A 72,089-nucleotide genomic window follows, 5' to 3' on the forward strand; every position below is an offset into this window, starting at 1 on the left:
ATCACTCACTGCAACAAGTTATACTGTAGTAAAAATGAAATCCGTTTGCTGCTACTGCTTCTTTGTTTTTATAGTATGGACTTTAACAAGAGTGATACGGCATCAGTAAGAAATGAGACGCAGGTTCTTATTGATATTATGCACTTTTCTTTTTTTGTAAGAAATTAGAATCTCACTCTTAATTATACAATACAGCAATATACCAATCTTACGGTATATGTCTTTCTTTAAGTGTTTTTAGGACTGTTAATGGCTTGCTAAAGTAAGAAGATCATGATGATATCGTAAAGCAATGGTAAATGAGATGTTTAGGTATGGCTAATGCCTCCACTCATAGGGTAGGTTTAAGTAACTCGTCCTAAAATGGATGGGATAAGTTCAAAGTGGAGGGATGTCACAAGTATTTGGTTCCAATATACATCCCAGTGTTCCAGCCAGTCGAAATGTAGAATGTTCTGGGCCTCTCTATGTGAGCCGTTAGCAGAATGAGAGCTTTTGATGTGACTGGTATGTGTCTGCAGCGATGAGACAGGACTAGAGGCCCTCATGGCCTAGTGTCAATGATCATGAGCAAAGTTGCATGCTTTCCAGAATTGTTTTTCAGACTATCATCTCACGACAGATACCCTCTTCTAACTAAGGAGTCTAACTTTAAGAGCTATGTATGTCTATGGCAAGGCAACACAGCTGTAATAATAACAGTGTGCGGCCCAGCTTTAGAGTCAGACTGAGAAGTAACAATGTCCAGGTTTACTTGGCTCTAGTTTGCGGCTGTTGCTATTTGCTATTTCCACAACCCGTTGATACTGTGTAGGATATGTCGGGGTATATTGATCCTAGTTCTCTTTTTTTCCCCCTGAGATTGGATACGTTAACATCTGTGAAGGAGTGATTTTCTGTATCCATCTGTGTTTTGTCAGTGTCTAGGTCTCTGTCGTGTTGGACAATGCTGTTGAATTGAATGTGTGTCTTTGTGCGCAAGTACTCGTCTGTATTTTACTGTAAGAGTGTGAGTGCCGATTAGACTTAACTTTGCACCTCCCCCAAGGTGATGTCAGTCTTGATGGAAGGGACTCAGAAAATCACCACTTGCATGTCAGTTACAATCTCAGTTTGTGATAGCTAGTCAGACTTCAACTTGCTCAAAGCTCGTCAAAATGTAGCGTGTCAATAATTAAAATATTGAAACCGTAACCTTATGATATAGCCTTTAACATCAGTCGTACCTGTGAACATGTAATTTCAAGCTAAGGTATAGAAATGTATTGGTTCATCCACGCAAGAGGTTTTTATCACCAACCCACTGATAAATATGTTGTTGATGCAACAGCATTGTTTGATTCATGCACACTTTTGTAAGCTGTTTCACCCTAGAGGGTGGGTGGCACTTAATTGTGTTACGGGATAAACCGATTTGCAAGTGTTGATGGGTGGGTGTCTTCCATCAGGTTGTGAGTAGGACAGGTGTGCACAGATATGTACTTTGGCCACAGTCTTCTGCACAACGCTCCAAATGATACTGGTCCTATGCCAGAAAGTGGGTGAAATGTTGAGGTGAACCACCTCCTAAATCTTAGTGAAACATTGATCTCAAAGAACCGACTCTTATTCTCAAATGTTTTCCACAAGTTACTTTAATTTTTTAATTATTTTTTTTACCTTATTTTTTTTTTACGGTTTATAAGATGTTTATTTTTGTTTATTTAATTAGACTTTTTTTATTTATGTTCATTTGCTTTTGTTTTTTTAACAAAAAATATTTTGTTTGTGCTGAAGTGCACAAATGTTTTAGACTTTAAAAGTTTTTTTTCCTCTTATGTTCTTTTTATTTAAAGAATTTTTTGTTTTCGTTGTTTTATAGCGGACCATTTGATTTTGTCAAATTGATGTATAGTGGTAGGACTGAGAGGGAGACACAAGCTTGGTGCATACCTGGGGGAAGAAGGGAAGAATGTGAACTCATGTATAATTTTGTTTCAATCTGAAATCAGTCTGGCGAATGAATTTGATGTAGTACCGGTATATTTTTTTTCCTCAACTGTGGTGCAGGTGGGATGTTATCATGTATCACTTTCTATTTTACTTTTGTGAATGGGGAAATAAAAGGTTTTCTATCAAGCTGGGAATTAACAAAGTGTCAAGTGGTTAATTTGTGTAAAGGCACATTTTCATCATCTTTATTTATGAGCTTGGCTAGATTTATCCGTTTCCTGTTTTTCTTTGTCACATGATCTAGCTTACATGCCAAACATTTAATCAAGCTATATATGAACGTTGCATGTGAACATGATTTGTTCTCACGCACTCTACCCCTCATCCAGAAGTGAGGACTTGTTGATGTCCCTGGTGCATTTAGAGGATTTGAAGCATTTCATTGAATTGGTGCAAGCATGGCTGGAGCATGGACTTAGAGCCACTTAACATTAGCAGAAGCTTCTGAAAATCCTTCCATGCTTGGTTACTTTCTTGGTGACATGATGTCATTGAACTACAATTCGGACAAGGAATACAATAGATTTAAATGGGCAAGCACATTTACTGAATCATTTAGGTCTTCCTGGTGGTCTTAAAGGGGTTACACAGGCCCTGACAGCTGACACCACCCTCCTGAAGAGGGCCTCTAAAGACACAAGGAAGAGAAAGAGATTATCTTAAAGGCATTCTGTCTAATACTGGATTGATGCTTGTAGTAACATTATTGATTAGCTGATTCATGTAGTTGATCTCATATCAAGAAGGATCTTCCTATGAGGACTTGCCTATGAGGGATGCAGCCTTCAGCCTCCTGCTCCTGTGCTCCTCTGGGGCCTGGCTCTCCTTGCTGCTGCTCTTCTTGGGGAGCTGTGAAAGTAACAAGTATTAAAATAACATGGCAGTGATAGGCCTGTAATGAGTTGAATTGGTAAAATACCATAACTCCTAAAATACTGTCGAGATTGTGTAGAGTCTCCACTAGACAGATAACATTTCAGTCATAATCTTTACAAATAAAAGTCAAACTTGGACTGGAATGTATGGGAATAGTATAGACAAATCTGGTTTTAATAATCTCACCCAGGGGGGTCGCCCTTTCTGGCTTCTCTCAGGGGGACTGACTAGAGAGACCTTGTCCATAACAAGAAAGGACTAAACAACATTTAGGCACAGCCCTTCACACAACATTTAGGGGTTTCACACAGCCCTTCACATTTAGGGTTAGCCTTTCACACAGCCCTTCACACAATATTTAGGCATCACCCCTCGCGAAATATACTTCCTACGTGATTGCAAAACGTGAATCATTACAATCACAAAGGTTTATTAGCTGGTTTATTAAGGGCATTAGGCAGCATTCCCTCGCGAAATATACTTCCTACGTCCCTGGTGTGTGTGTGTGTGTGTGTGTGTGTGTGTGTGTGTGTGCGCGCGCGTGCGCGTGCGTGCGTGTGGTTTTAAAATGAAAAAAGCATTTAAAGCATGGATGCAATTCACATTTTTCATATTTTCATCTGCAGGAAAAGAGATGAATATATTCAATGAAATGTGATCTGTCTCTGTTTCTGCACATAAGCATCTTTACTCAGATAATATTTATTTTAACACCACACCCCTGTTATTATGTCCCACAACTGTTAGCCCAAATAAATGAATCACCCATTTCACAAGACAGATGTGTCTTAATTGTATATTTAAATGTATCTTAACTGTACATTGAAAGGCATTTTTATCAGTTTGAACGTCATGTAGCCTACTGTACATGTCGTGTCAAACTGATGCACCATGTAAACTCAGTTTCTCATAGATTAAATGACCATGCCTAAAGCTTTTCAGCCCGCTTTTTTCTTGCAGTGTCATTGAGAGGATCGAGATAACTTTTTTACAGTTATTCCTCATTCAGTAGGATAACGTCTGACACGACAGTGACAGCCAACACACATTTTCAACATTGCAGGTGAGTGGTGTAATTTCGTGGATAAAGTTGTACTTCTGACCTTATTGTAAAAATAGCCTATGAATATGAACATGTTTTTGTCAATACGAAGAATATCCTACTTTTTTATTTTAAAAAGCGTAAACGTATTGTTACATGCTTCGAGTGTGAAATATTATTAGGATATTCAATTATAATAAAGTAATTAATTTGAAAAATACATCATTATCGTGAATATCTTTGATCGCGAAATAATGAGAGTTGCGGGAACTCTGTTATTACACTGTTTTTCTACCCGGATTGTAGTTCTTAACGGACTATCAACAATAAAGATGGCTGCCTAGTCAAAATAACTCGCTAACAAGGGTAAATCGTCTTGTAGTGGGCACATGATTCGTTTCTGCGTAGCTATCAGATGTTTGAATTGTATTAGTAAAATATTCAAAACGTACTATTCATGCGCTGTGAAATTAACACTTTCTTGTCAAATTCTACATGTAGGGACTTGGGAGGCAGCTAACAGACGGTGAGTTGATTTTGCGCTAACTCTTAACTAGTATCTCGTTATCTAAAATTAGCTGTGAAAATGATGTATTTACGCAGATAAGACCAGATGAAAGTTGGTGAGCAAACTATGACCATTTGAACGATGGTCCACTGTCAGGCCATGTAGCTAGCAGGTAGGTAGCTAATGGAAACGGAGTGTGTTAGTACTGCTGATATAGTTAGAGTTGTTTCAGCACGTCTATGGCAGAACAAGTCAATGAGAAGTGAACATACTTTATACATGTAGAATAAGTCAGATTCAAATTAAAATGTGGTGGTAGACTGCCAAAAAGCCGCACAACCATTTGAAGATGCCCCAGGCTTGGTTGCCATAGAAACGAGTACAAGGCTCAATATTTTGAAGGACAAAAAGAGGGCAGTAGAGGACGAAACAAACGGAACTCTTAATTATCAGGGTTGCCCTCCTCATATTTAAAAATGATTGACAACATTATTTTCTCTAATAGTTTTATACCAGACACTCATAATTCCACTAGCTAGATGACATATCGTATAGTAGGCCTATGTGATATTTATTTTTCTCTGTCTAACCCTAACTGTCTAACCCTAACCCTTTCACTAAAAACAACACATTACTCTTCTGCTTATTCGGTGCTATCCATTTGCTATTCCACAGATAAGTGACCCCAGCCATCTCCAAACCCAGGGCACTTGAGTTTGCCTGGATACGAGCAGCCGTCATGGTGCTGAAGATCTATTTCCCTCAGTGCTGTAACCGGGCAGACAGCGGCCTGCTAGTGGGTCAATGGATCCCTGGGCAAGACTCAGCCGTGGTGCTGGCCGTCATCCACTACCCCTTCATCCCTGGGCAGGTTAAAGAGTACATCACCCAGGTCAGTGGCACTGATAAACGGATTATAGCCTGACTCACAACATTTGACTGTACAGTTCTAAAACGTCGTGTGTCATTATGTTTTCTGGTGTTTATTTATTATCCATTTTGGATTTTATTTTTGTAAATACTCTATATGTATATGTATAATAATTATATGTATGTATTTGACTGCCACGTTGAATCAAAAAAGTTAAGTAAAATACATTTGATTGATTGAAATTTGATTGCTTCAACGTGGTTCCTTTCCCTGAGTCAGATGCAGGAGCAGAGCAAGGTGAAGCTGACCGTGCTGGGCTCCTGGAGCATGCCCAAGGAGGGCCAGGAGGGCATGGAGAGCTTCCTCAGGGACCTGAGCACCATTTTCCCCCAGGGACGCTGGCTCCAGCTCAGCCGCGTCATGGGCCAGATAGGCTTCAGGTGCCAGGTGCTCTGCAGAGACGGGAGTGAGTTTAACTGAAACATTTCACTTGACGTTTTATGTCATAAACGTCCATGTTGGCTAGATATTTCCGTTGATATTTCCATTGGTATCATCCGTGAATGAATCGGTGATAAGATTGTCCTGCTGTCACCACCATAGATGGGAAGCCCGTGCAGCAGGAGCTGAGGGAGGATGGTGATGGTGAAGGTGAAGGAGACTGTGAAGGAGACGGTGAAGGAGACGGGGACGAAGACAAAGTGATCTTCGTTCACTACGAGCAGAGGAAGGTCATGCTGTCCCAGCTCCACCCGGTAGAGAACGGGCTGAACGACCCCCAGGCCGAGTCCTCGTCAGAGCTGCGCCAGGTGGGGTACCGGCTGTACACATCTGTTACATGTAGAACACGGCTGACCTACGTTCAAATAACACGCTGCATCATTTCTAAGCTGTGCTTGCTGTTTTTGCATGGCACAGTGATACCAAGGAAATAGTCCCAGCAGTGCAAACCCTACCCATCTAGCCCCCCTAGACAGGCTAAAACTACATTTCAAATACTTTTCGACTCAGGTGTGGTACACGGTTGATATGATTGTGCTACCTTATTAATAGAACCTGAAAGGAAATGCTAAAGCTGTGTGAATCTGTTTCATGTTGTATTGGATTGGATTTGATCACCGTATTAGGATATTGTGGCGTCCAGTACTGTCAGACTCAGCTGTGTGGTGGTGTTGTAGATGTTCCAGACGGTGGCCCAGAGCGAGCCGCTGTTCTTCCTGGACAAGTACGACGACGGGCCCCTGAAGCTGACCCACTGGCAGGCGGAGGGCCGCGAGGCCAGCATCATAGTGGAGCTGATGAAACAGGCCTCGGTGCCCCTGTGTCTGCTCATCACCTGGCTGCTCTCTCTCTGGACCTGGCTCTGCAGCTGCAGGTGAGAGGCTACACATACACACACACACGTACACACGGTGCACATGCATACACACACACACACACACACACACGTACACACAGTGCACGTGCACACGGTACACACACACACACACGTACACATGTACACACAGTGCTCGTGCACACGGTACACACAGTGCACGTGCACACGGTACACACACACACACACACACGGTGCACGTGCCCACGGTACACACACACACACACACACACACACACACACAGGATCATCTCAATGAACAGGGACATCAGGTGGATGTAGCCTGGGGAAGGAGGGCAAATACACACACACAATAATTGGCAACTCTCAATGATAGACGCTACTTTTCTTCACTCCTTCTTTTTTCCAGGATTCTGAACCTGCGTTCGGTGAAGTTTGTTTCCAGTAAGCTGTCTACCTGTGTCCAGCTGAGCTACAGGACCGAGCACCTGCAGACTGTCTACTCTCAGAAGAGAGCAACGAAACATACAGACTTCATGAGGTGTGTGTGTGTGTGTGTGTGTGTGTGTGTGTGTGTGTGTGTGTGTTTGTGAGAAGTAGATAAGAGAGAGAGAGAGAGACTGACTCACAAGACCAGTTTCACTTCTGCCACATCCACCACATTTTTAAATCTTGCTAACGTTGTCCTTTGTGTCAGTGTGGTCCAGGTAAACTTAAACGTTGTCCTTACAGTGCACCAGTGGATACAGCTCTCTCTCTCCCTCTCCATAGGAAAGCCAACATGTTTGTGTCTCTCCTGGTGGACATGGCTCTGGGACTACTGCTCATATCCTGGCTCTATAGAGAGAACCGCATCGGCAAGCTGGCCAACACACTGGTGCCAGTGGCTGATGTAAGGGCTCCCCGCCTGCAACACATACTGTATATGGACAGGTGTTTCTATGTCTCTGATCTGATTCTCTCGACCATTTGTAAGGGTTGTTGGCAGGTATTAGGTTGTGTTTTTTTAGTTTAGGAGGATGTTTAGTTTCAAAGTGGTATGGTAATTTAATGCTTTACCCCTAAGAGACTTACAGTTGTAACACTTACTGTCCATAGACATCCAAAGACGTTTTTAACTAACAAAAACAAAAAACACACACACACACTTGCCAGGTTGTGAGCCATCTATTGATGTTTTGTGATGTGTTAGCATCATTGAATTCATTGGTAAGTCTCATATCATGTTTTGTAGCATGTTGCTAAAGAGCTGGAGGAGCTGCTGCAGTGGCTGATGGGAGCTCCGGCGGGGCTGAAGATGAACAGAGCTCTGGACCAGGTGCTAGGCCGCTTCTTCCTCTACCACATCCACCTATGGATCAGTGAGTAATACACACACACACACACACACACACACACACGTACTGCGTCAGTGTCCCATATTTGCCCTCCTTCCCCAGGCTACATCCACCTGATGTCCCCGTTCATTGAGATGATTCTGTGGTACGTGGGCCTGTCTGCCTGCCTGGGCCTGACCTTTGCCCTCTCAGTGCTCTCTGACATCGTAGCTCTGCTCACCTTCCACATCTACTGCTTCTACGTGTATGGAGCCAGGTATGTTTCAGCTGCTTCAATAGAGAGAAAAAAAAATCTCAAATCTGAAAATGTGTGTGTGGATGTGAGTGGGTGGGTGGGTGTGTGTGTGTGTGTGTGTGTGTGTGTGGATGTGAGTGGGTGGGTGGGTATGTGTGTGTGTGTGTGTGTGTGTGTGGGGGGGGGGGGGGGTGGGTGTGTGTGTGTGTGTGTGTGGGGGTGGGTGGGTGGGTGGGTGGGTATGTGTGAGTGTGAGTGTGTGTGTGTGTGTGTGTGTGTGTGTGTGTGTGAGTGTGAGTGTGTGTGTGTGTGTGTGTCCTATGTGCGTATGTGTAGATGTGCTACAGTTATAATTGATTTACATTATGATGATATATTCATCATGTCTCAAAATCATATTGTATCTTATCTTACTACTACCTCTACTATACTACTTTTTCAAAAATATCAATAATAATTCAACACATAAGTTCAGTCCATTCAAAGTGGAGGAGGGGTCAAGCTGTCAATCAGAGGGTGAGGGACCCAAGTCTCAGACACAGGAAGTCCATCTCCTCAGCCAAATCTGGAACCCTGGAAACGACTTCCTGTTTCTGCCTTTTCCTTGGAGGCTCCACCTCCACCTCCTCCTCTTCCTCCTCCATAAGTCTGGCGTTCCTCTTCTTCAGCAATGCTACTGAACGAATGATGGCCTCTCTATCTCTCTGGTGGTCATTCAAAGCCCTGGACATCATTCCCTTGTAGATGTGGACCAGACGACCCTTATCCTGCTCAGACAGGTTGTGGTCGTGCATGATCTGGTAGCAGTGGTGCTGGAGCACGGTCATGTTGTGTCTGAACCGCTGCTCCCAGTTCAGCCAGGTGTCCCAGGGTGGGTGACCAGGGGCGGCTGCCTGCACAGGTGTGTGAGGCTGAGGAGAGGGAGGCTGTAGAAGAAGTCATGATACATTCCTGAATAATTCTTGTTACAATGTAATTTCTTCACAAATTATGCAGTTTTACAAATACTTAGAGAGTTGTAGAGAGTTTTGGGCGAGAGAGAGGTACTCACTGGAGATGTGAGCCGAGGCTTGGTTGCACACCTGCCTCCCTCCCCTGCACCAGAGAGCACCTGGAGTGTGGCAGGACGGTCAACTTGTTGAGTATGGGCGCATTTTTTTTTTTAAAATGTGGAATTTTAGCTTGTAGAAATAAGTCACAGGTCTAGTCTTGGGGTTGTATTCACCAAAACTGAATTCCATTCAACATTGCTACCTATCAACCAAACATTCTAATCTCAAACATTCTGCTGAAGTTGCTAGGATTGATTGTGACATCAACATATTCAAAAGTAATTGCATCTTTATAATTCTTAGTTTCTATGGCAATGAGTCAAATGTGTATATTTTCAAATCATATTTTGCTCTCAGCAACCAAACATTCTAAATTCAGAGATTCTAAATGATTGTGATGGCATCAAATCTACTGTGTGTATGTGTGTATGTGTGTATGTCAGGGTATCCGCGGTGTCTTGAAAAGTATTAAAAGTTGATAAATCAATTTTGGGAAAATCAAGACCCTTAATAAGTATTAAAACGTCTTATCGAGATTTTATGAGGTCTTGAATTTTGTTGGTATTTTTCTGAATTAGACTCTGCCCAAAGAGTTTGAGTCCTAAACCTTTTTTGTAAAAGTTTGTGAATTTATTAGTTTGATTAAAAAACAAAGATGAACCGGAAATTCTGTTGTATGATAGTAGTTTAGTCTATTGCAAACTAAAACTGTTAAGTTAAAGGTGTCACTGATGTAAACGGTTACAGCTTGAAGTGGCGGTGAGGTCTGGAAAAATATTGACAAGGTCTTTAAAAAGTCTATAGGCCTATGACACACAAGGTAAAACATGGTTTGATTGTTTGTTTGTTTGTTTTTTTAAATGCTTGCTAGAATTTACAAAGAGCTTTTGCTTTGCTGGGCTGAGTGAGGACTGAGGATTGCATTAGCACTCCTGATTTAGGCACTGTCATGTCTTACCTGTAGAGGGCGATCTCCTCACGTGTCTGACTTCTTTCTTCATCGCTGTAGAAATGCAGGAGGGTTGAACCGGGTAGAGCACCCTCAGGTGTGACCTCATTATCACACCCTTATCAAAGACTTAGTGCACATGCACACACATGCAGGCACGCACGCATACACACACACACACACACACACACACACACACACACACACACACACACACACACACACACACACACACCACATACACACACCACATCCACCTAGTCAGCCTATTTATACCCAGGTAGTTTTCCAGTGATGGAAAGAAGTTTGTGATGACAGTTGAAGATGGGGAAGTCCACCCTTTACAGTTCCACAAAAACATTGTTGTCATTTTGCCCTTGGGGTTAGACTTTTTTAGATCATGCATGCTATCCATACTAATTGAGACTCTGTCGTTGATAGTCATATAACTGGTTTGGCCAGCTATAATGCCCCAGAAAGGTAGTTATGAAATATATGCCATTTAGCTGACGCTTTTCTCCAAAGCAAATTACATTGCAGTGGGTGCATATTTTTCAGTATATATGGTCCCAGCTGAAAATATGATCTGTCTGTTACAGATTTATACCAAAATGTTCATAAAATGTTTGGAAATGTCTAGTCTGTCTGAGAGACTATTTGGTGAAGTACACTAGTAGTAGGTATGTATGTATATCGTTTAAAGATAGTTTACCTCCTGCACCCACTAAACATAATGCAATATTACCCCTGTCCTTGTTATTCATTTATGTTGGAAGAGCTCTTGGAATGCTTCTAAGAGTGTTTTAGACAGTGACTTAAATGAAATCTGAATGTAGTCTAAAAATATCGTCCCTCACTTCTGTGTGTAGTACTGTCTGCAATGCATCCACAGTATTTTAGTGTATTTTATCATCAAGTGAAAAAATGACCTCTTATCTACTTCTGTGTTGTATTGTAAATATATCTTGGAGAGTGGTTGTTTCATACAGTATGATATCTACCACCTCAACATGGGAGAAGGCACATTGTCTACAAATGGGAATTTTCTAATTTCTTAACTAAATAATATGGAAAACCAAATGATTTTGGTGAGTTCTACCACTTACAAAATGGTATTAAAGCTCTCTCTCTCCCTCCCTCTCTCTCTCTCTCTCTCTCTCTATCTCTCCCTCTCTCCCTCCCTCTCTCTCTCTCTCTCTCTCTCTCTCTCTCCCTCCCTCTCTCCATCTCTCCCTCACTCCCTCTCTCCCTCCCTCTCTCTCTCTCTCTCTCCCGCCCTCCCTCTTTCTCTCTCTCTCCCTCCCTCCCTCTCTCTCTTTCTCTCTCTCTCTCTCTCCCTCTCTCTCCCTCCCTCTCTCTCTCTCTCTCTCCCGCCCTCCCTCTTTCTCTCTCTCTCCCTCCCTCCCTCTCTCTCTTTCTCTCTCTCTCTCTCTCCCTCCCTCTCCCTCCCTCCCTCTCTCCCAGGCTGTACTGTCTGAAGGTCTATGCTCTGTCGTCGTTGTGGAGGCTCTTCAGAGGGAAGAAGTGGAACGTTCTGAGACAGCGAGTGGACTCGTGCTCCTACGACCTGGACCAGGTACACACACTGTCCACCTCACACAGATGGAGACACACATAATATAATATAATAAAATATGCCATTTAGCTGACGCTTAAGCGACTTACATTGCAGTGAGTGCATACATTTTCAGTATATATGGTCCCAGCGGGAATCGAACCCACAACCTAAGCATTGTTAGCGCCATGCTTTACCAACTGAGCCACAGAGGACCACACGTCCCTCACACTCAGACCTGGGTTCTCACCCCCTCACTTGGCTCAGGAAGAATACACACGCACACACGCACACACACACACACACACACACACACACACACACACACACACACACACACACACACACACACACATAAAGTATTAAGTGTGTAACTCATTTTCTTGTTTGTTTTCCCAGTTATTCATCGGGACATTGCTTTTCACCATCCTGCTGTTCCTGCTGCCCACTACAGCTCTGTACTACCTGGTCTTTACTCTGGTAAGTCTAGTATCATCTTCAGTTGAGTAAACCTGACTTTCATAAAAAATAAAAAAAAGTATTCTGCACGTTTGCTAGATGTAGCTTGTCCAGTGAATTATAACCAAGTGCAAACCATTGTCACTCCGCGCAAACTAAAGAGCACCTCAAGTAATTGAAAGTAAACCAATACTCTTTTGACACAGGTCTGCTAATAACACAGCAGTTGAATCACTAGCTCAAATAAGTAGGAAGGTTTGGAACCGCAAAAGGTTTGCGGACAGTACCTTTCTCTTCACTGCTCTGTTGTATTGCCCAGTTCCTGTGCCACATTTGGATGTGTTAAACCCCCTTTGCTCTCTGTCTCTCTAGCTCCGCCTGATGGTGGTGTTGTTCCAGGGCGTGCTCCACCTGAGTGTGGATTTGATCAACTCCTTCCCTCTGTTTGCCATGGGGCTACGACTCTTCAGGCCCTACAGACTGGCAGGTAAGGGATGGGTGGATGGACAGGTTCATGGATGGATGGGTGGATGGTTGGATGGGTGGATGGGTGGGTTGGTGGGTTGGTGGGTTGAGTAGGTGAGTAGCAGGACTGGACAGAACCATGAATTGTGGGCTGGTGATTACCTCCCTTCCACTATGACATTCACACAAGTTTTCAGGCCTTTCAGACGGACAGGCAAGAGATGGATGGATGGATGGGTGGATGGGATGGGTATTTTAATGAGTGGGTGGATGTAACTAAGATGGATGGATGGATGGATGGGTAATCTTTTATCTGGATGGGTGAGGGGGTGGGTGGACTGCACAGATGGAGAGGGAAGCATGCATGGATGTTTGGGTTGATGGATGGAGAGATTGATGGAATGGTAGTGGATGGTGGGTGGAGGACAGATGGATGGGTGGATAAGTGGGTAAGTGTTTTAAAGGAGAGCTTGTGTCTCTTTGCTCTGCAGAGGGGGTGAAGTTCAGGGTGCTGTGTGAAGAGCCTGGCACACCGCTTCACCTGATGATGGAGGTAGGTCATCCCTCTTTCTCTTCCATATTCTCTTGCTCTCTCTCCCTCCCTCTCTCTTTGTCATCCATCAACAATCCATCAACTTTTATCTACACACTCATTCTCTCTTTCTCTCCGTCGCATTCCCTGTCCGTCACTGACACTTTGGCCCAATCCCGATTCCCTTTTCTACCCCTATGGCTCGTTTTCGAGTGTGACTCGATTTCAAGCCAATTCCTTCGAACAGAGCCACAAGCCATAGGGGTTGAAATCTACCCCTATGAATTGGGACAGCCCTTCACGACGTCATCAGCAGTGGTTTAAATAGACGCGGTACGGGTGACGCGTTATGTTGCCGGCGAATTCTCACATCTCGCAATGCCTTCTTCAGCTGTGTTTATTTCTGTTGCGTGTGCTATAAGCATCTTTTTTCGTTTATTATCAACACACCTGAGAAATCATGGAAGAGGGACAACCCTTCAAGACTGATACGTCATCAGGAGTATCGTAGAAAAGCATTGACTTTCGCGACTCATTCACAACTTCACTTTTACGCTATCAATCGATCAAACAAGTCATCAAATAAAAAAGAACAATGCTTCATTATCAGACCATGACAGAATAACGGCGCTCTAACCTGTATGAAACCTGTGCTCCTACCCTGCCAGTCTGCACTGATTTAGGACAACAGTGCAACAACTTCGCGGCTGAACTTTAGTTAAATTTACGGCGTCATATACCATCAATGGGAAACATGGAAAAATGCATGACTTACATATTTAATTTTATGACGTTCTGAAATCCGAAGTGACAGGAACGCTGGAGAAACAGCCGCTGTCCACTGCATTAATTAACTACATGTCCTTGATGAGTCTCCCGCTCACTGCCCTCCATCAAAAATGTCACATCCATCAATAATATTACATAATAACAACTGCTCGGATTAGATTGCGAGTTGTTTTGGTATGCCGCAATACAATTTATACCACCAAGGGGGGGGGGCGGGGAATTCGCGCCTATCATGTACATATCAGCCTGTGGATAGAAAACTTTAGATAGATAACTTTACATTAAATATGTCTACCATCATCCGCTGTCAAACACCACAATTTATTTAATGATTGTACATCTCTGAAATGTTTATCGCGCACATTTCTATGGGTCAGTTGCCGGGGCAGAGGAACGAGTGAATGAGTGCTCCGGTAGTCTAATGGAAGTGATCAGGCATAACAGCGATTTTTTTGTTATGCTTGTTATAAAGAAAAGGTCTATAATGCATTGTAATGACATTAAACTAACGTTTGATAGATAACTTTACATATGTGTACCATCATCCGCTGTCAAACGCCACAGGTAATAATTGATTTATGATTGTACATCTCTGAAATGCTCGACTGTCATGCAGCGTTGCGTTACTGTAACGTTAGACACAGCACTGACATAAAAGCGATTCTTTGGTTATGCTTGTTATAAATAAAAGGTCTATAATGCATTGTAATGACATTAAACTAAGATAATAAGATGGTTATCATAATTTTTCAAATCTTTATTAATAAGTAATTACAGAGAAAGTAAAATGACATTTCCGCATTGAATAGAGCGACATAAGATTTCTGTAGATGATTCGCAATGCATCCCTGAATCAAGGGGTAGCGTACCCCTATGGCTTCGAAGCTAGTCTGGTCCTGGAATCGCTCGAAACGGAGTCATAGTTAGCCCTCAAAATTAAGCCATGGCTTGATGAAATATTAATTGGGACAGCCCTCCCCCTAAACGTGAACGCGCAAATCAAGCCATAGGGGTGAAAACGAAGTCATAGGGGTGAATTGGGATTGGCCCTTTCTCTTTGGCTCATGTCTCCTTCCTTTCTCATTTTCTCTCTCTCTCTTTTTTCCCCCTTCATCTCTCACGTCCTCTCTCCCCTATCCAGATGAACCCTCTGGATTGTAGTACGGTAGTGCAGACCTACCGGACCCCCACTTACAGCTGCTACCCCAAAGACACGTGGGGCGCCTTGGTCAAGAAGCTGTTTGTGGGAGAGCTCATCTACCCCTGGAGACGCAAGGACACCAAGATCGACTGAGCCCACTGCACAATGGTGGGGGAGAGACACCAGCGGGGAGAGAAAAGGAGGGAGACGTGGGTTGGGGTGGAGACAGGTGGGAGAGATAATTGCAGACAGAGAGTGAGACAAGGGGAGACAAGCGGAGAGAGCCGGTACGAGGGGCCAGGACAGAAGGGACACAGAAGTGAACAAACTATGAGTAGGACACCAAGGGAGTGACGGGGAGGAGGGAGGGAGGGAGGTGTGTGTGAGTGTGCACGTGCGTACATTTGAGCGTGCGTGAGTGAGTGAGTGAGTGAAATGGAGTTGACAGGGTGCTCATTTAGACTGAACAAGCATTACCGTGAGAAGATGTTACAGAGTGAGACTCTCCTTGCTCATGAATGCTTATGAAGTCATCTTTGAAATCAGGTATTTAAAAGCATTAACTGCACTGATTATGGATAGTCTTATTTAACTATAGATTGATTTTATATTTGGATTAAGGTTTGACATCAACGATGTTTGACAAACTGATTGTTTTTGCTCTCCTAATGTGTAGAGATATTCTTATCCATAGATAATTTATGTCAGTGAAAGACTTTATTGAATACATTTAGTATTTATTGTTATTTTGGTTTCTAGATACTTTTCTATGCTAATGATGTGCCCCCCCCCCAAAAAAAATATAATAATTTGTGTTTTTAACCATATTAGCTAGTTTGTCTTGTTGACTGTCAATGTTCAATAGTATGCAACCTTCAGAACATAGAAACAAAATGCCTAAAACAGAGTCATTTCTGTGTCACTATGAAGAGGGCATTTCTACAATTTCTATCTGCACCATTCTGAACATTGTGGCGTCCTGAACATTCCCCCTGTTGTTTTCTAGCTCAAAGGAATTTCTCACCAACACTCCAATCAGCATTAGGGTTTGTCCTGGGAGAGCCAATCACAGGGGCACATTGTGATGGTTGTGTTGTACCTACATGTTGTGAAACAGACGCAGTCTTTGCTGTTCCTGGTCAGGGCCCATTGGTCTGTTGTCTATGAATCATGTGCCATGTGAGTTAACTGTGTGTCAAATAATAGTGACTGCCTTCATAATGATACAGCAGCTACAGTACATTTATGACCAATTAATGACTAGTAGTACTGAAATGTAAATTCTTTTTTTTGTGCCATGCAATGAAATATACATTTTTGATCAGAACCATGGATTATAATGTTGATGTTATAGTTTGATTCCACTTTATTATGTTTACTACTCCTTTTCTGTTTATTGTCAATTGTTCCTGTCAGTGTTCCACTGCCCTTCAATAAATTCCAAGGTTATTTGAAAAACTGTCTCTCTCTTTTTCCGTCATAATGTGAACCCTGCCATTTCTGATTTCTGAACATTATCATTTACATTCATAACCTAATTATTTTAATAGTGACAAAATAAATAATCAGTACATCAGATTTTAGTGTCAAGTCATTCTGCAGATGTAAGTTTTACTGTATGTTAGATCAGATTTCATGTCTCGATGATTCAAGAGCTAGTCAGCATTTTCCACCCATCAGGGAAACAAGCTATGTTCCCTAGTGCATTATAAAAAGAGGAAGGCTCAACAACTCAAAGTGACGGGTAGACAATGTAGAAACGAAGATGTTAGGCTGTTTGGTTCTTTTATCCCACTCTAAAACATAGAGGTATGGCCAAACTATTTCTGACTCTGGATTCCTAATCAACCCTCAAGGCACTACTGACTATCAGAGGTGATTAGACAGGTACACTATCAGCAAAAAGGCAAGAATTCCACAGGCTGGAATTAGGGTTAGATTAGATTATAATTAGAGTTAATAATTAACATATTGCTAAAACCAGTCCCCTTGATTAAAAACCATTCGAGTGCCTAGGAGGTTGGGGCAATTTGGAATTATTTGAATATCTAAATTTTATTTGGGAATGAAATACAAGAATCACAGAGAGCCTCTGATATTCTCTCACTCGCCTCTTTCATCCTACAGAGCATTATTAATTACCTACTGTAGTTAGGATGTATGAGTGGACCTGATTCATATTCCATTTCACTGGCATAAATAGACTGTAACATCTGATTCAAGATCAGCTCTTAAGTAACCCAACTGTTCCTATACCAGAATGACATCACTCTTACTGTATGAGGTTTGCTGAGGGTTAGTCTCGCTTTACCAGGTTTATGGCTCACACCGCTGACGAGAAACTCTGGGTGATTGATGATATGGAACGCACATGCACACGCACACGCACACACACACACACACACACTCACACACACACACACACACACATACTTGTTTATGCTACATTGTGGGACAATATGACTAGGACCTCCCGTGTGGGGACACCCCTTTCTAGACACCGTAGAGCACTGAGAAAAATCAGGCATGATCAGAAAAAATTCAGGAACCAGAATCTCACTTCAAATTAGCAATATTCAATACTTTTTTCAAGACATGACTTCTTCCACCCATGTGGGGAGTCTCAGGTTGCTATCTTTCTGGGGACACCATAACACACTTTCAGATATTACTATCTTTCTGGGGACACCATAACACACTTTCAGATATTACTATCTTTCCGGGGACACCATAACACACTTTCAGATGTTACCATCTTTCTGGGGACACCATAACACACTTTCAGATGTTACTATCTTTCTGGGGACACCATAACACACTTTCAGATGTTACCATCTTTCTGGGGAACACCTTAACACACTTTCAGATGTTACCATCTTTCTGGGGAACACCTTAACACACTTTGGTTGAATCCCAAATGGAGCCCTTATCCAAGCCCTGAACCCTTGAAGACTTTGGGTGCGTTTGTTTAATCTCCCGGGAGCGCACTCGGGTTGACATAGTGAGTTATTGTCACTATGTTATTGTTGTTATTGTTGTTATTGTCACTATAATTGTATAGTTATTGTTAACTCGGGTTACAGCTTAGCATGTAACTCAGTACTCTAGTTAGCACTGATACAGCTTAGCATATAACTCAGTACAGTAGTTAGCACTGATACAGCTTAGCATGTAACTCAGTACTCTAGTTAGCACTGATACAGCTTAGCATGTAACTCAATACTCTAGTTAGCACTGATACAGCTTAGCATGTAACTCAGTACTCTAGTTAGCACTGATACAGCTTAGCATGTAACTCAGTACTCTAGTTAGCACTGATACAGCTTAGCATGTAACTCAGTACTCTAGTTAGCACTGATACAGCTTAGCATGTAACTCAATACACACTAGTTAGCACTGATACAGCTTAGCATGTAACTCAGTACTCTAGTTAGCACTGATACAGCTTAGCATGTAACTCAGTACTCTAGTTAGCACTGATACAGCTTAGCATGTAACTCAGTACTCTAGTTAGCACTGATACAGCTTAGCATGTAACTCAATACTCTCTAGCCCAATGTATCACCAAACAGCGCTCAATTTAGTCACTCACTATTCGCCTACCCCTCCCCCACACAGCACATTCCACAGCTAGCAGCACACTCAGGCCTCAGCCGTTCATTTAACATTGCCGACCTCCTGAACTTTAAGGTTACAATAAATACATACAATATCCTTTGTAAAAGTCAAACCCTGAAAAGTCATCAAACTGTGATGGAGCATATTAAGCCAGTAGCTTTTGGAAAATGGATGCATTTTGTGCATTCCTGGGCCTGCTTGTTAACTGAGAACCAATCACTATTCGCCTCCCCCTCCCCCACACAGCACCTTCCACAGACAGCAACACACAGGCCTCTGCTGTTCATTTAACATTGCCGACCTCCTGAACTTTAGGCTCACTTTTGGGACACTTCCTATGTAGCCAGGGGAACAGAAAAAGACACACACCATCAGTGGGATGCCAGCTTTCAGACAAAATTGTTTTCAAGTCTCTAGTCCATTGTATGGCCAAACAGGGTTTAACTTATTGGGGATAGGCCTCCATTGACATTACATTGCCGACCTCCTGAACTTTAGGCTCACTTTTGGGACACTTCCTATGTAGCCAGGTGAACAGAAAAAGACACACGCCATCAGTGGGATGCCAGCTTTCAGCCAAAAGTGATTTCAAGTCTCCAGCCCAATGTATCACCAAACAGCGCTCAATTTAGTTGTGCACTATGCAGACAGAGCACTGATTTGCACCCCTCCCCCACACAATTAAGTTTCTGTTCTGCTGAAATCTGCCTCGCTCTGTTCAATTAACCTTCCTTCATGACCGGCTCACGGTGGGACCCGTGCCGTGCTGGCGCACTCATGTCCATAATCGAGAATTTCTCTTAGCTTCTCTCCCACCATGTCAGCCATGCAGAGAGCGATTTTTTTACTAAAATAAGATAACCAGAATGTTTATGATATGCTTTTTGTTAACTTTAGCACTGTGAGACTTGCAGTTGGAGTTCATATAATTGTAATCTCACCATATATGACAATACTCTTAAAAGGGTTAAAATAAATACATACAATATCCTTTGTAAAAGTCAAACCCTGAAAAGTCATCAAACTGTGATGGAGCATATTAAGCCAGTAGCTTTTGGAAAATGGATGCATTTTGTGCATTCCTGGGCCTGCTTGTTAACTGAGAACCAATCACTATTCGCCTACCCCTCCCCCACACAGCACCTTCCACAGACAGCAACACACAGGCCTCTGCTGTTCATTTAACATTGCCGACCTCCTGAACTTTAGGCTCACTTTTGGGACACTTCCTATGTAGCCAGGGGAACAGAAAAAGACACACACCATCAGTGGGATGCCAGCTTTCAGACAAAATTGTTTTCAAGTCTCTAGTCCATTGTATGGCCAAACAGGGTTTAACTTATTGGAGATAGGCCTCCATTGACATTACATTGCCGACCTCCTGAACTTTAGGCTCACTTTTGGGACACTTCCTATGTAGCCAGGTGAACAGAAAAAGACACACGCCATCAGTGGGATGTCAGCTTTCAGCCAAAAGTGATTTCAAGTCTCTAGCCCAATGTATCACCAAACAGCGCTCAATTTAGTTGTGCACTATGCAGACAGAGCACTGATTTGCACCCCTCCCCCACACAGTTAAGTTTCTGTTCTGCTGAAATCTGCCTCGCTCTGTTCAATTAACCTTCCTTCATGACCGGCTCACGGTGGGACCCGTGCCGTGCTGGCGCACTCATGTCCATAATCGAGAATTTCTCTTAGCTTCTCTCCCACCATGTCAGCCATGCAGAGAGCGATTTTTTTACTAAAATAAAATAACCAGAATGTTTATGATATGCTTTTTGTTAACTTTAGCACTGTGAGACTTGCAGTTGGAGTTCATATAATTGTAATCTCACCATATATGACAATACTCTTAAAAGGGTTAAAATAAATACATACAATATCCTTTGTAAAAGTCAAACCCTGAAAAGTCATCAAACTGTGATGGAGCATATTAAGCCAGTAGCTTTTGGAAAATGGATGCATTTTGTGCATTCCTGGGCCTGCTTGTTAACTGAGAACCAATCACTATTCGCCTCCCCCTCCCCCACACAGCACCTTCCACAGACAGCAACACACAGGCCTCTGCTGTTCATTTAACATTGCCGACCTCCTGAACTTTAGGCTCACTTTTGGGACACTTCCTATGTAGCCAGGGGAACAGAAAAAGACACACACCATCAGTGGGATGCCAGCTTTCAGACAAAATTGTTTTCAAGTCTCTAGTCCATTGTATGGCCAAACAGGGTTTAACTTATTGGAGATAGGCCTCCATTGACATTACATTGCCGACCTCCTGAACTTTAGGCTCACTTTTGGGACACTTCCTATGTAGCCAGGTGAACAGAAAAAGACACACGCCATCAGTGGGATGTCAGCTTTCAGCCAAAAGTGATTTCAAGTCTCTAGCCCAATGTATCACCAAACAGCGCTCAATTTAGTTGTGCACTATGCAGACAGAGCACTGATTTGCACCCCTCCCCCACACAGTTAAGTTTCTGTTCTGCTGAAATCTGCCTCGCTCTGTTCAATTAACCTTCCTTCATGACCGGCTCACGGTGGGACCCGTGCCGTGCTGGCGCACTCATGTCCATAATCGAGAATTTCTCTTAGCTTCTCTCCCACCATGTCAGCCATGCAGAGAGCGATTTTTTTACTAAAATAAAATAACCAGAATGTTTATGATATGCTTTTTGTTAACTTTAGCACTGTGAGACTTGCAGTTGGAGTTCATATAATTGTAATCTCACCATATATGACAATACTCTTAAAAGGGTTAAAATAAATACATACAATATCCTTTGTAAAAGTCAAACCCTGAAAAGTCATCAAACTGTGATGGAGCATATTAAGCCAGTAGCTTTTGGAAAATGGATGCATTTTGTGCATTCCTGGGCCTGCTTGTTAACTGAGAACCAATCACTATTCGCCTACCCCTCCCCCACACAGCACCTTCCACAGATAGCAACACACAGGCCTCTGCTGTTCATTTAACATTGCCGACCTCCTGAACTTTAGGCTCACGTTTGGGACACTTCCTATGTAGCCAGGGGAACAGAAAAAGACACACACCATCAGTGGGATGCCAGCTTTCAGCCAAAAGTGATTTCAGGTCTCTAGCCCAATGTATCACCAAACAGCACTCAATTTAGTCACTCACTACCCCTCCCCACTCAGCCGTTTAACATTGGCGACCTCCTGAACTTTAGGCTCACTTTTGGGACACTTCCTATGTAGCCAGGGGAACAGATTTCAAGTCTCTAGCCCAATGTATCACCAAACAGCACTCAATTATATGCTCAATATATTTTAACAGTGAAAAAACAGGAAATACAGATTTAAAAAAATAAATAAATAATCACAATAGTATGTTATTAGAATGATACAAACTTAAAATAAAATCAGTCTACTGTTAATAAAACTACTGCTGCAGATTTCTGTTGGTCTGTTTCTCAGACTGAATTGGTTCCATACTGCTTGGCCCTCTGAAAGGTCACAGCCAGGTCAGCTGCAGGTTGGGGCGGGGGAGGGGAGACATCAATTAACCACCTGCACCTCCAAACTTTCCCCAAAGCTACTGCTGCATTCAATGCACACGGGAATAACTGGTTTTCTGGAACAAGATGAATAATTATTATTCATAAATGTAGAACTGCTTAATCCCTTTATGTTTTGTAATTATTTAAAGATAAAACAACAGTTTTAAATGTTTTTATAATTTAAACCATTATATGGCTTGCATGATTGAGAATGTTGTCATTTTTAATACACAGTTTTGGTACACTACATTAACGCATTTACAGAACTCTCCTTAAAATTACAAATATAGTACTTATTACTAATACACTCAGGCCTCAGCCGTTCATTTAACATTGCCGACCTCCTGAACTTTAGGGACACTTCCTATGTAGCCAGGGGAACAGAAAAAGACACACGCCATCAGTGGGATGCCAGCTTTCAGCCAAACGTGATTTCAAGTCTCTAGCCCAATGTATCACCAAACAGCGCTCAATTTAGTCACTCACTATTCGCCTCCCCCTCCCCCACACAGCACCTTCCACAGCTAGCAGCACACTCAGGCCTCAGCCGTTCATTTAACATTGCCGACCTCCTGAACTTTAGTCTCTAGCCCAATGTATCACCAAACAGCGCTCAATTATATGCTCAATATATTTTAACAGTGAAAAAACAGGAAATACAGATTTAAAAAAAAAGAAAATCACAATAGTATGTTATTAGAATGATATAAACTTAAAATAAAATCAGTCTACTGTTAATAAAACTACTGCTGCAGATTTTCTGTTGGTCTGTTTCTCAGACTGAATTGGTGCCATACTGCTTGGCCCTCTGAAAGGTCACAGCCAGGTCAGCTGCAGGTTGGGGCGGGGGAGGGGAGACATCACCAGAATACCTCTGTGTCATTGGCTGCTATAGGCATAAAAGGAGAGAAACTCATGGTGTGGCCCCCATCTTCCCCTGACCTCAACCCTATTGAGAACCTTTGGAGCATCCTCAAGCAAAAATATATATGAGGGTGGGAGGCAGTTCACATCAAAACAGCAGCTCTGGGAGGCTATTCTGGCATCCTGCAAAGAAATTCAAGCAGAAACTGTCCAAAAACTCACAAGTTCAATGGATGCAAGAATTGTGAAGGTGATATCAAAGAAGGGGTCCTATGTTAACATGTAACTTGACCTGTTACAGTTTTTCTCAGTCGCTTTGGTGCATTTCTCACATCACTATTAACATTTGCACAACAGTTAGTGCATTTCTCAGAACAATTAGTACAAACTGCAAAACCTAGGTGTTAACCTGCAAAAGCGTGTCACTTGCTCAAAATGGATAGTTCATTCCTCAAAAGCAAGTATTCATGTCAATGAAAGTGTCAGTGTCATCAAAATGAAAAGTCCTGACACCATTGTTTATGAACAAGATAGTCAAATGGCTTTGTCATGTTTTCATTATGACAGTTCACTCTAAGTGTTTTCCAATGCAAAAAAGTCAGATCTTGGTGACACTACCTGAAAATGCTCAAGACAGTACTATACACTATTTGCACAGCCATTTGAAATCTACAGTGGGTTACACATTACTGTATTTAGTGAGGTAAATGAGTACAAGACGCTGAATAGTTATGTTTCACATTTTTACTGCATATGCTCTTTGCAATTCTAATTTGTTCACAGCATTGTGCAAAAGAAAAATACAAACTTGTTTACCACAAACATAAGAAACACCCTTTGGGTAGAGCTGTGCACAACTGTAAACAATATTGCAGTACATATTGGAACTGAATTGGAACATCCAACATACTGTAAATCATTCATTGACATCCAGACGTTCCTGTCTGTCTGGCCACATATTTTCATCGACATCACAGCGAATATCATCCCTGGTAATGCAGCGAGGAAAGTATCTCCCTGAGTGGCGAATCCACCCTCTGCTAGCAAGGCCATTTGGGTATGTGGATGCCGGTCATATACCTTCCACCTCCAGGCAGAGAAAAACTCCTCTATTGGATTCAGGAATGGCGAGTAGGGAGGGAGATATTCCACCAGCATCCTTTCATGTGCTGCAAACCACTGTCTGACCAGATCTGAGTGGTGAAAACGCACATTATCCCATACAACAACATACTTGTTCAGATGGTCTCCATTTAGACCCCTCTCATTCTCAGGGATTATGTCCCTGTAAAGAGTGTCTAAAAAAGTCAGCAGATGTTGTGTTGTGTGGACCAAGACAGGGTATATGGGTGAGGACGCCGTTTTCTGAGACGGCTGCACACATTGTAATATTCCCTCCTCGTTGGCCTGGGACATCAATGGTTGCTCTCTGTCCAATGTGATTTCTGCCACGCCTTCTACCTTTTGCCAGATTAACGCCTCATCAACGTATATGAATGTGTGCAGCGGTTCCCTGGCCTCCAGCTCCAGTACACACTTTATCCCAGAATAGAGAGAGAGAGAAAAAAACTCATTTTGGACAACATATTGTACAGTATGAATTGTCATGTAAGTGTACTGCATGGCACTACACAAAGTAACCAGTTTACAGCACTGGACATTAGAGTATGCATAGAACACATAAATGTTTTACCTGTACATACTGGTGACGGATCTCCTTCACTCTGTCGCTGTTCCGTTCAAATGGCACATTGTACAATTGTTTCATGCGCATTTCATTTCTCCTGAGCAGTCAATTGTAGCGATTGAAACGGATTCAATATTCCCAAAGATATTGTCATCCTCTATAACAGCGCTTTGTATCTCTCTCAACCTTATGGCATTGTTTGCAATCACCATTGCACACATGGCTTCCTCTTGTTGTGGAGTAAAAAGGGGCCCATTTTGAGTTTTTTATTAAAAAAAAAAATACTGTTATCATTGGGAGGTTTGTTCAATAACATTTGAATTATACTCTAACGGTTGATGACTTGAAAATTATACTGATTGTCATTTGCATCGACTATTTAGGAAAATCTGATAAAAATATAATTTGCATAATAATTTGGAACGAGGTGTATATTTAACCTTTTCGAGAGGGAACTGTGCTCAGTATAGTTTTAACAATAAAGGTCCCATATTATCTTATATCTTAATTCACTTCCTGGTAATTGCTATGTTGCAAATACCCTGCGTTATTAAAATATGGAGAAATATGAATTAGGAAATTATGGAAATACTGTAATAGGTACAGATTTGAAAAGCATGCCCCCATCAGAATCAGAATCAGAAAAGTGTATTGCCAAGTACGTTCACACATACAAGGAATTTGCTTTGTAAAACATGGAAAGGTAATAAAAACAAGTGCCATAACCTGTGCCCCACCCAAAAACCAGCCGCCACTGCTATTTACACCATGGAATTATAGTCACACACTTTCTAGTCACAATAATAAGACCAATGTTAACCAGCGTTCTCTGTCAGAACACTCAGCCAGTATATTTGCTAGCGTTTCACCCTGCAAAAACTCGCGTCGCGCGCACACACTCGTCTCGCGCGCACACTCGCGCACAATCTTGTATTATTCTCCAACGGCACAACGCGAAACGAAGTGTGCTCCGTCCCCACTAATTAGATCTTCAGCCAAACCTGCACACCTGTCTCCACCCCCAATCATGTGCTTGATGCAAAGTGCACGTGACAGACAGGCAGCTCATATGATTGGCTGCAGGAGTGTTAAATGTGTGTTAAAATTTCTGCCATTTCTGTGAAAAAAATAGTAAAAAATGCCGATTTCGCCACCAGGGGCGCACTCTAAACACTGATTAAGCACTCTTTTCAGACTTATGTAGCAGTGTGGGTCAAAATTTAAAACATAGAAATATTTGCACTAGACATATCAGCAACACTTTTTCTACCAAATTCAATGAAAATCGGTGTGGGGACCCGTTTTGGGTCCCCACACCGATTTCGAGTCCCCACACCGTGGTTGTGCTGTCAGACCTCAGTCCCCACATAGTAGTATACACAGGCACACACACACACACACACACACACACACACACACACACACACACACACACACACACACACACACACACACACACACACACACACACTCTCTCTCTCTCTCTGTAGGGATTCTGTTTTATTACAGCTCAGAAGAGGCTTATACAGAATCTGCATTTATCTGATGGAAGTATGATTGGTTTAACCGTCTAATCAAGCATTAGGTTTTTATCAAGGGAAATCTGCTTATTTTAAAAAGAATCGTTGCCATATTTTCAGTGTGTGTGTGCGTGATTATGTGTGTTTTGTAGCTTGACAGTCGTGCGCATGTGTGTCTGTATTTTGTAGATGAATGTGTGTGCGTGTGTGTGTGTGTGTGTGTGTCTGTGTGTGTGTGTGTGTGTGTGTGTGCATGTGTGTGTGACTGGTTGTACACATGTCACACGGTGTGTGTTTTATAGCCGTGTAGGGTCCAGATGTCCCTCTGTGCCCCTAGAGAGCCTCTCCATGCTCAGATCTAAATGGGCTGGCACAAAGACTCCCAGTCATTTGCATGGTAATCTATTCAGGGGGAGGGGGATTACTTCAGCAACATTTCCCTTTAACCGGCGAAACCTCTTACCCTTTAACCACACTATTAACTCTCTGACAGCTGTCACAGGCAGTCTCTTCACTAAGTCCTTTTGAGGTAGGAAGATCTCTTCCCCCCCCCCCCCAAAGGGACTTATAATAATACTTTAAAAGCACACAGATCACACAACTCATAATGATACCGTGTATTGCTGCTTTAGAGTGGCTGTGAGCATAATGAGGTTCTGTAGCTGTCGCATACACTACAGGACTTCAATGAGTGGTGCCATAGATTTCACATATAGGACAATATTCCCATAGGGATGGACCACGTTTCTTTGTTCTGCCAGTTTGTTATGTGAGTCCTGAAGTCCTGGCGTGTGTGTGTGTATGTGTGTGTGTGTGGGGGGGGGGGGGCAATCAGCAGGAACAACAGTCAATTATGATCTGCTGAAGTTTATTTTTGATGTGGTGAGTGATGTGAGTGCTGTGAGATTGAGTGTGTTCTGTAAGGTAGTCCAATCATTTGCGGCCGCAAAACTGAAGGAGTTGCGGCCGAAAACAGTGTGGCTTTTGGGATGGTGAGCTTTATGAGATCCCTAGACCTTGAGTGGTAACCGTTGTGAGAGAAGTGCAGGAGAGATGAGAGGTAGAGAGGTGATTTTCCCAGTTTTTTTTTTTTTTTGTAATCAGTATTTTATTGAATTTTTCAATAAACACATTTCTTGACTATTACAACTTTTGTATAAAATGGTAACAATATCACCGAATAAGTCTTGCTGTCCCCAGGATTGTTTTATAGATGAATTGAAGCCAGTGAAGAAGCCCCCTGGTATGAAGGGAGGGCCAGTCCACCAGTTTGTAGAGGTCGCAGTGGTGAGTAGTGAAAGGTGCACCAGTGACAAAGCAAATGGCTGAGTGGTGGAGTGTGTCAAGTTTCCTGAGGGCACTCTTTGATGCCATTTTATAGATTGGCTATATACCTGGCTTCTCCATAGACATATACGAGTGGAAAAACATCCAGGTCCAAGCAACTCATGTTGCTGCTTATTCACATATAGTTTTTCTCTCTCCTGGTTGTGTGCCATTCATTCATTATTCAATTGGTGGGTGTTTGTCTTATCTTCAGGAGACAACCTGGCAGTTGGAGGCAGCTGAGTCAGGAACAGGTTTGACACAGATTCAAACCTCCCTCAGTCAATTACAGGTTCCCCTCGCAAGGTATTGTGCCATGCAAACCTACTGTAGTGTCGACCGGCTTTCATACTGCTGTGGCCAGTCGTGATCATTTATTGAATATATTTGACATTATGTTTTATTATTCCATCACTCACACTTCAATTCTTAAGCCATGGTTGTTGTTGTTGTTGTTGTTGACAGCTTGTTTGATGGAGTTGGCGTAAAACCTATCGCATCATACTATGTCGATTACTATCCAGTCAGAGGTGGGGAGAGGCGGAACTTAGATCAGGGGGCGGAACACCGAGTGGCAGACACACACAGTCAGTGCGCTGTGTCGATCTGTCAACAGCTGCAGTGTTGGGCTTTATCGCCAATATGATTGAGCGTGGAGGAAAATCGGATGATCACATGGACTGAAGATTATCAAATGCGTTTGAACTATCGACTTGCACTGGACCCAATGTGGTCAATTGTACTTCAATCCGACGAGGGTATAGTAATACAAGCAACTACGAACCAGGGAGAAGATCGTGAAGTTGTGTTGTCCGGGACAGAGAGAGAGAGGGGCCTGAATCACTCGGGTGAAGTTGTCGCCTCGGCTCGCTAGCTTAGCTTACTAGCTCCTTAACCAGCATAGTCAGCTAGCTCGTATAGCTAGTTCAACATGACCTAAGACTGTTTAGTAAGCGATAGGTTTTCTAAACGAACGACATCCGTGTGCTGTTGACTAGTCTAGTAAGTTGCCCTCTGTCGTTGAATTAATTGGACACTTGTCAGCTTTTGTCATTCCATGGATGAGCAGCTAGCCTAGTTAGCTTCTCCTGTCAGAGCTGTTGTTGTTCTCCGGCTCAGCTTGGTGCTCAGACGACTACAGACGGTCTGCTTCCCTTCAACAAGGCTGCTAATTGCAAAGCTTCAATAACTCCTATCTAGGCATTTGTTTAGTGTTAGCCAGCGACGTCTCCTGTGTTATAGTGTAACAGTCTACATCTTTTGGCTGGACTTTCTTTGTTGTGACACAGAATCCAGACGCAGCAGCTAGCTGGAGTAGCAAGTGAACGTTCTGGGAACAATGAGCACTTAGCTCTGCACTAGCAGAGCTAGCCTGTTAGTCAGGTCTTACCTAGCTGGTTAGTCAGCTATTATTACCTAGCTGGTTAGTTCATGGTAGTCAGCTAACTAGCTGGTTGATTCAGGTCCAGCGAGCTGACGTCCCCCAGAACAAAGATGTGTTTTTCTTCTCGAGAGAGGCTCCTGCCAAATTGCTCACCAGATTTCTCTGACCGTCTGTTGATCAAGCAGCAGCTATGTATTTTAAATGTTAACGTGGTCTTAACCTCTGACAGATGTTTTGCTTGAAGAGGTGGTTTGCCAGTTCCACAGTAAAACAAGGGGGGTGGTTAAATGCTGGTTATACATTTGTGGTTTGGCAAATGGGGGTATTTTGATCAGTTGGAAAGACTTTTACCAGCTGCTTGCTTGCTCTCATTGAGGTTTCACCACTACCTGTAACCTGACTAATGGTGGCTAAGGACTATATATTTATTCTTGACAGATAGCTTGCTCCTCAAGGACTACTTCAAGTTTGAAACGTTCTGTTTACCTTTTTTATTATTATATATATTTTTTTATGACACAACACTTTTTTTGCTGCAATTGTCAAGCTACAAAGGATTGACTCAATACTCAGTATTGACCATACAGTGGAACATAACAGGAATTCAAACGAAGAGGACCACACTGACTCTCCAGTCTCCACACTTTGACATAGCCAGACAGTTTCATGACATAACTTCTCTTTGTTCTGGACCTGGGCGAGATAACGCAGGGATTTCCCCCACCTTTTGCATTCCTTAACGGGCCTACCCACGTCCCCTCGCCCCTCTCTCCCCCCTGCCGCTGTGTGGGTGCTGATGTGAGGGAGGATGGGCACCCAGGGCAGCCCGGTGAAGAGCTACGACTACCTGCTGAAGTTTCTGTTGGTGGGAGATAGCGATGTGGGGAAGGGAGAGATACTAGACAGCCTGCAGGATGGATCTGCGGAGTCCCCTTATGCCTACAGCAGCGGTGAGTCACTTATTGCACCAGAGATTAACCGTGATTTTTAGTTGAAGTAACCAGGAATGATTGTCTTTTGTTTCTTTTTGTTTCAGTCAAATGCAGTCATGATAAATAAAACACTAGCATTTTCCCATTTCAGAAAATGGAAAAAGGAATACTTTTTGGTGATACCTTTGTATTGTAGCAGACACGCACGTACCAGTACAGTACATGTGTGTGCATGTGTCCTGCATGGGTAGGAATACTACACAGTGGCCTCTGTGTTTGGGTGGATGGCTATAATAAGATGTTTAAATAGAACAGAAGCCTTTACCAGACCTTTTCACCAGCCCTAGTTTTACAACCTCGCAGTCCCATGACAAGACCTGTATTATGGGGAATATGCACACACACACACACACACACACACACACACACACTCACTCACTCTCACACACACACACACACACACACACACACACACACACACACACACACACACACACACACACACACACACACACACACGCACCACACACACCACACACACACACACACACACACACACACACACACACACGCACGCACGCACGCACACACACACAATCAGCAGCAGCAGCACCCTCCTGAGAGCAAAGCTACACAGCCATGACCTTAGCCTGGATAACAACAACAGATGCTTTATATTCTGTTTTTTTAGGGTTTGTTGCTGTTGTAGTAGTGGGGGCTGTGGGAGAGTCGCCGTCATGTGGCATTACCAATCATCATTACACTTCTCAACATTTAGAGATGGATAGGACATCCATGCTAGTTCATGTAGCTGTTGAATTGAATCCAAGTTATTGTGTCCTTTTTGATTCACTTGAATGGAGGTAGGCTTAATGGTGTTTTTCTTTCAATATAAAAAAAAAAAAAAAGAGTTCATCATTTAGGGTAGTGACATAGTGTGGGTGGGATATTATTGTCATGCAGGGCTTGGCAGTATATAAGGAATGACACTGGATGGTTTCTCCGAGAGAGGAGTTGTGAATTCTGAACAATCAGATAAGCTCTTCCTATGGTCAGGATGAAACAGCCAGCATCTGATAACTGCCTGCTGCAGAGAGCTGGTGGTCCGAGGCTTCAAAAGAGCTCCTCCACACGCAGCAGCGGCAGCAGCAGCAGCATCCCCCCTCAGATGAAACCCCTAGAGAGAAGAGGAGAGGAGAGAGGGAGAAAGAGAGAGAATAACTAATGTCTTAGCAACATTTGGTCACTCCTTTCATGCTAATATAGCTGATTTGATTCCTGCAAGGGAGAGAGAAAGAACCAGAAAGAGAGGTATGGTTACAGAAAGAGAACATCTAACGCTTTGACAACATGGGGTTACTCTTGCTATGCTAATAAAACTGATTTGAATCCTTCAAGGAAGGGAGAGTAAAGGGATAGAGATATGGGGGAGGAAAAGGAATAAGTAAGCAAAGGAAGAAGGACGTGTGTGTGCATCACTTCCATATATTCAGTCATAATTAGACGTAGTTGTCAAATGGTGGTGACTGCCTGCCTGCTTATGCCCCAAAGGAATCTGTGTGTAGATCTACCACAGAAGAGAATACGGTACTTCAACAACACTTCACTAGAGATGCTCTCTCAGATTCCTTCTATCCATTTCATTATTAAAATGCAACATGCTGCCTTTCAGACTAACAGGAACCGTGATGAAAAATGCATCAATCAGATGCAAGAGAGAGGCATGACCCCTTTTTGCCAGTGCTAATCTAATGACTTCTGTCATAGGGTGGTGCTTGCTGTCAGTGCTGTTGGCAGTCTGAAGACGGTTGAAAAGGTCACGTGTGTTGGTGGATTAGTGGTCCTAGAATACGTATTTTGTTAAGACTGTCTGTATCCGTTGTGGGGACGGCAAAGAGGCCACGGCTAGGCTAGTTCCAGTCCCTTATTTTCCATTATGTTCATAGATTCAATCAGTGAGTCATAATGATGCATCTCAGCTAATGCTAAATGCCATTGGAAGTCAGCTCAATCATTAGCAATCGGTGTCCACCGAGAACCTTCTTGGCAAAGACCTGTCTGCAAGATCAAAAGCCATCAAGCGTCTTCATTAAGTATTGAGGGCGAGTGGGGAGCACAGCTGTAAGGCTCTATCAGGGATGTTTATGTAGACAGATGCACTGCTGTTGAGTTACCCTCTGGTAGAGAAAGAGAGGGATATTTTGTCAGTAGATATATTTCAGCAGCACCAAGACTCAGAGATATGGCAGACATTTTGATTGGCTGGATGGAGGACACATCTCCCTGCCTTATTTAGGGTAGTTGGCGGGCGATCATTACATAGCTGTCTGTCTGTCTGTGTGTGTGGCTGGCTGTCTGTCTGGCTGTCTGATTTCCCCCTAGTGATCAGTGTTTCTGAGCTTCATTGGTCTTTAATTTACTAAAAACTCATCAGTCAAGCAGCTTTGCACTCATTGATAGGCTAAACTGAGGGGAAGCATGTCTGCGATGTCTGAAGTTTATTTGATGATAGGTTATTACATTGCCCTACCTTATTATCTCACCTTTATGCCATAACAGGTATGTTATGTGTGTGCCAGCCATTTCGCTGGGGGGAAAAAAAACAAATGAATGATTGCACCTTTTGTCCTCCCTTGTTGGAGGACAAAAAAAGACTGCCAAAGACTTCTGCCAAAAGAAGTGCCATTCATCAGATCATAAAGTGCTTCGCGCACCAAGCCCTAGCGATGTTCCCACTCTGGGTGTGATGTATAGCTGCCTTTTTGTGCTGGCTCGACGCTCATCCATCAGTGGGTGACACCTGTGGAACTGATGATGGGTGTAGTCAGACCAGAATGTCAACCTCTCTTCTTCTTCCCCGAGGCCTGCATGCTTCCTTCTATCCCTAACTGACTTAGGCTACAGTTCACTCACACACCCATGCTTCCGAAAACTCCACCTCTCACCTGAGATCCACCCTCATGTGCTCCCTTTGTTGTACCCTTAGAGTCCAACGTTGGTGGTAAAACACGGCTTTCACACTATTTATAGGGTTGTAACTTGGTACAGTAGAACGGGCCTAGATAAAGCTAGTTCCAGCTTTTACTTTTGTTGTTGCGTTTTGTTGACTGTCTCAGATGGGGAAATAAAGCCCACAATCCTTTGTGGCAAGCACCTTGCGCCAACCATCTGATTAATTGGTACCAAATTCAGACAGACTTAGTATATAACCCACAGTATTCTACGTTCTTAATCTGATCTATGTAGAGGCAATCCCTCTACTGTTTGTTTGTGTGTGGGTGTCCGTGTGCATGTGCGTGCCGTGCATGCATGTGTGTGTGTGTGTGTGTGTGTGTGTGTGTGTGTGTGTGTGTGTGTGTGTGTGTGTGTGTGTGTGTGTGTGCATTTTCGGGTCAATGACGTGACGTGCATATTTTTGTGTCATTGTATATTATTTCCATTTAAAAATAGATTAATCAATTCAAGTAATATATGATTTTATTATATACAACATGGTTAGTTTGAATGTATTGTCAGTGCATTCTAATAGGGATGCTCCGATCTGGATTTTTGGGGCCGATACCGATCACCGATTTTTTTCCTCAAGATCAACCGATACCGATACCGATTAAAAAAAAATACATAACTGTAGGCCTACTGACTGGATAGCCTACATATTTTTTGCTTTTTAGACAAAAGTTTTGATCCATTAGGCACCAAGCAAACGCAGACCCATTTTTATGGCATAGTAAAGGTCTGGCCTATCACCCAGTTAGGGCCTGAAGCCCAAGTCAGTCGATATGGCTGTATAAAACACATCATAAACGTGGCCTTCATGGTTTACATACTGTTACGTCCTCCTATGTTTTCTGTTCAGTTATCTGTCTTCCCCAGGAAAAAAAAAATGAAAAAAATAAAATAAAATAAAATCGGTTTTTGCGATCGGCCATTTTTGCCGATCACCGATCGAGTCATTTGGAGTGAAATCGGCCGATTTAAATCGGTGGCCGATAAATCGGAGCATCCCTACATTCTAATAATATGGATTACTTAGCAACTGTAAACATGGGACTTTTATTTTGAAATCAAGAGACTATTGCATCAGCCAAATGTTTCATCATCCAGAGGACCCTGTCTGACATCTGTGGCTGAGTGAAAAGATTTGTAGAGCGCTCTCAAATATTGATAAAAATAGATAGTTTCACCTCAGAGGTAGGAGGGTATATTTTCCATGTCAGGTGGTACAACCAATGTAAAACTAGGACATTTTTATTTTATCATAAAACTACTATTCTGTTTTAAAATGATTTGTATGATATTGCTAGCATAGGTCAAAGCTAATGCAGGTGTCCAAGTAGAAGCCTGTTTAATTTGAAATCAGTGGCAAAAGTCAGGTGGTGCAACCGGTATGTCAGTTGGCGCAACCACAATTAATGCCACTATATGGAATAAATAATGTTATTTAAAGCTCCAAGATGCTCTATAATGTGTATTTGTGTCTACTTAAATATATATTAACACTTTTAAACATTTCACGATTATAATGTCTTTAATTTTAATCATTTAGATGCCACTGTCAGTGAAGGAAAAAGCAGCCCAAAAACAAATGTTTGTCTAATAGATATAGATAATAGATACATGACAAAGATTTCACTTAATAAATAAATAATAGGAAAATATAAATACTTTTGCAAATAATTGGTTGCGCCACCTGACAGTTTTTGAGCAATTAAGTTAGAAATACAGTAAAAATATATATTTAAACAAATTAACAAATGCGGCATGTTTAAGCACATTGTCACATACTCAAAAATATAAATGTTATGTATTTTGAACAAAGTAAAAAATTTATTTTTTGTCATTGACCCTTTCCTTTCCCCCTCATCAAATTTGACCTCCCCCCTCTCACTGTCTCTCATTCTATCCGTTGGTGTGGAAATAAACAGTTTGAGGTGAAAGGACAGGAGATTGGGCTGACAGGGTGTGACTACCTGTCTTTCTAATCAGTGAGTGTGTGACCGAATTAGCAGTGTCTGTATGGTTAGTGGGAGATACGCCTGTAGAGATTTTCACTTTTAGAACTGAATTACACTGTGTTGGGCTATAGGCTATACACTGTGTTGGGCTATACTATCTAGAAAGAGATTTTTTTTTTCTGTCCAGACCGATCTAGTTATTAATTAAGTTATTATTAAATTAAAGGTCAGGTAAAAACTGCTGGTCCTAGTTATAGAGAGTTTCACCCTGGGCTTTGAAGACCAGATCACGCTGTTACTGCCATATTGTTAGTGGTTGTCAGGTGAAATGAGATGAATTTGGATCGGACAATGGTGTCAGGATTTTCCCGGAAGTGTTCTTCGCACAAGAAGCCACAGTGAATGGAGCTGAATGAACAGAGTAGCGAGGAGCTCACATACTTCCCGTGTCCAATTTCAAATTCCTCATTCCTCAATTTACAATACCACAGGCATTGTATCAGTGGCGATATTTTTACATTTGAAAGCATGAACCCACCCGTTCAACAACTTCCCAGAGTCATCAATCACTCATTGGTTAATGGTTATTACTCGTAATTCTTGAAGAAATTGTTGTTGTGACTTTTTTTGTTAAAGTTAAGAGACCATGTTCAAAATGGGTTGTTATTTATTTATCCATCTATCTATTTAAAAAAAAAAAACACTTTACTGGCCAGAATAACAATGTGGGAAATTCCTGTAAACATTTGGTTGACCGCTGAGTTGAAAAGGAATGTGAAAAGTTTTTGTCGACCCTGAAGTGACGACACCCCTGTAACAACACACGTCACTACATAAGGAATGGAATTACAACCTCTGCTCCTGTGGGCTGCTCTGTTCTAGACGTCCTCTAATGTCGTTGGTCGTGTACTTCAGATTCTAGATTGTCTGTCAGCCTGCCTGGATTGGGGGGGGGTTAATCTTACCATTAATATGTTGTCCAAAGATGATCCCAGCAGTAAGGCCATGACAAAGAGGAAGATGATGATAATGGGCTTGGCTGCTGGGAGGAGGACAGTGGCGATGCCTGTGTGAATAGCGTAGGAGAAGAGATTCAAATGAACAAACGGGTTGAAAAGACAATCGAGACCAGCTGCTAGACAGAAGGAGAAGCCAGAAGTAAGACTCAAATCCACTGTCTCATTCGCTGTTCTACAATGGAGGAGTCCCCGGGGGTCGATGAACAGCACAGCCTGGTGCTAAAAGCCTATTGTTTCTGCATAGCAATTGACTATGTTATTTGATGGCCGCTATACCCAGTGAATCTAGTTATCATGCTGGAAGCAGGCTACTATAGAGATAACCCCCTGAAGTGCTCTGTGTGTCTGTGTGTCTGTGTGTCTGTGTGTCTGTGTGTGTGCGTGTGCGTGCGCGTGCGTGTGCGTGTACGAGATGATCAGGTTGTAATCCCACTGATGGATGCAGCGACTGGCACCCTGACAGTGCAGGGCTGATTATTACCATGGAGCTTACTGACAGGAGCCAATAGAGGGGCTTTCACCACACACGGCAGTCTCATTCTGACTGCAGACGGTCTGTGTTACACACTCTTTGTCCCTACCTCTTTCTTTCTTTCTTTCTTTACTTTTTCTAACTCCCCACATATCTCTATTTCGTCCTCCCCCCCTTCCCTCTCTCGCTCTCTGAAAGGTTAGTTACTGAAAGGTTTACACCACAGCGGTTTCTTTTCTTTAGTAGACGCTCATAGCAGTTTTATACATTTACACAGCTGCATATTCATCTGGTAAGGTCACTGGGCCCCCCCACCCCCGCCCCCTCACAACCGCTTTCTCATTCCATCTCCCTGCACCGCGGTGTACGGATGAGACGGTGAGAGTCGAAACACACAGGAGTTCTGCACACAGAAGAGAGGCAGGGGCTGGAGAACCAGTCAGATTCAAGACACATTGATTATCTCAGCTCACTGAAGGTGCCCGGGCAGGGAGAACAAAGGGAGCGCTTCACACCCCTTTAAGTTGGGGGTGAAGCTCTGACCAAAAGACCAAATTGAATCAGGCTAGTCTGAGCTAAGCACTTTTCGCTGCAGAATCTTATCAGCTGGCGGCATTGCTGGTGTAAGCCTGAAGCTGCTGCTGGCTTTTGTCACAAGGCGCAGGCCGACGCAGGCAGGCACCAGGGCTCGCTAGTGCTGCCATGTCAGGTCTCAAGGGAGACCTTGCGTCACCTCTACGACGCCTTGCCGGGGCTGGTGTTTGTGGATGGCCAGAAGAGGTAGGGGTAGGGGGTAGGGGGTGGGGGGGTCATAAACACAGACCAAGCAAAAACTTAAGTGGTTAGAGAGGTGCTGTTTAAGGTGCGGCTGCCGACATGATGATGACCCTTAATCGGCGCCATGTGAGAGGTTGCGTGGGTTACTGGATGAAAACACATGAGAACAGTTAGAAGATGAAAGGCGCTGGAAGGGAAGGACGGGTAGAGACATGCAGGGACCGCAGAGCAGCAGGTGTGGTAGTAGAAACACCGGTGCCAGTGTAAACTGTGGTGAAGAATAGAGATGTGCCCAAGGGCAAAACATTGCCAGGAAGCCACTGCTGTCAGGACAGGTGGATGAACACGAACACACACACACACACACACACACACACACACACAGCGTCCTTATAAATCTCAGTTGTGTCAGTAGGAAAGATATTTACTCATTCATGGTGGAACACGGAAGTTCAATAAAAAGTGTTTATTTCATATTGAAACCCAACACTTTCAGGCAGCCTTCATCAGGACGGCACTACAGACAAAAAGACAGATGTCGAAATGCTTATGTAATACGTGAACCTTTGAACCTACCTAAAGAATGAATCTCGAACATGGATTTCTCATGTCAGTCACATCCTGTCCTCTTTAGTTATTTGGCGCCACTTAGCTGAGTCTGTCCTTTGTGTCACTCACTGTCTGGCTCAGCGCCACTCAAGATGTCGCCACTCAAGTCGTACCGCTGTGTAGAGCCAAGAACGTTCCCAGGTCAGGTCATACGGATTACATGCAAGCATACCGTATTATTCACTAGATTATTATTTAAATGTACCTTAAAAAAAAGAGAGGCTTTGACATGAAATCCGCACCAAGTATTGTGGTTGATTGTGTGTTTCTAAAGGACAGAAAATGTCACCTGGTGACAGGGTGTAATATCAGTTGTCTTTGACTCATGTCTAATTTTTTCTCTTCCTCCTCTCTCTCTCTCCCTCCACTCAGGGATCGACTATAAGACCACCACCATTCTGCTGGATGGGAGGAGAGTGAAGCTGGAGCTATGGTAAGTACTGAGCACCACTAAATACTAGGGGTGTAACGGATCACCTAACTCACGGATCGGATCGTGTCACGGTTTTTGAGTCACGGATCGGATCATTTTTCGGATCAACACAAAACATACAAATAAAAATAAAAAGCTTTTTCCTCTAATTCTGTAAAAACACCACTTTTACTGTGTAAAACCCAACAACATTAAAGATGTCAAAACTGGTATATATATATATATATATATATATATATATATATATATATATATATATATATGTGTGTGTGTGTATATATATATATATATATATATATATATATATATATATATATATATATATATATATATATATATATATATATATATATATATATATACATACATAACATATTCTACACTCAAACATTAGGCTACATATTAAACAGAAACACACATTCAACTTAAATGATGCAGTAGGAGAGAGGGAGGAGGCACCTGGTTGCAGCAGTGACTGGGCTCTTTAAAGCAGACAAATACACATGTTTTATGCCACTTTTAACTAAATAATAAAGTGAAACCTTACTTTAAACATGGTATGAAAAAATTGGCTACATTATCAGAAGTTGTCAAGCTGCCTTTTTCGTGCCTCCCGTCAACACACCGCGGCAAATGTGTGGCCATGCTCGTACGACTTTCTCGTTGCACAACGCTTAAACACTAGGGGTGCAACGGTTCAGTTGGCCCACGGTTCGGTACGGTTCGGTATTTTGGGTCACGGTTTTCGGTACGGTTCGGTTCAGAAACAAACGTTCCAGACCAACTCGACCTCTGACCAAAGGCCGCGTTCGAGGCATTCACGTGGACGCTCCGGCGCTCTCAGAGCTAATTTACGAACGCGGCCAAATTGATCTTCTCGCCATAAAGCTTAAGCGTACAGTGGGCTTCCTGTATAGATTTAAATCTTGCTTTTCCTTGGCTTCCAGAAAACGTCTTGTCTCCGCCCTTTTCCTTTCACAATTGGATTATGGTGATACAGTATATAGGTTTGCTTCTCTGTCCACTTTATCCAAGCTAGACCCCCTGTATCATTCGGTTCTAAGATACATCACCAATAGTGCCTTCAGGACCCATCACTGTACACTGTATAGTCTGGTTGGATGGCCATCTCTTTCTGTCAGAAGGCTCCAACACTGGTACACTCTTGTGTTTAAAATCATCTCTGGCTTCTTACCGAATTATCTGGGCCTGAAGTTCATCCCTATACCGAGTGGCTCGGGTCTCAGGTCTCGTAGATGGCTACAATACAAGGTGCCACTTATCATGAACAATGTTGGAAGGGCAAGCTTGTCTTATTATGGCCCTTGGTCTTGGAATGACCTACAGACTACTTTTAAATTAGAGGCCCTTATTTCCATAAGTATCTTCAAGCGTAGATTAAAGGATGTGGTCACCGCTCGCTGTACCTGCTTTGGTTAGACTTCTCAATGTTTTAATCACCTTGTAAATACCCCTACCATTGTTTGTCTATTGTATTGTTGCCACTGTCTTATGTCCTGTCTTGTTATCTGAACAGTTTTTTTAAGCTACTATTTTGACCCTGTCTTGGCCAGGTCTCTCTTGTAAAAGAGGTTTTAATCTCAATGTGACTTCCTGGTAAAATAAAGGTTAAAAAAAAAAAAAAAAAAAAAAAACGCAAACCGAAAACCGTCACGGTTCACTAGTGAATTGAGCCGTGGAACGCAAACCGTACCGTCCGTAAAAAAACCGAGAACCGTTGCACCCCTATTAAACACCGTAACTTTTTTATCGACCACACTTCCAATGACACTGTCCGTCATTGTTATAATTGACAGAGAAGCCAAAGTGCTCCCATACATGGGATTTAAATGACGAGGGAGGCATTTCGAGTTCTTCTCTGTCGCCAACATTAGCAGCACTCGCCATAAGGGCTGCGTTCGTAAATTTGCTCCGAGAGCGCCGGAGAGCACACTGGGTCCGACGTCATAAAGGGATCAAGTAATTTGATTGGACAAGAGGCGTTCCATGAATGCTGATCAGATTCCAGAGCGAATTTACGAACGCAGCCTTGTTGTTCTGGATTTTCCCCCCCATTTTCAACCTATCATTGCGCTTTAGAGTAAAACAAAGCACGCAACTGTCGCGTCTATCTTTTCATGGCAACTCTACATTGTGATTTACAAGGGATATTAACTAATATTAAGTAATATTATTACTTGGTTACATTTTGCAATTGATCCGCGGTACACATGCTTGCCGAACCGTGGGGGGCGATCCATACGGATCACGGATTATCCGTGATCCGTTACACCCCTACTAAATACCCGTGCCCTGGCACAAGCTACATCTCCACATCTCTCCCATACATGTATATGTTGGTAAGACCTTGGAAAATTACTTTTCCAAACCCTGTGTTTGTGAAGAAGACCTTTTTATAGAATAACTAGATTACTTTCTAAAGACTAAAGACTTAATTACTAAAGACTATCATTGATGTTCCTGACAAACATCACAATGTGTTTTTGATTGTCTACACTTTGCCAGAAACATCTCCCTGAATGAGGCCACCATCTTTTTTTCAACATAATTATTTCAATATTGTTTCCGTTGGTAGACACGGTCTAAGATCTCCAGGACTCTTAGAAGTCTAGGAAGATAGAAGGCTCCGCTACTGCAGCTGGAAGGCTTCTAAGGGTAGAAATGTCACCTCGTCTTTCCATTAAGAGTGAAATGAAAGGCTGTTAGAAGTCAAGTACTCTCTCTCTCTCTCTCTCTCTCTCTCTCTCTCTCTCTCTCTCTCTCTCTCTCTCTCTCTCTCTCTCTCTCTCTCTCTCTCTCACGTTCTATATCCCTCTCTTACTGTCTGTATTTTCCCTACTCCTTCTCTCTTTCTCTGCCTCTCCCATTCTACCTACATTCCCCCCCCCCCTCGCTTCCTCATTCTGTTGCTCACATTTTCTTCCTCCCCCCCCCCACATCTCTCTGTCGCTGTGATGACTCAGTCACCTCCCAGCCAGTTCCTCTGAGGTGCAGAGGGAGAGAAATTACACACATTAAAAAGACATGAGCCTTAATGCAGGGCATCCATCAATGTCGGCGAACAGCCCAATCAGCAGACAGACTCGTATCACGGTCAGCTCACGGACAAATCAGCTTGTCTCTCTGTCATGTCATTACCCAATCACCATGCCTGGGCTTTTTCTGGATCAGAATATTGTGCTGACATTATTGAGATGTATAAAAACAGTTACTCTATTCTCGTTTTTTTTCTTTTTTCTTGGTATGACAATAAATGTTATTTTATGACCTTTGTAGTGATGCAGTATTGCCCTAACTAGCCAGGCACGTTTTTTTTGGGGGGGCGGGGGGACAACTGGAGTACAAATGTACGGAGACCCTCAAGGGACATGGGTGAGGGAAACATTGATGGGAGATTATTTTTTTTCCCCCTCATAGTAACTCTATGACCTGTGTCTCATAAGGAAGATAAGGAATATGAACAATTAACAAGCAAACAAAAAGCGCACTCCCATACCCATTAGAGCTCACACAGCTCACTTCTTGGAAATGTCAACATTGTGCTGGACAGGACCCTGCCTCTGGTGACAGATCAATAGATTTCCCCTCTGCGTTCAATAAAGTATACTCAGCTCCACTACACAGGGCTCTCTATGGTCAAAGGCCTGTTAGCTCAAGCAAGCTAGGAGGCCATTATGGCTCTTAATGCGTTTGACACACACACCACCACTATCTCCTCTATGACTCGGCATACTGTACAGCAAAGTCTTTTCATCTCTGTTTTTTAAACTCCACAAGCACAACACAAGTCTTAAGATAACAGATCATTTCCTCTGATAGTGGTTATGGTGATACAGCACACAATGTGTGTAACTACAGGACGAATCCTAACTTGGCCTCTGTGTCGCGCATAACTAGAATCTTCAAGCAAGTCTCCCATTGACACCAACGTGAGATGTAGGTGGACGTCTGGTTTACACGCACAAATCTCAAGTTTAGATTCGGAAAGCTTGGCTTTGGTTATCCCCATGTAACCCTGTATGGTTATGCCCATGTAAACACTAGGCCAGCCATTTTGTGTAAGAAAAACCACTCACAACTTGACACTAGCAGTAGTTGTGGAGTGATGGTGTTGATTAACTTGTAACTTGATTAACACTCACACAGAAGTCAGGCAGGTTGGTAATGAGAGCTGGTTTCTTTTTTCTTTTTTGTGATCAATTTTTTATTATTATTTCAGGGAGTAAAACAAGGGGAGTGGTAACATACAAATAAACAAAGGAGAAAATAGAATAACACAAATACGGTTTACCAGTACAAATACAAAATGCGCATAAACCTTTCAACCCCCCCCCCCCCCTCCCCTTCCCTTCCCAATCTCCCTTTACCCCAATAATTCCCCACCTACCCCTCCTCCCACAAATGTCCCTCCCGCCAGATACCTCCCACCCACCCGCCCAATCACAACCCCCCCGCCACCCACCCCCCCCATGTCCCTCCCGCCAGATACCTCCCACCCACCCGCCCAATCACAACCCCCCCGCCACCCACCCCCCCCTATCACAGCCCCCCGCCCACCCCCCCCCACCCAATCACAGCCCCCCGCCCCCCCCCCCCCCCCCTACAGGACCCTATGGAAGGAGCAAATCGATTAGCCTATAATAGTGTCTTGAGGATGGTTATAGTTTGGTCCCAGCATGAGACATTGTCCGAAATTGCATGATGCCTGTTGGCTATCCAGTGTTCCATGCTGGCTATGTCAATGAAGTCTAATATCCATCTCTGCGTAGTCAAGAAATGGGGTGACTTCCACCTGCAAGCTATAAGCCTTTTGGCTGCTGTAAGGCCGGCCAGCCAGATGCGTCTTTGTTTGATGTTTAGATCCAGGTTTGAACTGTCATTTAACAATAGGACTAATGGTGAGTGTGGAATGTGTTTGGACAGGATCAGGGACAATGCATCACAAACTGTCCTCCAGAAATCAGCCACTCCCGGGCATTCCCATACCATATGAAAAAAGGTGCCAACTGTATTTCGGGTGCAAAGAGTACAGTTAGGTGAAGGTATGGTCTTTATTTTATGTAGCAGATATGGAGTGAAGTATGTCCTATGAGTAAAATTGAAATGGATAACCTGGTGGTTGGGATTTCTGGAGGAAAGGGATATGTTTTGCCAAATTAATTGCCAATTTAAGTTATTGTGTGATAAAGTATCTTTCCACACTCTGTCAATGTGTAATGGTTTTAAAGAAGCCTTAACCAGGATGGAGTAAAGAGCTGAGACCTGACCCCTGGGTCTGGTGAATGCTATGTGAAATGGATGTATGTCTAATGAGCTATTCCAGGGTACCCCGTATGTGCGCATAGCTGTACGTAATTGAAGGTAGAAAAAAAAGGACGTACCCGGTAAATTAAAGTTTCTCTGAATGTCTTGGAATGAGCGGAGACCCTCAGCCCCAAATAAATCTGAGAGCTGGTTTCTGATTACCTCTGCTTACTGGTGTACAAACACTATGCCTGGCACAGGCTCCTCAACCTTCAATGGTAGAGGGTTCAGACTAGTATCAAGTATGGGATTATGTTTGCCTCCTCAACCCCACTGTCAAAGTAGCCCTACTTGGGAATGATACCTGTCAATGCAAAGAAAGAAGGGTAGACTGTGTTGTCTTTCTTTTTGTCGATATTTGACTCTCTCTCTCTCTCTCTCTCTTTCTTTCTTTCTTTCTCTCTCTCTTTTTCAGGGACACGTCGGGCCAGGGGAGGTTCTGCACCATCTTCAGGTCCTACTCCCGTGGAGCTCAGGTGAGTTTGAGTGTACTTCACGCTAGGGTTGGGCCAGTCTCTTGATCAAACCCTATACCCTCTACCACAGCTAGTATGACAACTGCTGTAGCTATTTCCACATCTATCACGGCCACCTCTACGCCTCTTCCTCAGATGACTTCTAGGACTATGATAACTAACTACTGCAGCGTACCACAGCTGTGAGCACTACCGCGATGACTACCACGTCTGCTCCTCATCCACCTCCCCTGAGTGTTGTCGAGATGGAGCGATTAAGCCCCCCTGCCGAGCGTGTCCGCTGGCTGGCCCTCGCGGCTCCTCCTACTCCTGTAAACAGGAAGTGTGCGAACAATGCCTGTGGTGATGCCGCTATGTGTGTGTTTGCGATTGTGCGGGATGTTTACAAGTGTTTGTGTGTGTTCCGTCTCCAGGGGATCCTCCTGGTGTACGACATCACCAACCGCTGGTCCTTCGACGGCATCGACCGCTGGATCCGAGAGATAGATGAGGTGAGGGAGGGGGGGGGGTAAAGGTTATGAGTGAGGGCTTGGGGAGAGGTTCAAACGATTGGTGTGGGAGAAGGTTGGGTGAACCTCCCTGTTCCAGGAAGGCTTGGTTTTACCTGCTTACACGGCTTCTTTCTTTGGAGAGTGAAGGATTACTGTGTTTCCATGATTCCTGACGCTGATGGCCCAGACTGTTACTCTGTTGACTCTAGTAAGTCTTTAACAGATCTTTGGTCTTTTAGCGTCAGAGACAGAGAGGTGCCCCTGTAGGATTGTACTGACCCACAGTGCTCAGAACAGGCCCTTAGTGTACACACTCACAGGCACGCACACGCACACACACACACACACACACACACACACACACACACACGCACGCACACACTCACACACTTTGTCCTATACTTGCTCATACAGTATAGCACCATGGGTCAGCTCTTATGATTAACAGTGCCTGGAATTCTTAAGCACCACAGCAGTAGACCAAGTCCCACTGTGTACTGCAGCTATAACTGACTCACAGAGCCTGAAGACTAGAACAGAAAATGGTGAAATGTGATACTATACTATAAATATATATATATGTATTATATACTATAAATACGATAGGTGAAATATGAGTTCTTCACCCTACAGACACCCTCGTACCGTGAGTGCCTTGCAGCTGAGCACCAGTCAAGTCTTAAGAGTGGGGAGTACAGCCTCTCAGTGACTCATTGTCTGGAAGCCTCATTTTCTCATTCAAACCACAGCCCCCTGCACCATTAGCCTTTAGCAATCAGCCTCTGACCAACAGAGCCTAAAGACCACAGTCTCCTTATAGTAGGCCAAGGGACAGGGGCACAGTGACTCACAGGGCCCAAAGACGAGAGAGAGAGAGAGAGAGAGAGAGAGAGAGAGAGAGAGAGAGAGAGAGAGAGAGAGAGAGAGAGAGAGAGAGAGAGAGAGAGAGAGAGAGAGAGAGAGAGAGAGAGAGAGAGAGAGAGAGAGAGAGAGAGAGAGAGAGAGAGAGAGAGAGAGAGAGAGAGAGAGAGAGAGAGAGAGAGAGTACTCATTCCATGTCCTTCCTGTTGGCTGTGTTGTAGAAGCTGAGAGGATGTTCTCTCTCTCTCTCTCTCTCTCTCTCTCTCTCTCTCTCTCTCTCTCTCTCTCTCTCTCTCTCTCTCTCTCTCTCTGTGTGTGTGTGTTTTTCTCCCTCTGGCATGCACAGCAGGGGGTGGGGTGGTATTTTTGGCCTCTGGTGTGTTTGGTGAAGATTTGTCTTTCCTGCTCCACCTCGACAGCATGCTGGGGCCGGTCAACAGTCATGGAACAGAGAGGGGGGCAGAGGAGGAAGGAAGAGAGAGAGCATACTGATGAGAGAAAGAGAGTGGTTGATAGAAAGGGTGATACATTTAGAGGTGTAGTAGTAAAGCTGACACAGAAAGAGGGAGAGAGGGACCCTATATTATAGCAGAATAGCTTTCTTTTGATTTTTTATATTCCTTTATTATTAAAAATCACTTTGAGGCCAAATTTGAAAGAGACTAGGAGAAAAAGGAAAGAACGTTTGAGGGAGAGGAGAGAGGTTATGGTTGAGTGGGGGTGTTCACAGAATGTTCTAGTGGTGTAGTCAGAGCAGATGTGCCTCTATGAACTAGAAGTCTCGTGACAGGCGATGTCTGCTGCCCTGGTTGAATAAGTAACAGTCTACAGATGGATGTGACGTGACGTGTCTGGGTCCCTCCGTGGTTCTGCAGCAGGCCGCTACAGACGGAGATGCACAACCCCTCTGAGCCTTCTAACACGTGCACCTCCCACCCCTTTCCCAGCATGCCCCTGGGGTGCCACGTATCCTGGTGGGCAACCGCCTCCACCTGGCGTTCAAGCGGCAGGTGCCCACCGAGCAGGCGCGGGCGTACGCCGAGAAGAACGGCATGACCTTCTTCGAGGTCAGCCCCCTCTGCAACTTCAACGTCATCGAGTCGTTCACGGAACTCTCCCGCATCGTCCTGATGAGGCACGGCATGGAGAAGTTCTGGAAGCCCAACAGAGGTGTGTGTCTGTGTAGTGCATTCCCCTCCCCTCCTTCTCACCTCGTCTACCCCACCATCCCTCTCTCCCCATCTTTCCCTCTCTCTCCCCAGCTGCGCCTGTCTCCCTTCTTTCATCTAATTGAATCTCTCTCTTTCTCTCACTTCTCTACCCCTTCCCTTTTACATATCTCATCATCCGTTCCTCTCTCGCTTCCTTCTTAAACCCTAATGGTGTGTTCTCTCCAGAGGGAGTTGGTAATAGTGTAGTGGAGCGTTGCTGTAGCGTACATAAGTGACGCAGCGCTTTTACAGGTCCTCTGTGCTGCTAATGCACTGCTGTCTTAAGATGGCTGCTCCATTCAGAGGCTCGTTCCCTCCCATAGTTATTAATTGCACACTCACTTCATGTTCTGCCGTCAATGTTTCATGTCTGGGCCATCTGTACCGAGAGAGGGGACACAGATGGAGTAGTTACATTAGTAATGTCCCTGGCTTGCCCTCGCCAAATGAATTTCAAGCTCTCAGGGCCAAATTACACAGTTGAAATGAGCCAAAATGTGCTTCTGGTTTGAGGGAGTGTCGATTAGATAATGCTTTTAGTGGCTGAGTTTGTGGAATAGTCGTGTTAAACGTGGAGTGGGACTTGGCGGGTGATGCATCTGGCTGTGGTTGTATACAGTGAAAAGTATATGGTTTACTTACCGTATATGGATACCTGGAGGGCTGAAGGTTAACTTGAGACCTACTCATGCAACTCAACCTTTTGCAGTGATCTCCATTGATTGACAAAATGTATGATTTTCAAGGAAGTTTTGCTTGTGTAGCTCAAGTAAGGGTTTAGTAATCAGGTTAATGTTGATTATTGTCTTGTTCTGGCAGTGTTCAGTGACTCTTTGTTCATTTCATAATTCTTGTTGTTCGTTCTCTCTCCCACTCCCCAGTGTTCAGCCTACAGGATCTGTGTTGCCGGGCCATCGTCTCCTGCACGCCCGTCCACCTCATAGACAAGCTACCGTTGCCCGTGGCGATCAAGAGTCACCTCAAGTCCTTCTCCATGGCCAATGGGATGAACGCGGTCATGATGCACGGACGCTCCTATTCGCTGGCCAACGCGGCAGGCGGGTCCAAGGGCAACAGCCTTAAACGCTCTAAGTCCATCAGACCACCCCAGAGCCCGCCTCAGAACTGCACCCGCAACAACTGCAAGATCTCTTAGTCTTAGGGAAGGGACAATGAAAGAGAGGGGGGGATTCTGAACTGAACGTAAACCTCCAGAGACTTGCCGCCGAGCACTGAGAGAGAGAGAGAGAGACACGGCTCCTCCACTTCTGCGTCTGCTGGTGTCACATTACTACATTTACATGTACAAAAACATATGTGTACATAAATACATACATGCATACAATCATGCTTGGTTACAGTACATGCCACTTACAGTTGGTCTCATTTGGGTTTGTGTCCCCTGGCTGAGTTCTCTCACCGTGTGTCTTTGAGACTTCTGAGCTCCGACATCCTGCCGTTGCCTTTTTCTGGGGAGTTGGGGGAGGTAGGAGTTGTGTTTTGGGTAGTATGGGTGTTGGTGTTTCGGGCGGTAGGGTGGTTGGGTAGTGTCTCTTTCTTTTTCTCCCTCTTTCCGTCCTTCATCAGCTGCTTAACCATCAGCTTCTTACCAAGCTTGTAACTCGTCAGTTTTCCCTCCTTCCTATGATATGAATAACCAGTCATTCAATAATCAATACCTTTTGAGGACATCCATAGTTATCCATTGACCACTAGCCCATTACAAATACCCATCACTATTACCCCTGTGCATTAGCAGTTAGGCTGTCTCTATACTCATAATTGCCTTTGATTGCCCTATGTTGCTCTTAACTGTCAAGTCTACAGCTCAGTGGCCTTGAAAGGCCAAAAAGTAGACAAGGAAAGTAAAGCAATTCTCCAATCTTTTTGTCCTTGACCTGCTAGTGGGATTTTGAACTGAGCCCCTGGGGGTTGTAGTTGCAGACGAGGTCAAGACAGCTTTCCATTCGCATCACGTCTACCAGCTACTCATGGGAGCCGTTTTGAGAAAGGCAGACATGTATTTCTCTGTCAGCCCCCCCCCCCCCCCCAACCTTTCTGAATTTCACGGTTCATCTCATGTCGGTTACATGCAGACTTCTTTAACCCTCATGCTCTTCAGACTCCCCACCCCCCCCCCCACACACACAACCTCAGTGACTGTCTTTTCTCAGCTCCTCACTAGACCCCTCCGCCTGTCGCTGCTGGCTTTACCCTCCTGTGCTGTGCCAAACCTCTCCTAGAGAACAACATAGTCTTACTGTGTTTACAAATACGAAAGCATGATTTGAAAACAGATTCCCATTCCCCTATCTTGCCTGGAGCTCTGGGTCTCAAAGATTCATCTTTTGTTTAGTTTTTTTCTCCCATCATGTGAACTAATGTGTACTCCAGATGTTCTTTCATCAGACCAACATAAATTCAGTGTTAGACATACAGCATGTGTAGAAAGCCTTAGAGATGAGCTATACTCAAGCGTGTTTTTAAACTGCACATTGAACAAAGCACGGCTTACAGTGTGTTTGGGTGTTGTAGTTGAATGAGACTAGAGTGCCAAAGTGAAAGCTTTGATGGAGGAAACCTGTGAATAGGGAACAGATAATGTCTGTTCATGTTTCTTAATGTAACAAAGCACAAACTATGTTAGCATCACATACCTTTTCTTGTTAAGCATCATATTTGGCCAAGGTAGCAAGAAAGCAATATTCTTGTAATATGGAGGATTTTGTAACATTATGTTATGTCGTCACTAAACGACACTGTTCTGAAGGCCCAGAGTAAGAATTCGAATTAGTTAAAATAGGAGTCAATTATATTTATTATTAGTAGTAGTTCACCCCACTCCCACCCCTTCAGGTTCCCAAGTTTGTTATTTTCTATTAATGCCACTCGTTTGAATCCCATTTAGTCTATATAGAGTGTTAGTGTTAAATTAGTGCCACTAAGGTTATAATAGTCCACGGGTGTGTATCCCCCCCGATACAATTGAAAAGTGGGGGGAGAGTAGTCTGAATTGGGTTCTGGAGATGTACCCCAGCTCACACATCGCACTCATTCGCTAGCCATGAGTGTTTCCAAGCCAGTGAGATCACATCCACCAGCAGAGCTGAGAATCCGCTCTAGCTGGCTTCTCCTGCGAGAACACTCACATAGGCCCACATTCTCTGTGCACTCATTCACCCAGATCAGGTGATACCCTGCTAGGGCAGTGATTGGCTCCTGTCTCAGACCTTCCCCGAGGTGATTGGTTGGAGTGACTAGCACTCTGCATGTGACCTCTACAGTGAGCTTCCTCCCACTTTTTTGGTACTTTATTACGAGAACGAAAACTTTGAGATCTGAACTTTGAAGCTGCGATAGAGAGGTCCCTCTCACACCGTGAACAACCGTTTGTTAATCTTCTGCCATTTGCTCTTTGTTGCTCTCAATCTGAGACACGTCATAAGAACAGACACTGATGTTCATTACGACCCACCAGTGGGTTGAGGTCCTCTGACTGGGGCTCCTCCACGTTCTGCAAGTCACTCATCTCCATCTCCAGTCTCCGGAACTTATCCTTAGCTTTCTGCCTGTCATCATAGGCCCTCTTTAGGAGTCCCTGGTTCTGCCTGACGTCCCCATCCACCCGCTTCATCTGCTGCTTGAAGCCATCTATGTGGGCAACCTGGTTCTCTATTTCCCCCCTCAGGTGCCTGATTTCTTCCTCGACGTCTCTGCTGAGGTAGGAGGCCCTCGTCTGACCAGAGCAATAGAAGCGTTTGTTGTATATCTGATCTCCGTACTTCGAGAAGGCCTTACTGCAGTTCCTAGGAGGCTGTCTGCTCTGCATCACCTTGCGAGCCTCTGCTCTATTCTTGATCAGCAGGACGGTCTCTATGCTCCTCTGGTCGATGAGGCAGTTGGCCACTACTGGGTCCTCTATCTCCAGGGCCTGCAGTACTGAAGGGTAGTCTGGGTGGTAGACTTCCCTCCTGCTGGTGTCGTATTGCTTGGGCAAGAAATGGCTGGTGATGATGACAGGCTTCCTGCCTGCGGGGTAGCTGCTCATCAGGCCTTGCAGCACCCTCTCGTCCTCATGGTTGTCACAGGTGAAAGCCACCATCAGGGCGTTCAGACACGCCTCCACTGCCAGGGCCAGCTCTGGGTCCTTCTGACGGAAAAGGTAACCCAGCGGTCCCAGTGGCTTCTTCTTGAACTGGCCCTTCCTGTGGGCATCATCTATGGCAGCCAGTAAGGCGGGCATGTGCTCCCCGAAGCGCCGCAGCCGGGACGAGCGACTGCCCTCCATGGTGCATAGGTTCCTGCGGTTGGCATCCACAGACAGTGACAGTGGCTACTGAGATCTATTGGATCACAACAAACAACATTTAGACACACTCTTACGGCCACATTCCACAACACAAGACACCGACATTTCCCCATACATACACCAATCCCGAATGTCTACGTTCCACAGATCAGCACCTCCTATAACCCTCCAACCATACACAAACAATACAATACATCAAAATACATGTTCTACTCACAATGCGCCGTGTTATGACTGCTACTCGGCGTGCACACCGAACCTCAGACTTCCTGTGGGCATCATCTATGGCAGCCAGTAAGGCGGGCATGTGCTCCCCGAAGCGCCGCAGCCGGGACGAGCGACTGCCCTCCATGGTGCATAGGTTCCTGCGGTTGGCATCCACAGACAGTGACAGTGGCTACTGAGATCTATTGGATCACAACAAACAACATTTAGACACACTCTTACGGCCACATTCCACAACACAAGACACCGACATTTCCCCATACATACACCAATCCCGAATGTCTACGTTCCACAGATCAGCACCTCCTATAACCCTCCAACCATACACAAACAATACAATACATCAAAATACATGTTCTACTCACAATGCGCCGTGTTATGACTGCTACTCGACGTGCACACCGAACCTCAGACTTCCCAAACTGGCGCTCCACTTCCTCCTTTTAACCCCCGCCCTCCTGTTAACCGTAATCCCCTGACTAGGAGCGCACGGGTCACATTCACCCCCCCCATTACTCGTCCCACATTCACCCCCCCCCATTATTCGTCCCGATGATCAACCCACTGATGTCCCCCCCCTCCCGCTGAAGTCTTCAGCCTATGCCACTGTTTCCTTTACAGAACCCTAAACCTAATCTGCTGTGAATTACTGTTCGTGACGCCAAACTGTAACCTCCAGTAATCCAGGTTTCCCTCAATAAAGAGGCACTGAGAGCGTCTTATAAAAAGTTCACGTTTATTTCACAGTTGTATTAAAAGGTTGTTCTCAGTCAGCAGATGCTGTGTACTACGTGCTAGGTTCTTACTCAAAGGAAACAGTGACAGTGGCTACTGAGATCTATTGGATCAACCAGAGCTGCGCAGAGCTCCAGGCGCGGGATCGACTGCTGCTTTCGTGGGGCTACCCTGGATCGGGCTAGGACGAAGGCGACGTGGACCTCTCCTCCCTTGTCCTTAGCCCGAAGATAAGCCACTGACCCGTAAGCGGTCTCCGAAGCGTCACTGAAGATGTGCAGGTCAATCTCACTGGTCTCCAGGTTGACCATCGAAGTGAAGTAACTCCGGGGGATGGCGATCTCGCAAAGCAGGGGGAGTTCTTCTTCCCACTCTCTCCATTGGTCAGCGAGATGCTCTGGGATGGGGTCGTCCCAGCCCTGTTCTTTGGCCCACAGCTCTCTCACCAGCATTTTCGCCCGGGTGGTGTATGGGAGTATGTAGCCTAGGGGATCGTACTGGCTGGCCAGGGTACTGTAGACACTCCTCCGGGTTATGTGTCTTGTTCCCGGCTGTGTGAGTCTCGCCTTTGGTGGTGTGTGTCGGTAATGCAGAGAGTCGGTCTTGAAGCGCCAGACTAGACCCAAGGTCATCTCTTGAGCTTCGCCTGGTGTCTGCGCCATCCATGTTTCACTGCTCGCGGCTTTGGCCTCTGGGGGGAGGCGACGGAGGACTCGGGGGTCACTGCTGGCCCACTGTCGGAGGTCGAACCCGCCCTTTGCCAGCGAGGTCCGCAGCTTCATTAGAATGCTCTCCGCTTCTTCAGGAGTAGCGACGCTCTGTAGACAGTTGTCCACATAGAAACCCCGCTCGACACTGTGACGGACATCCTCTCCGGCGGCGGGGTCTTCGGCGACGTGCTTCTGGAGCGCGAATGTGGCGTAGCACGGACTACAGGTGGTGCCGAAGGGAAGTACCTCCCACTGGTAGATGGAGGGATGTTCGTCGTCGGGTTTCTCTCTCCATAGAAACCTCAAGAGGGGTTTATCTTCCTCCATCAGCCGGACTTGTAGAAACATCCCTTTTATGTCTCCGCTGATGGCGACCTTGTCCTGCCGAAAGCGGATCAGGACTCCAAGGAGGGAGGGTCCAAGTGTGGGACCAGGAAGGAGTAAGCTGTTCAGGTTCTGCTGCCCTACCTGAAAGCTGCAGTTAAAGACTAAGCGGTCCTTTCCGTTGTGTGAAACTTTGTGGTGAGGCACGTACCAGGACTCCTCGGTCCGTTCGGCTTCCTGGTCACCGATCTTCCTCACGTAACCGGCCACCATCAGTTTTTCCATCTCAGCTCGGTAGATTGCTGCTTGTTTGGGATCCTTGGCTAGGCGCCGCTCTGTGCTCCGCAGGTAGTTACCCGTGATTTCCTTGGGCACACGTAGAGTCGGCATACCTTCTCGCCGTAGGAGGGGGGTCACGTATCTTAGCACTCCTTTGTCCTCGAGCCTCGTGGTCTTCTGCTCGAGGAGGGCTACTGCAAACTTGTCTTCCTTGGATCGGACCATCTGTCTCTCGTTCTTAAACGGGAGGTCGTCCAGTTTCCACAACCGTTCGACGTGCTGCAGGAGGGTGGAGTCTATGTGGTCCACCTTTGTGTACATACATCGGGTTGATGTAGACTGACCAGGGGGCACGGAGATGGGACCCTGGAGGGTCCACCCCAGACGGGTCTTAATCGCAGCTGGGCATCCTCTGGGTCCGAGGTAGACCGCACGTGTAGGGACTGAGGTCTGCGTGGTCGGATCCAATGAGGAGGGTCGGGGTGACTCCATTGATGGGCCGTATGGGTAGATGGCGCTGATGTTCGTACTTTTCCCTCAACTGTTGGATGGGGTAATCGTAACGGGACATGCCAATATTGTGGCTGGTGAAAGCTTTATTGATAGTGTATCGCTGGTCGGGTCGGTCAGCCGGTGAAATCGTGAATGAGACTCTTTCTCCTGTGATGGTTTTCAGGTCCCGACGGATGGTACGGAGGGTCATCTTCTCTTCGGGTCCTCGCAGGTTCAACTGAGCCGCTGCTGAGGCGAGTAGGAGCGTCCTCTCTGATCCATCGTCCAGTACTGCGTGGGTGTCGAGTACTTGGTCATTGTAATGCAAGAGTACCCGGACGACCTTCAGCAGTACTCTGGAACTCTCGCTCTTAGCTGGATCGATGTAAAGGACGTCGGCCTTTGACTCGGTCCGCGGAGTGGAGTTCTTCCGGTTGTAGTCGTGGAGGACCTCGAGATGCTGACCTTCACATTTACGGCACTTCTTCCTGAGAGTGCAGTCTGCTGCTTTATGGCGGCGTGCACACCGGAAGCAGCGGCGGTTGGCTCTGATCCACTCCTCTAGGTCGATAGGGGTCAGCTTCTTGAATGGCTCGCACTGGGATAACCAGTGTTCTCCGTCACAGTGGGGGCAGAAGGGCTTCACCTTACCCTTAGTCTGGTCGAAGCTCTTCTTCTTGGGGGCCGGCTGACCCTTGTCATGATCCGTCCCCTCTGTCTGGTGCATCACCGTAATAGGCTGCCTTTGACCTCTGGCATTCTTTAGTCCGTCCTTGGGGGTCGGGCCGCCCCGTGAGAGGGTGTCGATCTTCAAGCTGCTGACCTCTCTGGCTAGGAAGTCGGACAGGTCTAGCAGAGTCTGTTCAGGCGCGGACGTATCATGGTGACTCCGCTGCCGCCGGAATCGTTCTTGTCGGAACTTGGGGAGTTTATCCAGGATCCGTTCCACGTTTGAGTTTGCATAGAGTTCGTATCTCCCCTGCTCCTGCTGGGATTGGAGCATCCCAACTAGGGATTGCACCTTGACTGCTAGGTCGTCTAGGGCCCGATCGTCCCTGGCTGGGGGGAGGCGTTCTATCTCTCGAATCTCCTGGATGACGTTATCCCAAGTCCGGCCGTAGCGGCGGTCGAGAGCCGCAAGGGCATCAGAGTACGGTGTGGGAGAGTGCGCATATGCTAGCGCGATGGAGTGCGCTCGGGCCACCTTCAGGTGTTTGAGGAGGAGGGCATACTTGTACCTCTCATCCTTCACTCCAAGCATCAGGGTCTCAAAGCACATGCGCAACTCTGTGTACTGGGCCCGGTCTTCTCTCGTGAAGTCCGGGAACGATGGCTTGCCTAGGTAGGGCCCTATGTATGACAGTGATTTGGGCGCATAGGTGGGAGGTACCGAAGGTTGACTTCTTGGTCCCGGGGGGGGGGTGGGTTCAGGTAGGTAGTCTTGTGTCTGACCTGAACTGGTAGGCCTGGAGGCCAACTGGCCATCGGGGGAGGGGGCGTCTCGCTCCTGAACTCCCGGCTGTGTGACGATGGGGGGTCACGGTGTAACGCGTCGTAGGTGGGATAGGAATTGTCCTTGCTCGTCTCGATGGGGACGTGATAGTGCCGGGGGGTCACCTGACTTCCCTCTTCTACAGTCAGTCCCTGCAGTCGATCGGCCAGCCGTTCTGGAACGTTGAGAGGCTCTTCTTTGAGGCTGGTTTCTGTCCTGCCCCCTCGGTCCGGAGAGGGTGCCTTAGACCCTCGGCATGATGACCTCCGGGAGGTCCGGGTGGAGGAGCGGGGGGTCAGGTTCTGGAAAGCCTGGGTCATCGCCTGTAGTTGCAGGTAATCCCTTTTTGCCTGGAGGCGTTCTCTCTCCATCCGTTCTTGACGCTCGGCCTTCTCCCTCTCGGCTTGGAGGCGTTCTCCCTCCATCCGATCTTGACGCTCGGCCTTCTCCCTTTCCATCCTTTCAAGTCTCTCTCCCGCCTCTCTCTGGGCTGCAGCGGCTATCGAGGTTGCTAGTATGTCTAGCACCCTGTTAGATCCCCTCGAGGATGTTATTGATGTCATCGATGCGGGGCTGCCCGGACTGGGCGACCTCCCCATCTCCTGGTGCACTCCGAGTCTCTCATCGGGGCTGTGACTTTCAACCAGTTCGGCCCAGTAAGGCTCTGTCAGTCCCCTAACGTGCACTGGGCTAGTAGTGTCTAGTCTAGCTAGGTTCTCTACACTACTGTGTATAGGTGGGGTCAGGGCTAACACTTGATTATTGTCGGGTAGGCTTTGACTATCAGTCCCTATATCAGGGCTGGGAGGTAAATCTAGAACGTAGTCTTCTAGATGGGAAGGGGGTTGGCGCTGGCGCCTAGCGCGCTGTAGGTGGGGGGAATTATCTGGCGAGTGTCCACCGCTTGCCATGTTGGCACTAGTTTATCCGGCTCGAAGGACCAAATTGTATCGGGGGGGATACACACCCGTGGACTATTATAACCTTAGTGGCACTAATTTAACACTAACACTCTATATAGACTAAATGGGATTTAAATGGTGGACACTGACTAAATAACTAAGGGGGAGGGGACAGGTATCAAAGATGGAACAATTACAACATTTAATATATACAGATAACATACACAAATGCACATACATATAACATTGAAATATATCTAGCCTATCTAATGGTACCAGTAGCCCGGGTTGTAGCACGTGTGGTGATGGTGATGGATGGAGGGAGAGGTGGAAAGTTCAGTGGAAACTCCGTGGAGGTAGCTAGTAGACAGATGGATCGTCTTCTGAATATCCCGACTCAGGACTGGACGGGCACGTCAGACTCACGATGAATTGGAGCGGAGATGGCTAGCGTCGTTTGCTAGCCGCATCCCACGGTCCTAGTTCGTTGTTCACTTCAACTATCCACACAACAGCAATCTTTAACTTCGGTTTACTAGAGGTTTATGATTTAGCTTATATGTAGGTGATACATTTCTCTATCCTAGCCACTCACGAGTCCCGAAATTAACCCTCTTCTCCGTTACGAAACCACCAACTGACTCGCCGTCGTCAGGAGCACCAAACATTTCCTCGCGAGAGCATTCTAGGGTGCGTTCACCAAAACTCGCACAATTATCCAGCAACACAAAAACGGCAACGTCTCACAACAGAACACACACAGCATTCAAACGAGTGGCATTAATAGAAAATAACAAACTTGGGAACCTGAAGGGGTGGGAGTGGGGTGAACTACTACTAATAATAAATATAATTGACTCCTATTTTAACTAATTCGAATTCTTACTCTGGGCCTTCAGAACATGGTGTTTCCTGAAGCAGTTTTTTCTCTCCTGTCTTTCCCCCGATGCCTCCCTATCTCCCCTGTTTCTTGTCTCCCTCATTCCATCCCCCCCCACTTCTCGCCATCTTCTCTTTCTCAATCTCCCTCCCGTCTCTGCCTCTGATCTGAGCCCTGCCTCCCGTGCTGTCCCATGATTCATAGCTGCTGAATAATAGATCAGTCAGCCCCAAGCCAGTTTCCTCTCATCTCTCTCTCCTCCCCTGCACCAGTCAGCCTGTTTCCTCTCTGCTCATTCCCCTGCTTTCCCCTCCTCCTTATTGCTCCTCCCACAGAATCTTTCAGTATGCCAGATTCTGTTTCCCCTTGGCCAAGTTCACACCAAAACAGAGCATGGGTTTCCCTGTTACACCTGGGTCCAGACCTAGAGGTGTTCCAGGTTGAGATGAACTGGAGGTAGACCCTGGAATTTCCTGGGTCTATAGTGTGGTGTGAATTCTTCTCCCCTTATCTCAGGGAGCAGCCCCCTGCCCCAGAATTACCCAATGAAGCCTCCTGGCTCTGGGTAGAGGTTGCCCCTACCCCCAAGTCTAACCTTAACCATGAGGAGGATGAATACATAATGTGGGGTTAGAGGTTAAGGGCAGCTTCTACCTAGAGTCTGGACCTCAGGCTGAGTGGTGTTCTGTATATGGAGGCCATTATGTCTGTGTGTGTGTCCCCCACTCTACTATAAGCTAGTTTTATTCAGTGCTACAGGTGCTTTATGTAACCCTCCCACTGGTCTTAGAAAGAAAGGCTGCCCTATAGTCAGCTGGTTCCTTTTTTGTGCGTATTTTGTTTGTTTGCATCGCCTCCAGTATTGTATGAATGAACCCCGAAGAAGAAAGCAGGGCTCTCACAACGCCTGCCACTGGCTTTATTTTTTAGAAGAGGCTTTTTGCGTTTTGAAGCCTCAACCCCTGTGGTAATAGGAAAGAAAGGTTGTAATGTTTAATGTTGTCTCTGGCCTGGACAGAAGCATAATGATCCGATGTTAGTTTTAGTCTGTAAAGGGGAGGGTAAAGGTGTTTTTTTGTGTGTTGCACATATGGTGCATCAGACCGTAAGTATGTGACGTAGAGAAGCCAGTTTTCAATTACCCCTTTTATCTCATTTTAAACTTTTGTATTGTAATGTTTTTTATGACCCCTTCCTTGATGCTGACCTTATAATAGAGTCTGACAAATTATTTTCCAGATGGGATTATTATTATTATTATGGACATTTTAAAAGTATTGTTTGAAGAGGATGATGGGAGAATGTGTTGTGACCTCAACGCCATGTCAGGGCCACATCGGGTGGCCACTGATATTGCCTGTTGAGGGTGTGTATAAGGGAAGTGTGTTGTATACGTCTTGATGGTGAACAGAAATGTAAAACACTATTTTTCCTTTGGTTGAAGCTGCTGAGTAACTTAAGAAAGGAGTGTGTGCGAGTGTTCTCGAAACAACAAGCTGAACATTTGTTTTTAAATTATTGATTGTACAGTTCCTAGGCTAGGGTATGAAAAGCAAGCCTTTTTTCACAATAAACTGTTAACGTTATGAACTTCAGATGTCTTCTTTCGCCTTCCATGATGAAATAAATCTTAACTTCAACGTTATTTCTGGAATATAATGTTATTTCTGGAATTAAATGTTATTCAATGTTATTTCAGGTCTTGTGCATCCCTTGCGCTTTTGCAACAGTCCCTGGTGAAACACCACAATGCCATTATCGACAGCTGTACAGCCAACCCGTTTCTGCTTACAGTGCCAATAACAGTAACTTAGCTAAATCAAGCGCACCTTAAGTGATGCCGGGAAAACAAATTCTATTCTGACGCAGGTCTGATATTAACTTGCAGGTCTGTGGTGTCTTGGATGTTAAATTGTTTCCCAAGGAAAGGCTGCCATCTACTGGATTCTACACAGGCAGAACACAAGGACATTTATTTTCAGAAAAAAACAACAAACATTCAGAATACAATTATTCAATACTAGAATTCAGATTCAGATTCAGATAACGTTTATTGCCATTATGCTTGACACATGTAGGAATTTGCTTTGGCATTTACAGAAGGTGCATTTATGCTTTTTTCACATATACATGAACAAAACAAGTACAAATACAAATGCAAAGACAGGCAAAAACAGGACAACACAGGACAGACAGTGCATGAATAGTGCTGTATATAAAGTGCAGTGCAGAGTTATTCAAGGTCCAGTGCATGTTCAGTCCTGGGCAGACTTGGAGGCGGGGGGAGGGGGAAGCCAGAGTCATTTAGCAGCCTGGCGGCTGAGGAAGAAGCTGAGCCTGTGTCGGGCCTTTAATGCCTTAGGCAGCCGCAACCTTCTTCCAGAGGGAAGCAGGGTGAGGAGGCCGTGGCCGGGGTGGAAGAGGTCTGCCATGATCTTCCTTGCCCTCCTCAGAGCCCTGGTGTCATGCAGGGAGTTGAGGGAGGGCAAGGGACAGCCGATCACCCTCTCTGCTGAGCGTATTACCCGCTGCAACTTGGCCTTGTCCTTGGTCGTTGCAGCAGGGAACCAGGTGATGATGGAGTGGGTGAGGATGGACTCTATGATGGCCGTGTAAAACTGGACCATCATGGACCTCGGCAGCCTGAATTTCCTCAGTTGCCGGAGGAAGAACATCCTCTTCTGGGCCTTCTTCGTGAGGGCCTCTGTGTTCCGCTCCCACTTGAGGTCCCGGGAGATGGTCATGCCTAGAAAGCGGCATGACTCCACGGAGGCCACCGGGGTACCTCCCAGCGTGATGGGAGGGGGCAGGGCTGCTTTCCTACGGAAGTCCACCACCATCTCCACTGTTTTTAGAGCATTGAGCTCCAGATTGTTAAAACTGCACCAGCTCTGCAGCCCCTCGATCTCACCCCTGTAGGCAGATTCGTCCCCCCTGGAGATGAGGCCCACCAGGGTGGTGTCATCTGCAAACTTCAGGAGCTTGACCGAGGGGTGGCGGGAGACACAGTTGTTGGTGTATAGGGAGAATAGTGCTGGAGACAGGACGCAGCCCTGCGGGGAGCCCGTGCTGGTGGACCTGGAGCTGGAAATGCTCTTCCCCAGCTTCACCCGCTGAGACCTGTCAGTCAGGAAGTCCGTGATCCACCTGCAGGTGGAGTCCGGCACCTGCAGCAGGGATAGCTGGTGCTCCAGGATGTGTGGGAGGATTGTGTTGAAGGCCGAGCTGAAGTCCACAAACAGGATCCTGGCGTAGTTGCCTGCAGTGTCTAGGTGTTCTAGTGCGTAGTGCAGAGCCATGTTCACGGCGTCCTCCGTGGATCTATTGGCTCTGTACACGAACTGCAGGGGGTCCAGCACAGGATCCGTGATGAGCTTCAGGTAGGCCAGGACAAGGCGCTCCAGGACCTTCATGACGACAGAGGTCAGAGAGACGGGTCTGTAGTCGTTGAGGCCTGTGACCTTGGCCTTCTTGGGGACGGGGATGATGGTTGACGCCTTGAAGCACGCTGGGACGTGACACAGCTCCAGCGAGGCGTTGAAGATGTGGGTAAACACCGGGGCCAGCTGGTCGGCGCAGTGCTTCAGGACAGAGGGAGAGACGGAATCCGGACCAGCTGCCTTCCGGGGATTCTGCCTCTTAAACAGTCTGTTTACCTCTCGCACTGTGACAGAGAGAGGGGGTGGGGAAAGGGGGGTGGGGGGGGCGGGTGAGGAGGGGGGAGGGAGGGGAGGGGGAGGGGGGAGGGTGGGGGTAGCAGGAGGGACATTGGCCCCCCTGGGGGACGGGGGTGGTGGTTGTAGCCGGGGGGGGGTGGAGGGAGAGGGCGGGGGTGGGCGGGAACCTCTCTTTCTCAAACCTACAGTAGAACTCGTTCAGCTCGTTAGCGAGAGGGAGGTTGTCGGACATCAGCGGGGACTTGGGTTTGTAGTTGGTGATGGTCTTTAGAATCATAAATGAGTAGAATATAAAAACATTCATATTATAATACTGCTTAAAACATTAACAAACACCGGTGTCTGATTCAAGGACTGCAAACTACAGCAGATGCTGTAGGTCATTCTTAGTACTGCATTGCTAAATCTATTAACTAAAATGATGAATGTCATGAATGATGACTGTCATGAATAACACTACACAAGCAATTGGTGTCACATCAGATATATCCCCCCCCCCCCCCATATGTTTAAAATGCACTCCAAATAAAGTTGGACTTGACCTGCTCTAGGGGCTCTGGTTCTATCCTACTCCGAGGGTGGTTGTGGTTGGTTAACCCCTGGACTGATAGACCCTAGTCTACTGGTGCTGGTGACCTGCCTGCTTTGGCTCCAGAGAGGTGTGATTTCAGGCACCAATCCAGGCAGGCTGGGCAGCTCTCTGGGAGGCAGTGGCTCCAGCCTGGCCCCCCGGGGTGGCCTTCCCTGGATGCCTCCCCGGCCTCTGAGTGACCACAGGGTCGAGGCTCTCTCCTCCGCCCCCCAACACTCCTGTCTGATGAGGCCTGGGCTCCATCTGGGGCTACCTCTGGAGCTACCTCTGGAGCTACCTCTGGCCCTGGCCTCGGTGAGCCCTCCTGGGTCAGAGACATGGGGGACTCTCTGGTGGCGGGTGGGGGTGGAGGAGGCTGTGGACGATGAGAGGGTAGGGGAGGCTCTCTGCCCTGCCCTGCCCCTCTGTCTGAACTTGGCCCTGACTCTGCCTTGGCCTCTGCCTCTGGCTCTGACTCTCTTTGGGCCCTGCCAGCCTCTGCCTCCTGCCTCTCTCTGTCTGTGTCCTTCTGGAAGTGGACCTGGATGAGACACAGCTTCTCCTTACATGCTGTCATCAACTCATCAATTCTAGAATCTAAGTGGTGTCTATCTGTTATCTATCTATCTAGAATCTATGGGATACACCAGGAAGAAGATCAAAGCAGCAGAATCGTGGGTGTTTTTAATAGTAGGTGTGTGGACGCATGTACTGTGATTGTGATCCGATTGTCATATTTGGATAACAGAAGTCTGATTTAAGTGACAAGCCTTAAAGGGTTGCTTGCAAAGCTGTCCAATGCTTGTAGCAGACATCTAGGCCTCCTAAAAACTGCACATATAAACAGACACCATAGGACAAATCTCTCTTGAGGGAGGACCTGTTCTGAAGCCCTCTGCATTAGATCCACTGAACTGATACTGACCAGATGTTTAGACAGATACTGACCTGATGTTTAGACAGATACTGACCTGATGTTTAGACATACTGACCTGATGTTTAGACAGATACTGACCTGATGTTTAGACAGATAATGACCTGATGTTTAGACATACTGACCTGATGTTTAGACAGATACTGACCTGATGTTTAGGGCCGACTGGTCCCCACTGTAACCTCCTTAACAGGAACGCCTTGTCCTTCCCCTCCTAATGCCACAGGAAGAGAGGGGTCGCAGCGAGAGGAGGAGAAATGAGAGAGGGATTAGAGGGAAGTCTGGAGGATGAGAGGATAATTCTGCAGCTGGTATGAATCTAGCAAAGAAAGAGGCTTTAACCCCTCAGGGCCGGTATAGAGAAGCAGGGTTGATGTGTGGGAGGTGAACAGGAGGCTCACGTTGATGATCTGCTCCTGTAGTCTGGTGATTAGACGCTTACGCCCCTGGACGATCTTCCACAGGAAGTACAGCAGCACTCTGCCGGAAGTGGGGACAGATATTTATCTACCAAGACTGGACTTATACAATACAGTACTACTGTATTAGTCCCTCCATGTCGACAAACACACACTCATACACACACTCACACACTCATACACACACACAGGCAAGGTACTAGAGGAGCTGTGGTTACAGTATGTGCATGCGTGTGGACTCTGTGTGTGTGCGTACATGTGTATGTGCATGTATGCGTGCGTGTGTGTGCGTGCGTGGGTGTGTGGACTCACAACATCACGAGCGTGATGAGGTGGTAGAAGGGTCCGCTCTGGATGACGTTCCTGATGATCCAGGCGGCCCAGGCGGATGAAGGAACGGCAGCCTCAGGACTGTCCATCCACTGGGACACAGCCTGGAGCACCCAGCCCAGGCCCTGGAATGGACCGCACGTCCGCACCCCGCAGAGGGCTTCACGCTGACCAACCACACCAATCAGAGGAGGTCACAGCAGACCATACAGATGGGACAGAGATGGGAGAGAGGAGAGGCACGGTTACAACATAGACAGGTAGACGACAATATCTCTAACCATGAGCCACTGTCAAAGAACAGGTCTAGAAATAAATTCAGAATTATGTTTTGACCTATCCATTGTGTGTGTGTGTACCTCCACAGTGTGTATACCAGCACAGTCAGTGTGCCCAGATAGAAGGGGCAGAAGAGCAGGGCTATGAAAAGGGTCTGCATCTGGCCTACCCTGGCCCAACGCCTCGGGGACTGGCACTGCCTCACACTACACTGAGAGAGAGAGAGAGGCCTAAATCACACACCAACTGATCTTCCAGAACCAATATCACCTGTACATTCCACATGTCGAAATATTCATATCAAGTGTGTGTGTCTGTGTACCACTGTACCTTCTTCAGGTGGAAGATGATAAAGAGTTTGATGACCTGGATGAGAGGTAGGAGGGGAGAGAAATAGACCCCTATCCTGAGGTTGGGGAGAGAGAGATACTGTTACTACATGGAAGGTCTGGTAAACATAGTATGTACTGAAAACATGAGGATCTGATGGAGAAGGTATAGATCATAGATATTGTTCACTAGAAAAAGTGTTCTTTTTATATATATATATCTTTTTTTAAAATTAGTTTTTCAGATTTTATCCCTTTTTCACCCAATTTAGTATCCAATTGAACCCAACCTAGCATCCAATTATCCCCTGCCTATTGCGTAGGATCCGCCGCACGACCCCGTGGCCGGCAGCCCCAGAGGAGATCGCCAGGCAGACTAGCTGACTGGCTCCTCGAGCCCAGCACCGTTATTCCGGCCCCCCGGGGGCGCTGTTGCGCGACGGATCCTTGTCCGGAAATAGTCCTATACCGCCCTCTGGAGCGGCCGCTCAATATGCCGCTCCCTGTGTGCCTTGGCCATATCCGGGTCTGGCGAGACCGGGATTCGATCCCAGTCCCCGGTGGGCAGCTTGCACTAGTGGCTAGTGCTTAGACCGCTACGCCACCGCGGGGAGAAAAAGTGTTCTTGAAGTATCTTACCAGGCCAACGTCTGAGCGTTGATCAGGTCTAGTATATTCCGGGCTACGTCAAACTCGGGCTGCCTCAGGCTAAAAAAGCAAAAAGAACTGTGAAAGACTTTCTTCCTGCATTCAGATGTATTATTCTAGAATATCAATGTCTTCCTATAGGTGGTGTGTGAGACACAGTGGTGACTGTAGACGTACTTGCTTAGGTACTCGCCACAGAAGGATCCCAGCAGGCAGAAGATGATGTCCATGATGACCAGCCGGTAGACATCTCGACCCACGTACGACTCCCAGCACTTGTAGGACACACACAAAGATGCGTACGGGGTGTTGTGTTTTATTGTACTGTGTGTGGACTGTTAAAATGTAACAGTTAAATGTTCTAGTGCAGCGGTTCCCAACCTTTTAGGACTCACGGCCCACTTTACAGATCTCTTCAGTATTCGCGGCCCACTCAGCAGCGCAATTTTTTTCCCGCGTGCACGCGCATGAAACGCGCACGAGCGCTCAAAACAACGACGTAATTTAACCAAAAACTAGAGGGAGCGTGGCAAAAAAATAAAATAAAAATAGCGGTTAAACCATTAAAGCCGAGCGATGTTTTATATAGCAGGTGATCAAATACCAAGATCGTAAATGTTGTATGTGTTCAATATTTACGACCAAACATCCTTATGTGTGTGGGCAACTCCCGACTCCCGACCAGGGTTGCCAGATGGGCTCGGTTTTTTGGGGTGGAATTAGAGGTTTTAGACTGTGGTTAGGGTGGAAAATGTCGATCCCATCTGGCAACCCTGTTCGCGAGTCCGGGATGGAATGTAGCCAATAAAGAAGCGAGCTGACTTCTTCTTTTCGGATGGAAATATCGGGGCACACCACACACAATACGATCAAGGCTGTTCAATCCAAGATTTTTTATCTTTTTAAAATTAAAACGTTTTTGTAACAAAAAAAACAAAAAACGTCAATAAAAACCTTTTTTTTGCCCATGATTTGGCGGCCCACTTGCAGTACCCACAGGTTGGGAATCGCTGTTCTAGTGTATGTGGTGGGGCTGGTCTGTCTGTCAGTCTGTTTTTCTTTTTTTCTTCCTGTTTTTCTGTGCTTTTGTTGTCCATTATAATAATAGATGGGGAATATGGAGAATCCACATATACGGTACTGTAAGTAGGGATGGGAATTGATAAGATGTTATTGATACTGATTCCATTATCAATTCTGCTTATTGGTTAGATTCTTTATCGATTCCAGACTCTGACCGTCACTCTCTCACTCTCTTGCAGAAACCCTTGTCCATGCTTTCGTCACCTCCCGCCTGGACTACTGCAATGGAGTCCTCTTCGGGGTACCCAGCAAAGCCATGGACAGGCTCCAGTATGTTTGGGGTTCCCAGCAAAGCCCTGGACAGGCTCCAGTATATTTGGGGTTTCCAGCAAAGCCCTCGACAGGCTCCAGTATGTGCAAAACTCAGCTGCTGGGTTTCTCATCCACACCAAGCCCTGGTAGCACATCACCCCCACCCTCATCCACCTCCATTGGCTTCTAGTCAAGTACCGCAACTTATACAAAATCCTCCTCCTCACCTACAAATCCCTCCATGCCCGCGCCCCCCAGTACCTGACCTCCTCCGCCAACATACCCCATCCTAGAACCTGCGGTCCTCAGACTCCGGTCTACATTCCACCCCCTGCACCAACCTGCGAACCTTTGGGGACAGAGCCTTCAGTTTGGCAGCCCCCAGATCCGCAACGCCCCTACCCTGGACACCTTCAAATCAGCCCTCAAAACCCACCTGTTCACCCAGGCCTTTGGCCCCTGGTTTAGCTATTTGGCGTTGTCTCTGTGTTTTCTGTTTTTGCCTGTCTGACTGTCTTTCTGTACATTTGTAAAATGTCCTTGGGTTCCTTGAAAGGCGCTATCTAAGATATTATTATTATTATTACCATAATTATCATTTCGCTGGCGGCCAACAATTTTACATTATCATGTTTAGTTTAGTTTAGTTTATAGTTTCGTGGACAGTCCCCATCGATTAACAGCAGTAAATGGAGCAGCTTTAGCCTACATGGCTAATTTCCAGCTGTAGTCTCTGACAAGTTGTTAATATGCAACCTCTGCTGGCAGCTGCTGCCATCCTCCTGCTGCCATCTTCCAGGGGCGATGTTAACATTAACGTTGACATAAGCTAGCTGTCTGTTGCAAACTTTCATTTTCTTTTAAATTAATTCAAGTGAACGTTAATTAATCCGAAGTATAAACATGATTATTACCTGTTTTGTTACACGTAGATGCGTGTTGAATAATACTCTCTAGAGTACCAATCAAGCCGCAACCATAACAATTTGCTCCGCCATTTTTAGATTGGAATGTTCAGACACTCGGAAAACTGTCAGCACATGCGCAAAACATGCCGGCATCGATAAGAGGAATCAGTAACCTCGGAGACATACGATTCCGATGCATCAGACAATTTATTACCAGTTCTCAACTGGAACCGGTTCTCGATTCCCATCCCCAACTGTAAGTACATGTGTTTACACAAAACAACGGACTTACGGTAACTTTACCGGGCACTTCTGATAACCAGTAGTAACACAGGACTCCCAGTATGGACATCTTGAGCATGGCATTTCTGTAGTGAAATAGAGGGAGAAATGTGTCATTCACTGATCTGGATGTGAGTAGTACTACCTAAGTATAGAGACATACTGCATATTTGTGTGTGTAGGTGTTGTCACGGCCAGGCTCATGACCATGACAAAAGACGGGAGACACACACACGATCTTAAAGTAATGATAAGAAATGTTTTATTATAAACTAAATGAGGCCAATAACAATAATAAGATGAGGTGTGGTAGTCAGTAAATCAGTGGTGTAATGTGAGTGTAGTGGAAAGTGGTGAGGTGAGTGTTGCATGGTGTGAAACAAGGAACAAACAAATAGAATAGAAAATAATGGTGCCTAGAAGGGGGCCTCCATACTGAGGCCTGCATGGGTCTTTTATATGTCCCGGATCCTGGAACCAGGTGGGGCACAATCAGCTGTCCACCAGCTGACCTGCATTCCCCTGATTAGTAACCCTGTCCAGCAGGAGTACTCTCTGCAGACAGGGAAACAGATGTTAGTAAAGGCCAGGACAATATATGGGGCCAGGGCCGTCACACCCCCTCCCATAGAAACAGGGTCCCAAAGGGAACACTGAACAGGGAAACACCACAGTAAAATAATATATAATTATCACCTGTATTCAGGACCAACCACCATTACTCCAACCTCGGCAACAGGTACCTATGAAGCCATAATTAAGAGGAGCAGGAACAGTAGAAGGGTAAAAACAGGAAATTAGTTAACACAAAAACAATCTTAACAAGGGGCCCTGGACAATGCATCTGCCACTACATTGTCCTTCCCTTTTATGTGACGTATGTCCAGAGTATATGATTGTAAAAATAATGACCAGCGAATCAGTCTCTGGTTAGGGCACTTTAAAGAATTGAGAAAGATCAATGGATTGTGATCCGTGAAGACTACCAATGGAGCGAGACCGGACATAATGTACACATCAAAATGATGGAGCCCAGACCAAGGCAAGGGCTTCCTTTTCAATCACTGAATAATTGAGCTGACAAGAGTTGAACTTTTTTGAAAAAAAACTAACAGGTCTGTCAATGCCAAATTCATCGGTCTGTAGAAGCACCGCCCCTGCTCCCACGTGACTGGCATCGACCTGTAACTTGAAGGGTTCATCCATAAGAGGAGCAGCCAACACTGGAGCAGCACAAAGAAGAGCTCTAACATTAACAAAGGCCTGTTGACATTCTGTACTCCAAACGTACATTGCGTCACCTCTCAGGAGGTTAGTAAGTGGAGTGACTACCATTGAAAAATTGCGACAGAAGCTGCGATAATAACCTACCAGCCCTAAGAAACGCTGCAGCTCTTTCTTAGTGGTAGGTCTGGGGTACTGCTCTATAGCCTGGACCAGAGAGACTTTACCATGACCAACCACTCGACCGAGGTACCTCACTGATGCCCTGGCAAACTCACACTTTGCCAGGTTGACGGTGAGGCACGCACCCCTCCAAACCACCTACAACCATGTTCATCAGCCGTTGGAATGTGGCTGGAGCATTTCTAAGACCGAAGGGCATGACAGTATACTCATAAAGACCAGAGGGGGTTATAAACGCTGATATTTCACGAGCCCTCTTGGATAAAGGCACCTGCCAAAATCCTTTGAGCAAGTCAAATTTGCTAATAAACTTAGCGGAGGCTACTTGGTCAATACAATCTTCCATCCTGGGAAGAGGATACAAATCTGGCTTTGTCACACTATTCACTTTGCGGAAGTCTGTACAAAACCGCAGTGTGTGATCAGGCTTTGGAACTGTGAGACACGGGGACGCCCAGCTGGACGAGGTAGGCACTGCAATACCAGTCTCAAGCATATACCTGATCTCGGAGTCCACGTGTTTACGTTTGTCAGGACTAACTCTATAAAAACGCTGTCTGATAGGTGAAGCATCCCCTACATCTATATCGTGTTCGATTAAGGGAGTCTGCGTGGGAGTGTCACCAAAAATGGATGGATAATCCTTAACAAGATGCAGCAGTTGGGTACGTTCAACCTCTGTTAAATGCCCCAACGAGCTCCCAAGATCACGAAGGGACTCTGAATTTTTCAATCTTCCAGTCAACAACTCCTGGTCGGGACTGGATAGGCCATCCTCCTCAGGCTCTGCCACCACCTGAGGGGAATCCCCTACTGTACTGGCTACACACGCCGGACGAACAGGAACTGACGCCTGCTCCACAGAATCAGACACACGGTCATAATACGGTTTCAATAAATTAATGTGGCAGAGCTGATTAGGCTTCCTACGCAAAGGTGTAGCAATCAGGTAATTAAGATCAGACACTTGCTTTACTACAGTATGTGGACCAGTAAATTTAGCACAAAAGGGGGAATCAACCATGGGCAAGAGTGCCAGAACCTGATCACCCGGGCTAAACTTCCGTGGCTCAGTTCGGCGGTCATAAAGGCGTTTCATTTTCTTTTGTGCACTAGCTAGTTTTTCTTTTGCCAGCTCACCGGCTTCATAAAGCCTATGCTTAAAGCCGAGCACGTATCTAAGCAAGTTTTTTGGTGGTTCGGACTCTTTCCAATCATCTTGGATAACGGCCAAGGGGCCACGTACTGTGTGTCCGAACACCAGATCATTGGGACTAAAACCTGTACTTTCCTGGCTCACCCCAAGTTAAAACAGTTCATGTCTGGAATGATGATGGCATTGAAACCCTAAAAGGCTGCTTTTCCTGTACCGACTGGGACCTCTTTCACGGTCTGGACCTTGAAGAGGCTACTGACACTATTACAGATTATATAAAGTTTTGCAGAGATAACGTGCTACCCCTGAAATCTATAACTGTGTACCCTAACAACAAATCCCATATCACGAAGGAAATCAAAAAGTGCATAGTTCAGAAAAGAATTGCATTCAGGAATAAGGATCTTTTGGCCATGAGGAACATCCAAAAAGAACTGAATCACAAATTAAGGGGGGCCAAGAGGAAACAGAAAGAGACATTTGAATCCCACTGCTCTTCTATGAACACTAAAAAACTATGGGACTCCATGAAACATATGACTAACATGGCCCCAGCTAAAAGGTGCCTTAGTGTCCTAAACGAGGGTGAAAAAGCCAATGAACTTAACCATTTTTATGCCAGGTTTGAGACTGCCGACTTCTCGATGGAGCAAACAGTGGCTCTTCAGGCGCTGCCTGAGTTGGAAGCAAGTATCACCATTGAGCAGCGCGAGGTACAGAGACTGTTCGCTAACACCCGCCCTAGAAAGTCCTCTGGACCGGATGGCATCTCTGGGCTCATGCTAAAGTCCTGCAGTGAGGAGCTGGCTGAGGCCTGGTGTCCTATCTTCCAGAAGTCTCTGGACTCTCACACTGTTCCGTCCATCTGGAAAGACGCTATCATTATTCCTGTTCCTAAGAAGGCTAGCTGCAAGGAAAATAATGACCTGCGACCAGTCGCTTTGACATCTGTTGTAATGAAATGTTTTGAAAAATTCATTATATGTAAAGTGAAAAATGCAGTCAGTTGCTCTCTGGATCCTTTTCAGTTTGCGTATAGATGTAACACAGGCACAGATGATGCAACCTCAGCCATGGTGCACTTCATATCTAAGCACTTAGAGGACCCTACCTACTATGTCCGACTCCTATTTGTTGATTTCAGTTCTGCTTTTAACACGATACAGCCGCACCTTTTAATTGAGAAGTTAAATGGGCTTAATGTCCCCCCCCTCATTATAAAATGGTATCACTCCTTTTTAACTAACCGCACACAGCGGGTCAGTGTTAATGGCACTCTTTCGGAACCCAGAACCATAAGCACTGGTGCTCCACAGGGTATAGTCAGTTCCCCCGTGCTCTTTACTTTATACACAAACGAGTGCAGAAGCACCTACCCTAGCAACCGCATCATAAAATTTTCGGATGACACTGCCATCCTTGCTTTAATCAAAAAGGACAGTGACCTAAATGACTATTATTCTGAAATCCAGAGGTTTGTTAAATGGTGTGATGTTAACTGCCTGGTTTTAAATGTTAAGAAAACTGAGGAGATGGTGTTCGACCCCAGAGGTGTTGGGGACCACAGGCCTGTGGTCATCCACAAACAATCCATCTCTCAGGTCGCCTCTTACAAATATCTTGGGGTTTTCATTGATAACTCACTCACCTGGAGCACTCATGTAGACAGCCTTTGTAGCAGATTACAACAACGACTACACTTCCTACGCCGCCTTAGAGTTCATGGTGTTGACCCAAAATTTATGCTACTTTTCTACCAGTCTGTCTTAGAGAGTCTCATCAGATACGGCATTACATCTTGGTTTGGTAACCTATCTGTAAAACTAAGGTCCAAACTGGTCCGACTGATACAGACTGCATGGAAGATCATAGGGGTGAAAGACCACTCATCCCTGCAGTCTATTTTTGAACAGGCTACTCTCAGACAGGCTAGTAGAATTCTCATGAATCCCTCCCATGTCCTACATGCAGAGTATGAACTGCTGCCCTCTGGGAGGAGGTTCAGAGTCCCCCGCGCTAGATTAAATAGATTTAAAAATTCTTTTATTCCCGTTTCTGTTAAACTTTTAAACTGCACCAGATGAATGTAACTTATCTTGCTTATCATTTTATTTCCACTCTTGTTTTAATCAGGTCTGCCTTCTGTTTGTGTGCTAATATCCTGTATTGTCTGTTGCTCTTTGTTGGCTGCTGTGGGGTGTAAGCCCAATACAAATTTCCCAGTGATGGGACAATAAAGTGACTCTTGACTCTTGACTCTTGACTTGACCTCATCATCCAAGGAAGCCCATCCTCCCAATCTCCGTCCAGCTCAGTACAGTAGGCGCGCAACAAGGATTTCAAAGTTGCATGGAATCGCTCCAATGCGCCCTGGCTCTGCGCGTGATAGGCTGACGCCCTGTTGTGCTTAACGCGCAGCTGTTTCAGGACCTGAGCGAACAGATGGGAAGAGAAATTAGAACCCTGGTCAGACTGGATGATTTTTGGTATGCCAAAGATTGAAATGAACTGAGTCAAGGCACGGACTACAGACTTGGTGGTGATATTGCGTAAGGGATAAGCTGCAGGATACCTGGTAGCCTGGCACATAACTGTCAGCAAATACTTAGCCCCAGTACGAGACGGAGGGAGGGGACCTACACAATCAATAATGAGATGGTCAAACGGTTGACTGGTTGCCTGAATCGGACTCAATGGAGCCGGTGTAATGCTCTGATTCGGCTTTCCTGTCAACTGACATGTATGACATGTTTTTACATAGGCCGCCACATCCCTCTTAAGGCGAGGCCAAACGAAGTAACGGAGGATGCGATCATAGGTCTTAGAAACTCCTAGGTGTCCACCCTCAT

General features: G+C 45.5%; 2 protein-coding genes across 3 annotated transcripts; both read left to right on the forward strand.

Annotated features, from left to right (window-relative positions):
• Positions 1 to 5,157: 5,157 nt before the first annotated feature.
• Positions 5,158 to 15,472, forward strand: pigq (phosphatidylinositol glycan anchor biosynthesis, class Q; the record flags this gene model as incomplete). Its single annotated transcript, XM_080524873.1, has 13 exons — positions 5,158 to 5,310; positions 5,569 to 5,755; positions 5,893 to 6,098; positions 6,468 to 6,664; positions 7,035 to 7,166; positions 7,397 to 7,517; positions 7,860 to 7,986; positions 8,065 to 8,218; positions 11,663 to 11,774; positions 12,153 to 12,233; positions 12,585 to 12,699; positions 13,169 to 13,230; positions 15,140 to 15,472. The coding sequence occupies 13 exons, from the start codon at positions 5,158 to 5,160 to the stop codon at positions 15,290 to 15,292; spliced, it is 1,800 nt and encodes a 599-aa protein (XP_080380999.1). The 3' UTR covers positions 15,293 to 15,472.
• Positions 15,473 to 29,854: 14,382 nt separating this feature from the next.
• Positions 29,855 to 47,773, forward strand: rab40c (RAB40c, member RAS oncogene family; the record flags this gene model as incomplete). Of its 2 annotated transcripts, none has more annotated exons than XM_080522345.1 (6): positions 29,855 to 30,006; positions 38,193 to 38,253; positions 43,994 to 44,054; positions 44,468 to 44,545; positions 46,354 to 46,576; positions 47,499 to 47,773. In XM_080522345.1, exons 1-6 carry the CDS (start codon positions 29,865 to 29,867, stop codon positions 47,771 to 47,773), a joined length of 840 nt encoding a protein of 279 aa, XP_080378471.1. In that variant the 5' UTR covers positions 29,855 to 29,864. The 2 variants fall into 2 exon arrangements, with proteins under 2 accessions (XP_080378471.1, XP_080378472.1); XM_080522346.1 differs by having other exon boundaries at positions 46,411 to 46,576.
• Positions 47,774 to 72,089: the final 24,316 nt, after the last annotated feature.

Source organism: Nansenia antarctica (genome assembly GCF_963989245.1).
Source record: "Nansenia antarctica genome assembly, chromosome: 2".
Lineage (NCBI taxonomy): Eukaryota > Metazoa > Chordata > Actinopteri > Argentiniformes > Microstomatidae > Nansenia > Nansenia antarctica.